Here is a 69809-nt window from a genome sequence, read left to right on the forward strand (position 1 = left end):
CACTTGCTGATGGAAAACACTACCCGGTTCAGGGAAAGGGAGAAGTTTTTGTAAAGGGTTTGGGAGAAACCTTGCAAAATGTGTATTATGTTCCAGAAATTGATTTTAATCTCATATCAGTGGCGAAACTGGATAGTGAGGGGTTTGATGTCTTATTTTCGGGAGGTAAGGTTAAAATCCTGAAAGGGACTAAATTGTATGGAACAGGGTCAATACAGAAAGGTATGTATATGCTAGATCCAAAGGATGCAAGTAATGTAAACTTAGTGAGCAAGAATACTCCATTGCATCACAGGTGCATCCATGAATTGCATAGAGTTTTAGGGCATCCAAGTTTTAAAGTGCTGTACAAAATGCAGGAGTACAGTGAAGGTCTGAAATTGCAAGACTGCAAACTTTTTCTAGATTGCACAGTTTGCAAAGGGACAAAAGCACAGTCAGCACCAGTAAGCAAGAAAAGCTTGAGGAATTCAGAGAAGCCTTTTCAGTTGGTGCATGCAGATTTGATAGGACCATTCCATCCTAGCAAAGGAGGGGCAATTTATTGTTTATGTATTCTTGATGACCATTCTAATTTTGCATGGAGCTTTTTGTTAAAGAATAAGAGTGAAGTTTTTGAAATTTTTAAGAACTGGGTTGCTTATGTGAAAAGACAGTTCGGAGTTGATGTAATGGCCTTGCAGACAGACAGGGGGGGGGGGGGGAATTTACATCACACAGTTTGCAGAGATTCTTGCAAAGTCAAGGAATCAAACATAGGAAAACGTGCCCATACCAAAGTGCTGAGAATGGTAAGATAGAGAGGTTTGTGAAGAAAATCCAAACGGTCAAGGACTCTCATTTAAAAGACTCTGGACTTGCCAGGGATTTGTGGGGTGAGGCAATGATCACAGCAAATTATTTGATAAATAGAATATGGTCTGAACCTATTCAAAATACCCCATATTTTCTGTTGTATGTCAAGAAGCCACCCTTAGGACATTTGAGAGCATTTGGGACACAAGCGTGGGTTTTAGTGCCCAAAGCAATTAGGAGAAAGGGGCAGGAGAAGTCGAGGAAGCTAGTCATGGTGGGATATGCTCAAGGAGCAAAGGCATGGAGATTTTTAGACAGGGACGGATCTATAGTGATTTCCAGATCTGCAAATTTTGCCTGTCCACAAAGTTGGGACAAAATACATGCTAACCATGAGGTGTTTCTCCCAATGTTAAATGAGAGAACTCTAGGGAAAACACAAGTTTAGTTTAGTTTAGTTTCCTTTGTTCATTTCAATTCCTCTGCCTGGTCTGAGTCTTTTGCACATGGTGTTAACTGGACGCTACTGATTCCGCTATACTCTCACCTGGTAACAGGGTGTACTCCTGTGTGTACGATTGCAACTTCAACCTAGTACTTACCTGGTCTTTCACATGAAGTTTGTGATGTATATAAAAAGTTCTCCACCATTTTTTTAACCAAACTGAACTTTGCATCAGTATTGATCCAAAGCACATTTGTCTGCCTTGAAAATGCCAGCGAATCTCAGCTGATGTGGCATTGTCATCCTGAAAAGTAAAGTGCTCCTCGAAGAGGGAGATTTACTATAAGAATAATATTAAAATGTCATATACTTGGCATTTGTGGTCTCTTGAAGGTTCATCCTTTGGAAATTTCCTGGCATCTTATTTTTGGCACCAAGTGTAGCTGGTTTTCTTTCTACCTGGGGTTTGTAGTATGGTAAGTTTTAACTGGTATATTGTTTACTGGCTTTAAATGTTACTGTTTATCTTGCTGTACTGAACATGTCAGTCGCTTTGAGTCTCCTTTGTGGAGGGAAAAAGCAGGGTATAAATAAACATAATAAACATCATGATAGTAATAATGAATGTCTTTATTGGTGTGACTACTTTTGACAATTTGTAAACTGCCTATGAAAGTTGCATATATGAAAAATAAAGACGTTTTATGAGTTGGCCATATTGCATTTTCCTTCCTCACTGTAGTTTTCATCTCCTATCACTCCGTCAAATACATGAAAGTCAAAAAATAATGTAATTTCATTTTATTCAAATCACCTAGGTCATTAACATAACTGCTGCACATTCTCTTAAAAAAACTAATTTTTGACGCTATAAAATCACCATTCATTTGAATGGAATAGGCATTGTGGCTATAGAAAACTCCATTCATTTATTTAATCCCTTTGTTGACCTCCTTTCTCCACAACAGATATATTCTCCTGTTGGGAAAACATTGACACAAATAATAGAGCTATGTTGATTAAGTGAGAAAAAAATGTAAGCATTCCTATCCATTATTCAATTTGGGGGGCAAAGATCTGACTGCTGGTAATTACAAAGGGTATGATATATTCTGTATGAAATTAGAGATCAAATGGATCTACAGAAACAGAGGTTAATAATTAATTGTGGACATTTCCCTTTTATTCCTCAGTTGTAATAAACTATTTTGCATAAACTATTTTGCGTAAACTTCAGCTCGTTGCAATAGAATTTCAGCACTTTTAAAGACAGATTTGAAATATGGTGAAAATTGGGGATACTGCTGTCCATCTTTCTGCAAAATTTATCCAATATGGGAGTTCTTAGTTTTGCCCAAACATAATAACAAGGCCACTTTTCTACTTTATTTCTCTGTTCTCATTGTACTGTGAGCACCCCGTAGTCTGCCCTTGATAAGCTGGAGGCGTGCCAGTCCCTCCCCTGCCTGGTGTCAGCACTAGCCTTGCACATAATGGGTTTGGGATGAAGTGTTCCTATGGAAAAGAACTAGACGAAGGGAGGGTACAGGTCAGGGGACATGGACCATGATGTGAAAATTGCCTGATTGTCTTTTAACCAATTGATTCTGGGAATGATTGAGTGACGCCCCAAAAGGGTGGCACAGCACTGTGAAACTATAAAAGCAAATGTACTGTCACGCCTCAGGGTCCCTCCATTTTGGAGGCATCACTGGGAGCTCCAATTCTCTGTATTTTTTTTTTACCTCATTTTAGTTTTTTCAAATTAAAGTTTTCTTTCTCAGATCAAGAAACTTTCAGTTGCTTTGCTGGCCGTGTATCTAAAGCTGCACCTTTTAAGAGACTGGGGTGACAGAACTATTCTTCAGTACTGTATGACTCTTACTCAGAGTCCAGTCTGATTGTTTCCTCAAATAATATTATCGAATCTGTGAAAGCAAAACCGATTTCCTACAGATATTTAAGCCTGACTTGGCCACTGTGGTCCATGTCTTGGTTACATCTAGATTGGATTACTGTAACGCACTCTACTTGGGGCTGCCTTTGAAGACAACCTAGAAACTGCAACTGGTGTAAAGGTTGGCAGCCAGGTTGCTAACTGGAGCTAGTTATAGGCAGCGGACTAAAGCAGCTCCACTGGTTGCCGATAGGTTTCCGGTCCCAATTCGAAGTGCAGGTTATTACCTACAAATCCCTAAAAAGTTCGGGCCCTGCCTATCTTTGTGACTGTATCTACCCCTATGAACCGACGTGGGCTCTATGATCTGCTGGGGAGACCTTCTCTTGCTCCCACCACTGTCACAAGCATGGTTGGTTAGATTGCTTTGGAACTCCCCAGGGAGATTAGATTAGTCCCCACTCTGTCTACCTTCTGCAAAGACTTGAAAACCTGAATGTTCCAGTGTGCCTTTGAATGGCGGTTTTATTCCCTGATCAGGTCTGCCCAGCCCTAATTTATTGATTAGGTTTTTTCAGCACTTTACCCGCAGCCCTGGCCTATAGTCTTTGTTTTGCACAAGTCCTTGCTTTGCCCTCTCAAATCTGACCATGCCCACCATTTCCTGGTTACTGGTTTCTGATGTTGGTTGATGTATTTTTATGATGTTTTTACTCTGCTGGTTTTAATTGTTTTAATTAAATTGTTTATGTGTTATATTTTTAACTATGTTTTAACTTGTAATCTTTGTTTATGCTGGACTTGGTCCCCATATAAGCTGCCCTGAATCCCTTCCGGGAGATGATGGTGGGATATAAAAATAAAGTTGTTGTTGTTGTTGTTGTTGTTGTTGTTGTTGTTATTGTTATTATTATTATTAGGGGAATATCTTCCGCATTGTACATTTAGCTCTATTCCTTGGCTCCTAACCCATTTGAAAAACTTGAAATTTCTATCAATTTTTTACCACTTCAAGACTAATGGGATGCCACTGTAAGACAGATGCGATCCAACAAGACAAAAATGTTTGAAGAAAATATTTCTTCCAGGACTGTCAAATTCTGGATCATGGAATATTGTAATCTAAGCAAATTTTAAGGTACTCATTCCTCACTGCATGATCAATTAAATAGGAATTTATATTCGGAATAATGTTTTTATTGTGATAATTCATAGAAAAATGGAGCCTAGGCTGCTTTTAAATCAAATAAGCACAAAGATCATGGAATTAATCAGTGATCACTAAAGTTCCTGTGTTTTCACTTCCTCTGGAGTTTTAATTATTTTCCCCACCTATAGTGTCACACCATGACAAATGTAAGCCTTCTCTAAAAAGGTTAAATCTTTTTTTAAAAAAAGGAATACATGATGCACAATAACAGTATTAAATAAAAAGGGGAAAAGTACATGAGATGAAACATCAAAGCCTTAAGTCACATTAAAGTACAGATGTATTAATAAGAATACCAAAGTGATAAACAGCTTTCCCGAGTGGATATTTATCTTTGGACCCATAAGCGGATTGAGGTGTTTCCCAGATAATCCATTCCTATTTTAAGCACCGATTAGTGCAAATGTTAAGTTAATGCAAACCATCTCTCATCCTTACTTGATCTAGAAGGAAGCCAATCCTATCTACTGGTTTATCGCCACATTGTAAATTGCAAGTTAAACAAACAGTACTTAGAAGAATTCGTCAGGTCTTTATCTTCCAGGGAGGTGTACTTTTTTTTTTTTTTGAAAATCAAGGGTTTCCCCTCATTAGGGGTGCTAATAGATAGTGCTTTATCGATATCAAACTAAATCGTTTTTGCAATGTAAGTAGACAAGATGCAGTGTTCTTGCATTCACTGTCATATCCACTCAGGGAGGAATGGGGAAAACAGATGACAGATAAGTCTGATGTGACAACTCCACCCGGAACTTCTTATGTTTCGAACAGTAGATAGAAAAAGTAACATTTTGTGTTGATACTGAATAGGTCCCTTGCATTGTTCTTTCATTACAAGTCCTCTTCGCAGTATGAAAGTCTCAGATGCTATGTCTTCTCCCACTTTGTATAACTTTCAGTACATTGGAAAGGTCAAAGCTCTTTGAAATCATTTCTAGGAGGTATTCGTCACTTTCCACTCCATTAATGAACTCGTCTAAAGTCAGTTCCCCTAGAATAAAAGCACAAACATTTAGGAATCAGCACAAGTGATTAAAACCAGTAGATCCCAGCCTCTGGTTCTTCAGATGTTTTGGACTTCAGCTCCCAGAGTTCCTGACCATGGACCATATTAGGGAGTTGAAGTCCAAACCACCTAAAGGTTAACAGCTGAGATTCATGGTTAAAGACTGAAATGTTCCAAAACAAACTTCAAAATTGGGGAGAATTACTATGACTTTATATAAAACATCCATTGGGCTTGGGAAAATCAATGTAGGAAATGGAAGGAACATTTAGGCCCCACCTACACTGCTATATAATGCAGGTTGAACTGCATTATAATGGTCACTGTAGACTCATATAATGCACACTGAATTGCATTGAGCTGGATTATATGAATCTACACTGCCATAAAATCCAGTTCAATGCTGTTAATATGTATTCTGAAAATACATTAAATGACAGTGCAGATGGGGCCTTTGATTATCAAATGGTACATATCTGTCTAGTACAGTGGTTTGTCAAACGGATGATCTGAAAAAAAATGTATTATTGTGAGAATTACCAAATTGCCTTAAAAAAGTGCCTTAAAAAAGTAATGTTTCATGGAACTCTACCCTTCTAGTTCTGCATGACCTATAAGATTAAATCACTCTCTTCATAATGTGTAATATATTATGAAACCATGTTGGTCATATCCTGTATCCTGTGCATGGCCAGGCGCCTATTTGTGACATATACAGGCATAAATTGTGACCCAGATATGGGCCCAGGTATGACTTTTGGATAATACAGAATAAGATCTACTTAGAAGGTGTTGGAACTTTAGCAGATGTGCAATAATGCGTTAGAATAGTGCATCAAAGTGGCAGATTACATTGTTCATATGATGTGCTATAGCAGTATTTTGGACAGGGATTGCATAACATCAGTGTAGTGTAACTCTGCCAGTGGCTATTTATGCCACATTGAGACAATGTAAGATCTTGGTCCTATGCATTCAACTGGTTCATGAAAGAGTTCTGTATAAATTCATAGAGCTCCTTCAGGTGAAAGGGAGTCAATACCTGCTACCAGATCTAAATTCCCTTTCTATACAGGTAGGGCTAATGATATAGAGATAAATTCTCCTTGGGGAGATAGGGCAGAATATAAATAAATTGTTGTTGTTGTTGTAATTCGACATGTTTCCCAAGCCTGTGCTACACGTGTAAAGACTTTGGACACAAGAGGGAAAGTTTCATCCACGCATAAGAAAACATAATCTTACCATCATTGTTTATATCTATCTTCTGGAATACTACATTTGCAAAATCTTCGGGAGACAGCTCTTGGTTGCCATTAATTGCTTGAATAGCCTGAAGGCATAACAAAGCAAACATATTACAAATCCAGTAAGCCCCATATTGTAGGGGATTCTGTTCCACATAAAATCTGCAACATTTTTTCTGGGCAAAGGTTTAGCTGGTTGGGTCCCCCTCCCACAACTGGCATACCTCTGAAAGCTCAAATACTGCAGAGTCAAAATTGAGTTACTGAAAGAATCCCCCTCCCTGTGTGCTGTTATCCACAAAGATGGTGTTTTCATGTATAACTGAAGTTGAGTAACAAGAACTTGCATAATAGGTGGGCCGTCTGCAGAAATGATAGTGGTTCTGCTATCCAGCATATGAGTGAAGTAGCAGGTATGATTTCCAATAGAATCACCAGCAGTGAGATCTGGAAATTAAATTAATGCAAACTAAAGGATTGTGATCTCATTTGCATATTATTAAAGGCCCTATCAGCCCTTGTGATTTATTCTGAAACATAGCTGCATTTTTACCATACCCTGGAGAATTTGGTCTTTGGGGATTTATGCTATGTTCTATACTATTTAAAATTCAGGATTATCTTGTACAGCTGTACATACATGGAAGGAAGGCTTAAGTGACTTTTCTCATCACAAAATTATGTGTGATTTAATCCTCCTAATGAAGTGAGCAACACAATAAGTTAAGCACTAGCATCCTAATAGTACCTTTGAGCATTTTGCTCTGCCCGCGTGGGAAAGAAGTAGAAGGCAGCAATTTAAATCTTCATTCTCACTAATATAGATTTTACAGATGCAATATAGATGATGACATGCATCATGCAAAACATAACCAAACAAATCATTCAAATATTAAATTAGCACATTAGAAAGAAGGCTACACTGAATCAGTAAGAACCATTCCAGGCGATTTATACGATGTGTCTTTTCTAGATTGTATAGGCTCTTACAAAACATACAGTAAATGTTACAGCGAAGCATGGCACGTAATATTTGTCTAAATTATACAAAACATATACTACTTTTCCAGTATTTACATGCCACTCAGAGTGGTTGAAATTGAAAGGTGATAAAATACAAAATAAAAGAACTATATAACATACTGTAATAAAACGTTTTGTTGTTGTCTTCTTTTAAACCATTTATGTCTTTGAAGTCATTATTAGAGGTTTTTAAAGCATAATTTGTTAAGAGAAGGTTTGTCAGTGAGAGACAGTGACTTGTCCAAAGCCACCCAAGGGCTTTGGAGGTTAAGTGGGGATTCAAACTCAGATGTCCAAAACACAGACATCTGCACCACTCTGGCTCTCTAGAGAAAGAGATAGATAATGTAATTACATTTCATAACATTCAAGAACCAAATGCAGAAATGACTTGAAGACACACAACATCAGCAATCAGAAGTCAGCTAGAAGTGGGCAAAGAGCTGCAGAAGATTCCCCATCCCCCTTGTGAAGTTTTGTAGATGTTATGTTTCTTCCAGTCAACTTTGGTTTTTCTTGGCAAGATTTCATCAGAGGAGGTTTGACATTGCCTTCTCTAGAGCTGAGAAACTGTGAGTTGCTCGGGGTCACTTTGCAGGCTTCCAGAGCTGGTCTTCTCAGCCTTAGTCTAGCATGCAAATCTTTACAGCAGAGCTTTCCAAAATTTGTGTCATGACAAGTTAGTGCAGTGGTTCTCAACCTTTGGGTCCCCAGGAGTTTTGGCCTACAACTCCCAGAAATCCCAGCCAATTTACCAGCTGCTAGGATTTCTGGGAGTTGAAGGCCAAAACATCTGGGGACCCAAAGGCTGAAAACCACTGGGTTAGTATGTTGGCTGCAGTGTGTTGGTGTGTAGTGCAAATGTAATGAGAAACCTCTGAGTCTATGTGAAATAAGCAATAAATCATATATATTTAAAATATAAATGAATGTTTTTCATTAGATATGCTATATCCCCATACATTTTGTTTTTACAATTTATGCACATGTCTATATCTCTTATAAGGGGTTGGTTTAACTTCCAGTTTGCTGAATTACTGTGTCATGAAATTATGTCTAAAAAGTGTGTCACCAACATGAAACATTTGGAAAGCTTTGTTTTACAGCATATCCTGGGTGAATTCTATCAGGATGACATTGTGGGGATGACATTGTGGCATTGCTATTAAACCGTATAAGGAATAGATGGCTGCCCCTATTTCTGTTATTTAAAGCAAAAAATGTAGGACCTTTCATCCATGTCATCCAATGATGTTGACCCATCCTGCTTCATGAGTGGCTATTCCTCCCAGTCTTTTTACTGCTACTCCAGAACAGCAAGGACGGGGGATTTTGCCTTTCGCAGCCACAGTATCAGCTATCGTGGGTTCTGCCAGTAGGTTGGGACTCTGTTTTCTTTCCAAGTATACCAAAGAATAACAGTCATGGGTAACTGCTTTATTTCCTCCCCACTCTGTTGGAGGATATATCCATTCAGGCTTATGTTCTAAAAGAGTGTATCAAAACCAGCAGTGGGAATTGTGTCCCATAGACTTATTGTGTGACCTGCAGGGTCCTCTGACTTTTCCCATCTCCACTGATGAAAAATAAGAAGTCCTGAAACAGAAAATGGTTTCTTCAAAAGCCTTCTATTTAATGCTTTGATTTCGTAGTATATTTTTTTGGATTTAAAATAGTTTTGTTTTTTTTAATGGAGGTAACCATCGATCAGTTTTTGTATGGTAAAAGGGGATGGCTGCAGCCAATAGGATGGAAAATTGGATGGCATTGGCCCAGATCTTTCATATTTGCCTCCTTCTGGTCTAAACAAATAATCATTGAACTAATCAAAGCATGTATATATTTAAATAATTTAATTTCATGATACATATAATTGTGACAGAAAGCGTTATTGGAAATTGTATGCAAATGTTTACTATTTCCTTACCGTGAATATGCTTATGAGTTCTTTCTTGTCAATAGTTCCGTTTCCATCAGCATCATAGAGCTTAAAATACCATTTCAACTTCTGGTCAATTTTCCCTCGTATGACCAGATTTATTGCAGCTATAAATTCCAAGAAGTCAATAAATCCATCCTGAAGAAGAAAAGAAATATATGTTGCAACCTGTACAGTCTTTCATTTATGCTGGCAGTGACATTAATAAGTGGACCATTGCATTGGGAGTGGGGAGAGATTATTTAGAAAACATTATTGAAAACTCTATATTTTGTTGGCCTTTCTAAGGACAACCTAACAGGAGTAACATACATTGCTCAAGTTTCTTAACACTAGGTAAATATCTTTGGAAACAACCTAGAAAACATCAAACATTAGAAATCCCTTATGGCTGGGGTAGGAAAGCTTGTGGTCCTTGACCCTATTTCATGAGAAACAATACTGAAATAATAACCATGTGCTGCTGTCACAGAGAATATGTGTGTGTATATATGATAGTCTCAGCTAGAGTAGACCCAATGAACGGATGATGGCTGAGTGACGAGTGAGTTAACATGTAGGTGTGCAAATGCAAAGTGCTTATAATTACATTAAACATCCTAAATGGTTTGGCACCTTAATATTGTGCAAGGTCACAGGGGTTGTCGCATGATCTTCCCCTGGATGTGCATTTGATATTCATTCTAGCATCAAAGTGAAATGTGTTTTTTTAAAAATAAAAGGCATAAGTTTAACTATTTTATCTTTTTTCCTGTATTTACTATTTTGGCCTGAATATTGTATAATGTCAGAACCCCGGTGGCGAAGTGTGTTAAAGCACTGAGCTGCTGAACTTGCAGACTGAAAGGCCGCAGGTTCAAGTCCCGGGAGCAGAATGAGCGCCCGCTGTTAGCTCCAGCTTCTGCCAACCTAGCAGTTCGAAAACATGCCAATGTGAGTAGATCAATAGGTACTGCTCCAGCGGGAAGGTAACGGCGCTCCATGCAGTCATGCTGGCCACATGCCCTTGGAGGTGTCTATGGACAACGCTGGCTCTTCGGCTTAGAAATGGAGATGAGCACCAACCCCCAGAGTCAGACATGACTGGACTTTTACCTTTTTTATTGTATAATGTCATCTTGTTTAATGTGTTTTAAATCTACTTAAAATATCTTATACTGCTTTAACATTTTGAATTGCTTTTAATGTATTGGGTGGATTTCACTGTAAGCTATTGTGGGACTTTTATCATTAGAGCAGTTATACATTGATTATGAATCAAGTAGGTAAACCTGATTTAGAAGGTAAACCTGATTTAGTGACTACTTTAATTCAGACTAATTCAGGCCATGATAAGCTCCATCCATATGTTACTCTTTGTCAAAAAGGAAAGAAGTAGTAGTGACGAATGGAGTCAGAAAACACATTTGGCCTTGAAGTACAGTACAACCCCCCGGGGGGTCATGAAGGAGGTGTCAGAAGGGTCGCCAAAAACCATCAGAAAACATATATTTTGTAGGGAACTATAAATCCCAGCAACTACAACTCCCAAATGACAAAATCAATCCCCCAACTCCACCAGTATTCAAATTTGGGCATATCGGATATTTGTGCCAAATTTGGTCCAGTGAATGAAAATATATCTTCCATATCAGATATTTACATTATGATTCATAACAGTAGCAAAATTACAGTTATTAAGTAGCAATGAAAATAATTTTATGGTTGGGGATCACCCAAGCATGAGGGACTGTATTAAGGGGTCGCAGCATTAGGAAGGTTGAGAACCACTGCCTTAGGGGATATATTTCTGGATTTTGTGCAGATATGCAAAATTGTAGATAATGGAAAACTCTATTGAAATGAAGTATATCTGGCCCAAGAATACCATAGTGATGTGCTGGAGGACCTAGAAAATGCCTATAGAAGACATGTTTTGTTGGATAAAGGTAAATGATGCCTTAGATGTCAGTCTAATGGATATGAGGAAAAAGGATATGTCACTTGCTAAGCAATCACTGAAGACTTTTGAAAGTAAATAAAAACAAAAATGTAAATATTTTAACTATGCACATAGACACAGACATAGGCCTACACAATTCAGTCACATGAAAGCTTCTTTGACAGATGGTTCAAAATTTTTGTATGTATAATGTCAGTTCCTATAGCTGTAGGAAAATTAGGAGTAAATATTTTCCACTATTCTCAATATTTTTGTATTCTAAGGTAAAGGTAAAGGTTTCCCCTGAAGTTAAGTCCAGTCATGTCTGACTCTGGGGGTTGGTGCTCATCTCCATTTCTAAGCCGAAGAGCTGGCATTGTCCGTAGACACCTCCAAGGTCATGTAGCCGGCATGACTGCATGGAGCGCCGTTACCTTCCCGCCGGAGCGGTACCTATTGATTGGCATGTTTTCGAACTGCTAGGTTGACAGAAGCTGGAGCTAATAGCCGGCGCTCACTCCGCTCTGGGGGTTTGAACCTGGGACCTTTCGGTCTGCAAATTCAGCAGCTCAGTGCTTTAACACACTTCGCCACCGGGGTATTCTAGTCTTTGATTATATCAAGTTTCTTAGTAAAATATCTAACCCCAACAATTACAAAAGAGTGGGCTCTAATCAAGTTATGGGTACATTTTATATGTTTTGCCAACATCCGCACTTTCCTTCTTTTATCATTCTAATCAGTTTAAATGCAGAGAGAGACACGAAAGCAAACTCCTGTTATAGAAACTCACAGTTATGTATTCAGGATTTTCAATGAAATAATCTGTAAAAATTGATTAATACCATGAAGATGAGGATTTGGTACATACATAAAAGCAAACAGCGTGAAAAGGAGAACAAAAATTAAGCCTTTCATCCCTTTCTTTTAATAGGCTGTTCACAGCAGGGAGTCTTAAGATTGGTTTTCTTCATACTTTGAGATTTTTTTTTGTTTTTGTTTTTTGCAAATACAAAAGGCCCTCCACTTTTAGAGGAGTTAGGTCCTGTGAAAAAGTAGAAACCCCACTAATAATAATAACAACAACAATAAAACCTAGCACTTTTTTAAACTTTAGAAAACACCTCTCATGTCATTTCAACATGGTTCAGTGATCAGCTTCTGCTGCAAAACGATCGTACAGTCACACAGAAATTCGCACAGAAATTACTGGAGAGATTATTTTAATAAAATCCATAAATAATAAAAATCAGCAAAAGTTAAAGCTACAAATGTGGATGGCTGATTTTTCTGTACAATCTTATATTTGTTTACATCTCACAGTAATAGGTTATGAGCCATTAGCAGATAAATAAACTTGCAGTCTAGTTGAGGAATTCATGCCCCATTATAATTAGGTGGATACTGGCTTGAATAGGGTGGTAATAATTTTCCTCTAATTGTGGAATTGCAATTCCTCACTTTCCTCAGCACTAACTGTGTATGGAGCCCCTTCCACACAACAAAATAAAATCCCACATTTTCTGCTTTGAACTGGAATATATGTCAGTGTGGACTCAGATAAACCAGTTCAAAGCAGATATTGCAGGATTTTCTGTCTTGATATTCTGGGTTATATGGCTGTGTGGAAGGAAGGGACCTCAGGATTGTTGGAAGTTGGCATTCAGCAAGATCTGGAAGGGTTTACAATTCACAATCCAATCTAAATCCTGTTCCCAATCCTAACTAAATCAATCGAGTTAAAAAAGCATTGATTTAACATCCAACAACTGATATAGTGGCTCTGCAGTAGTATGGTCTGCTAATTGAATTTATGCCTATAAAATCTAATCTGTTGAGTGGTGTCACATTCAGTTAAATATCACATTGAGTAAAGGTAATGCAGAAGGTTATTAATCATCTAAAAAGACTATTTCACAGGCAATGATGACTACAATATGCTTTCATCCACTGCATATGCTATAAGAATAAAATGCCCATTTGTTTACTCCTTCCTAAAATATCCTGTTATAGAATATTTAGTTTATATCACTATCTCTTTTTCCATTTAGTGATCAGATTACACCTTGACACTATCCACGTAATATCCAAGAACAAAAACACTTGGCCAGTTCCAGCATTCTTCACTGAAAGCAATATATGTATATCTAGATGATGTGGGAAATGTGTTACTTAAGCTGTACAACTTTGTAGGGTTTGTAGGTCTCCCATACATAGAGTCACTTCAAGTCAAATTCAACTTGAAGGCAGTTATCAACAATAACTGTAATTTTATAATTAAAAGTGGAAATAATTTTACTCCACAATCTACTTTCTTTGATTTAACTAGGGCTAACATCCCTGCCTCTATTTTAATACACCAGAAAAGAAACTCCAGACATAGTCAGCCTATAAGTTCTTGATTTAAAAACAAAACAAAAAACAAGACACAAATTTCTACTGAGTTATGCCATTGGTATAACTTGGGGTTGTTCTCCAAGACTAGAATAAAACTCAGAGCAAATTCACCGCATTGATGAATATAAAAGTCATTAGCCACCACTGTCTAAGTCTAGGCCAGACCTGCACAACCTGTGGGCCTGCAGATGTTTTGGACTTCAGCTCCAAGAATTCCTGACCATTGAATCAGCTGGCTAGGGCTTCTGGGAGTTGGTGTCTCAAACACCTGGAGGGCCATGGGGTTGCTGCCACCAATGGTTGCTGCCACCAATGTCTCTGTGGCCCCAGAGGTGTGGATGCACAACATTGCAACTACTGTTCATCCAACCCACTGTCGACTGAGCTTACACAGAAGTAACAGCACTCTGTGAAAGGTAACCATAGGTATCATCAGGCAGCAACATTGATACATTTCCCACAATTCATTGTCCAATATCTGAAGTAATTACAGAGAACCCTAAACTTTGTGTTGTGGAATATATACAATTGTTGACTTCTCTGAGCTGATTGAAGACAAGGGGCTACTTGGCTTCAACTCAAATAGTACCACCAAATAAGCCATCTGGGGGAAGGAAGAGAGAAAGGCGACTTGTGATTTTTCCTGCAGGGACCTGGTGACCAAGAGTTAAAGGCAGCAATATTAGGTATATTTTGCATTATAAAAAAGTGATAGGTGCAGTTTTGTTAAAAAATATGAAGACATGACATGCCATTCCATGCACACCAACCTTACTTTTAAATATATACATCTAAAAGCATTGTTTTTTGGGGGGAGTGGGGGTTATAGTCGGATTTCTTTGCTTTATTAATTTACTTAAACTACCACACAAAATCTGAAAATATTGTTGACTTGAAAGCAAAACTAATGGATTGAAAAGTGTCACATGCATTTTGGAGCACGGGGTCGGTGGGATCCTAAAGATTAATACATGTCTGAAAAAGAAGTGTGTTAAGTTCAATGTTACTTCAGGGACATATATTGAAGAATTAGCATGAAGCAAAGCTGAGGGGTAGACCATTTCTTGAACGTGTCTCTTCTGAAACTGATGAGTGAATTTTATGAATTAATGGCTGAATCTTTGTTTTTTCCTAAACTTATTATGATATTCTTTCTAGTCTTCACCCTATGTTTCTTTCTTATAATGTGAACACTTTATTATGGGTCCCTCCTTCTGGAGCAGTAGAGAACAAATTTGCTTCATTATATGTTTGACAGCCTTTCAAATATTTGAAGACAGTTGCCATATTGACTCAGTCGTTACAGGATTTGTTTCTTCAAGGGCTACTAGAGCCTGCTTCTTGCTTCTGTGTCGTAGCTGGCAACTATTAAAAAACAAAACACCTGTTTGAGTTCTGGAGGATACTTGGTTTTAAATCCTCTAAACCAGGAGTGGGAGTTTTATAGCTCTCTGTTGTTGGACTGCAACTCCTGGCAATTGTAGCCAGCATAGACCATGATGCTGAGAGGTGCAATCCATCAATGCTTGGAGAGAATTTTTCTCTCTCGAATTCTCTCTCTAGAATTTTGTATTGCATACTTTTCCAAGTAGCTAATGAAAAACAATATAAGCACCCTGGACCTTACACAGATATATAAACCTCCCTTGCCTAGTTTCCAACATACCTCACAACCTCTGAGGATGCTTGCCACAGATGTGGGCAAAACGTCAGGAGAGAAAGCTTCTGGAACCTGACCAGACAGCCCAAATTCTGGCCATGAAAGCCTTTGACAATACAACAAACAACAACATCAACAATAAAAGACCATATATGTGAATTCCCAGTAGTTGTGGATCTTATATTCTTGTAACTGCCGAATAAGATGCCAGCCCATGTTTTCTATGCAAAGCACACCCCACTGCATAAATTAATTTATCAAAAAGCTGCCCTGAGAACTTCAGATAAAGGGTGGAGTATACATATTTTAATAAAGAATAAATAAAATAATTTTGAAATGTCCTGAAGCATGAATGGTAATAAAAAAGTATGCAGAAGCCCCACATTCTTGTATAGTGGGAAGACAGACTTGAACGTATTTATTCTTATGCAGGCCAAAATTGGTGAAAGTATTCATTTCTACTCACAAACCTCAATCCACACAGTCATCAGAGAGTGTGGTGTCCACAAAATGCCGAATGGAACATGGAAAGCATTAGCACATTATGCAAGAGGTCACGTAATAAGCTAATCAGAAGCCTAACAAGGCCATTATCCCTTTATATTTAGAACAGTGTTGATAATCCCTAGATTTCTTTAAGGGGTCAAAACAGAAATCATGCCAGTAATCACTTCTTAGGAAAAAAATGTTCAGACTTCGATGGTAAAATCCGAATGCTAGTGATCTCCTTTACAAATTAAGCTACTTCCCACACACTGGTAGTACTTTCATATAGTGATTGTTGTCTATGGCCTGATCCTGAAATACCAGCATGCAGCTAGTACTTTCTTGGGTTTGATTTGAGAAGCTATTCCCCTGGACACCATGTGGACCAGGCATGGACAACTTCGGCCCTCCAAGTGTTCTGGACTTCAACAGACATCCCAGCCAGCTTACCGGCTGTTAGGAATTGTGGGAGTTGAAGTCCAAAACATCTGGAGGGCCGAAGTCTGTCCATGCCTGATGTGGACAGCTGTTCCTGTCATCCCAGCTAGACACAAGAGATAGCTTTGTTAGGCTCTTTTTTGGTTTCTCTTTTTAGAAGTAGGAACCTTATGGGGATGCTTTGAAAAACTGTGATATATAGGCAGTCCCTGACTTACAAATGACTCAGAGTTAACAATGGGATGAGATATATCTACCTTCATTCAGGAAGGGAAATTCACTCCTGGAAGGGTTATCATGGGAGAAAGGAAGTTTCAACTAAAGCTTTATCACCAATTCTTGTTCCCACAACAAGCCCCATTTTTCAAAATCCAATTATCACAGAGACAGAAAGTGTAGGGACAGCAAAACAAACACCCCAGGAGTGTTAACCCTTCCCTGTGCTATCCAAAGAGCGCATATATATGATTGGAGTCACACTTTAAAAATGTACCTGTTCCAACTTACATACAAATTAATTGAAGGACAAACCTACAGAACCTATCTTGTTTATAACTTGGAGACTTTCTGTACTTGGTGCTTCTATGTAATTCATTATATTAATTACACAGGCAACCAAAATAGAGGGTCATAAAAATGTTTTTTTTTAAAATGAATGCTTATTTTATAGGAATGTGATGTTCTATATCCAAAAAAGAACTCAGATATACTCCTTTATGCACAGTGTTGTAATATGTGACTGAATGAATTTATCTTGCAAAGAAGCAGCCACGAAAGCCCACTGAGTGGTCTTGAGCAAATCACACACTCTTAGAGTGAATCTACACTGTAGATTTAATGCAGCTTGATATTACTTTAATTGGAATAGCCCAATGCTGTGTAATCACGGGGCTTGTAGTTTTAGAAGTCTTTAGTACTGGTGTCTCATCAGGCTACAACCGCCATGATTCCCCAGCATTGAGCCATGACAGGTAGAGTGGGGTCAACCTGCATTACTCCTACAGTGTAGATGTTCCATCCTTCACAGAGAGAGGCCAAGGCAAACCTCCCTCTGAAGGTGCACAAGAGCAAAAAAGAAGGGCAACACGGAATGTTGCTGCCTCCTCCCATGGGAATCTATTACAGACTCCAACACAACCCAAAATGTTCTGTTTGGATGATATCAGTGGAATAAACAGTGTCTCAGTTCTTTGAATGTGACTCAGTTCTCTGAAGTTACACAATCAAGAAGCAATTGAAGAAAGTGCACATGTGTTTTGTTTAGATTTAATATCAGATCTCTAATTCTGAGAAGCTTCCTAGAGCTCTAACATTAGCCATCAGCTGGTTTAAATGTTTAGGGGAAAGGAAATAAAATAACTTGAATGGGAAAAAGAGAAAGAAAGACGGGGAAAAGGTTAGTTTTCGGGGCTAGGGAGGGACTTTAAGAAAACATACATGTTATTTAAAGAAAAAGACCTCCCTCCCCCTCCCCCCCCCCCAAAAAAAAAAGAAAAAGGAAAGGGGAGAGAAATGGTCAGAATCTTTACTCTCATACCGAAATGAAAGTAATACTCACATAATGGCAAAGTGACACATAAAATGGATAATGTAACACATCATATGGTCAGCAATGAGTAACAACGAATTACCGTAAGACCCCTGCAGCCAGCTGGACCGCAGTTACCTAAAAGTGTGGATATGACTTAACACCAAGCAAATTCCTCCTGCAAGTGCAGGTAAATTATAGGATATAGGAGTCTTGCTGTTGTAACAGTACATGCTTTGATGTGGTATTATTGAGGAAGGTACCTTACTCCTGTGTTTTTATTATTACATGCTATTCCCGCAGCAAGAAGTAAGATAGCAAGTGGCAGGAAAGCTCATCCCTCTGCCTTTGGGTCTTTAAAGAGATTGCATGCATAAAATGCTTTGCAGATCATTGTGTAAAACAGGGGTGAGCAGGTGCACAAGGGGAGCTAATTTAACCAAGACTAATTTAGCCCTTAACCGCTATGGGCCATATCTCCATTTAATGGTGGTACTGGAAATGTTAAGTTTCCATTGTTGACCAGTGTTTGACACGACCACTGCCCTGGCTGTAAGAGATTTACTATTTTCATGTTTTCCAAAAGCCATGTCATGCATCATTTATTAAAGCAAACAGCCACAGGGTTTTGCTCCCTGATTTTCTCTGGCAAGTAAATAAAAGAGACAACCCCTCCCATTGAGATTGTGAAGGCAATCCTCTGTGCTTCTTTGAACCTTGTTTACATGAGTGAAAGCCTGGCCCAGAACATTTTGTTGCCTGCGGCTAGATCTCCACTTCTATAAAATTATAGAACCGGAAGAGACCACATGGGCATCCAGTCCAGCTATTTGCCATGCAGGAAAAGGACAAAATACCCCTGAAGATGGCCATCAAGCCTCTGTTTAAATGCTTCCAAGGAAGGAACTTCCACCACACTCCAAGGTAGAGAGTTCCACTGCTGAACAGCTCTTACAGTCAGGAAGTTCTTCCTAATGTTCAGGTGGATTCTCCTTTCCCGTAATTTGAACCCATTTCTCCAAGTCCTAGTTTCCAGGGCAGCAGAAAACAAGCCTGCTTCCTCTTCCTTATGGCATTATTTCACATATTGTTCAGGTTGAACTCCAATCTCTCTCAAAAGTGGAACAAACACCCTGGAAAGGACCTCTCTTGTACTGCCAAGTTTCAGACTGACGTGCTGAGCTGTCCAGACTCTCCAAACCATATTTAACACACACAAAAAGCACCTATATCCACAGGTTGACTGAGCCTGACAATGCATGTGATAATTTGCAGTCACTCACTTCTTCAGGTGGGCAGCAGAAAGGGAACAGGAAGGTTAGTGGCATGGAGGTTTCCAGGGCGGAGAGAAGGCGTGAGATGGGGAGAAGGGAGGACAAGAGAGGCAACTCAGGGAAGTGGGATGGTGAGAGCAGGGGGAGGAAAGCAAGGGGGAAGGGGTTGGAGCACCTCCTCCTCCTCATAAGTGGCACTCGCTCCATGTGCCCCAAAGATGTGCTCACCATCTGCACTCCTTCCTTCTGCACCCCTGTCATATCTCCCCCCCCCCCGTCCACTATGCATACACCTATGCACCTCCCTTCTCCTTCCCCCTTCTGAAGCAAATGAGTGTGCAATTGAATGAGCGTACATGCCATTCCTTGTCCCATTCTCTAATTCCATACCTTCCCCTGACCCATCTGAGCATGTGAGATGTGAGGGAGCGCATGAAGGAATGCAACCCACTCTTTCACATATCCATTTGAGTGAGCAAGGGAATGCATGCATGGCCAGACCCAGCTGTCCTTCCATTTCAGTTTCCTCCCAGCAACCAAAGATTTGACCACTGACTACTGCTGGATCTATGCTACCATATAACCTTCACTTGTGTTCAGTTAAGTGAGGGTTAGGCCCCATCTACACTGCCATTTTCTGAATGCAGACTAATTGCTTTGAACTGGATTTTATGAGTCTACACTGCCGCATAAAACAATTAATCTGTTCAAAAACTGGCAGTGTATATTGGGCCTAATCCTCAGTTAACTGAACACAGTTCAAGGTGGATTCTAGTATTATTAAAGTCCCTATTAAAATGGCATAAGGCACCACTGGAGGCAGCAGTAAAATAATCCACAAATATTTAAATCTGTGATGGTTAAGCCAAACAATGTGGAGGGATGACTGTATCAGCCACAGAAACAACTACTCCTACCAGCATGGATTTCTGTGGATAAACGCTAGAGTGCCATTTGTTTCATTTAGATACTTGAACTTATATTTGCGACTTCAATTCTATAATTAAGATATATGAATTCATCCAAATCTGTCCTTTTTGGTTGTGACTGGAAAAAGATGTGTTTCTTTTCTGGCGGGTGATGACTAAAAGGCCACACTATTTGTGTTTGTGGATAAGAAGGATTTCATAAGTAGAGTTATAGTTGCATCTCAGTTACATATTTTTAAAAATATATGAAAGAGAGTTAAAGGGTCTGCATATCACATCACAAAATATCAAAATTAACTCACAACTGCCTAAAGACTGTAAACCTGTCATCCTGGACAAGACAGTGTTTTAGACTCAAAGCGTAAGACCACTAAGCCATGCCCTTTGCCTTTTAAAACACTTCTTAAGTAGCCTTAGTATGATAGGAAGAGGAGGTTAACATTGGGTCTGGCCAAGTGCTGGATTCCAACAGCTTAAATAAAGTAATCCCAACGTCCCTTACTAAATTTATCCCCAAAAGAAAAAGGCTGAAATGAATGCAAACATTCCATAGGATTACAATTTCTTCATTAGCTAGACTGTCATGTATTTTTTCTGTCAATTTCCAGGTCTCAAGATTTTTCTTGGAAGGCACTTTTGAGGCTCCAGAGAGGGCTGTGTTTCTCCTTGAGCTTGAGTGGTATTAGCAGAGTGCAACCTCAATTGAACAGATGGTAAAAAGTGTTCTGGTTATCTATATCAGCTTAAAACAAATTTCGAACTAGTGATATAGACTATTATGATGGTCTACAAGTTGGAAACAAGGTCAATCAGGTAACACGTCGAAACTAACAATTTGGGAGAGAGGTGTGTAATACCGTAAATATACTAACAGGGTCTTAGTTGAGATATTAATATATGAAGATAAGAGATTACATTAAAATATGATAAATAATTCTTGGGTTTTCAAAAGTATTTTGAATTTGTCAGTATTATAGCACTAATTTGAGAAGAAGAACAAAACCAACCCACAATATATAGAAATGTATAAAAACGAATCCAAACATTTTGGAGTTTAAAATGACAAGAGTACATTTATCTGCATTTTTCAGGCCTACACATCCTATAGGAGGCCATCAGCATTTCTATGGTATCTCTGTAGGATGGTAAATGACTCGGCATAGCATTTTTCCACATAAAGTACTATTATGACATACAGAACTATACAGAATTGTGGCCAATTGCTCAAAGTTCAATAACCCTAGCTTAGAGATTCAAGTGAATCTCTAAGCTCAATTTCCTCTAGAACCCATTTATTTGTCCTTTTGATAGTCTGATGTATGTGATATACAATATTTTTATATGAGAAAGTATGTGTTCACATGAGGATTTAACTAAATCTTTTGTGTTTTTAATATTTTGAAAGAAAATATGGTGAGATTATTTTTACACAGGAATGAATGCTAATTAAACATAGTGATCACTCTGCTGGTTCTTCTCAAAGTTCCTCTTCTTTCAAATCATAGATACATAAAAATACAGAGTTGGAAAGGGCTACAAGAGATCACTTTATGATCACTATGTTTTAGGACTTTTGTTATTATATGCATTGCTTTCAAGGCATTAGTGAGTTGGTTTTCAACTGTTTCAAAATCTTTCGCTTGTGTTGTAAGGCCTTGAAAGATCTCTCCAGCTACTACAAAGAGAACCACCTGAAGCCTAACCCTGCCAAGACACAAGTGTGTGCTTTCCACCTACGTAACCGTGAAGCCAACAGGAAACTGAAAGTTACTTGGGAAGGCCAAGAGCTCGAACACGGTTTCCATCCTAAATATCTTGGTGTCACCTTAGATCGAACACTAACATATAGGAAACACTGCATGAACACCAAGTACAAAGTAGCTGCATGCAACAACATCCTGCGGAAACTGACTGGCAGAGCATGGGGTGCAGACCCACAAGTAATAAGAACATCAGCCCTGGCCTTGTGTTACTCAACTGCTGAGTACGCCTGTCCTGTCTGGCAAAAGTCTGCCCATGCGAAGCAGGTGGACATAGCACTAAACAATACATGCAGAATAGTCACAGGATGCCTGTTGATAAACTCTACAAGTTAGCTGGCATTGCCCCTCCTGACGTGCGACGGGAAATTGCTGCTAACTGCGAGAGAAATAAGGTCGAACATTGTGAAAGCCACCCACTGCATGACTATCAGCCTCCTCCCACCAGACTCAAATCAAGGAAGGCCTTCATGAGAACCACCACTCCTCTTGATGTTCCTCCAGCAGCAGCAAGGGTGTCCCTCTGAGCAGCTAAACCTGGCAATTCTAACTGGATGGCCCCCCATGAGGGTCTTCCTCCAGGGGCAAACCAAGAATGGGCAACTTGGAAGTCCCTGAACAGACTCAGAAGTGGAGTGGGCAGATCTAAAGACAACTTGGCAAGGTGGCACTACCTGGAGGAATCCTCCATCTTGTGTGACTGTGGAGCAGAACAAACAACTCCACATATGTATGCTTGCCCACAATGTCCTGCCTCATGTACGGAGGAGGAGTTGTTTAAAGCTACGGACAATGCGGTTGCTGTTGCCCGCTATTGGTCTAAAACTATTTAGTTGCTTGTGATTTCCTTTTTTTCATCATTTTAAAATGTATTTGTTATGCAATGCATTTGACACAAAATAAATAAATATGCATTGCTTTTTGTTCACAAAACTACCTATTTCCAATGAAGTGCTCCATCTTAGAATCATAGAATCACAGAGTTGGAAGGGGCGGGAAGGGCCATCTAGTCCAATCCCATCCCCTGTCATCAGGACAACACAACTAAAGCACTCCTGAATGATGGCCATCCAACTTCGGTCTAAAAACCTACAAACAAGAAGACTCCACCAACTTCTAAGGCAGTCTGTACCATTGTTGAACAGCTCTAACTATCAGAATGTTCATGCTAATATCTTGGTGGAAACTCTTTTCTTGCAATTTGAATCCATTGGTCTCTGGAGCAGCAGGAAGTAAATTTGCTCCATCTTTTTCATGACATCCCTTCAAATATTATTAGGTGGATAACATACCTCCTCTCACTCTTCTCCTCTTCTCCAAACTAATCACACCCAGCTTCTTAGGTCACATCCATAGGATCCTTTTCTAGAGCAGAGTTTCTCAAACTGTGGTCCTCCAGATGTTTTTGACTTTAGCTCTCACAATTCCCAACAACTGGCAAGCTGGCAAGATGAAGTCCAAAAACACCTGGAGGACCACAGTTTGAGAAACACTGTTCTAGAGCATACCGGACTTTCAGTCTTAAGAAAACTAGCTCACTTTTACCCTTTGGACTTTCATTCTTTTCATTTAGTGGGAGTGACGTGATCCCCAAAGGCCAACAAGCAATTTTATTCAATTCCTTTTTGTCATCCATTGTATTCTGGTTTTAGTATGAATTAACTGCTACTTCTTTTCCACTAATGAAAATTTATTCCCAACGAATCCTATTTACTATTTCTCTCTCATTTCATCTTGTTCTTATGGAAACAGAAAATAGCATAGACTCTCTCATTATCTCAAAGTAGCAGAGGAAGAGGGTGAAATATTAACCATGGAAAGACATCATTTTTTCTTAAATAATTATGTGTTTAAATAAAATGCAGTCTCAACAAGGTATGAAATGACAAGCTAGAGCAGAAAGTAAGGGGGAAAAATGAATAAAGACTGAATATCCCTTATCCAGAATTCCAAAATCTGAAATACAGGGTGATTGAAAAAGAACTCCCTAGTTTTAATGTGTTTTAACTTAAAACTAGGGAGTTCTTTTTCAAACACCCTGTACTTTGAAATTGTCCAATATTGGTGACCGAGATAGTTTGTGATGTTCAATGTACACAAACTTTATTTCATGCAGAAATTTGTAAAAAAAGTATAAAATTAATTTCAAGCTATGTGTTTAAATATATTTGAAACATATATGAATTCCATATTTAGACTTGGCTTACATCTATTTATCTTATTATCTACATATATACAAATATAGGTTCCAAAATATTAAAAGAAATCCAAAATATTTATGGTCCCAAGCATTTCGGATGAGGGATACTCAATCTCTATTTCTTTCAACGTGATCATTATGACATTTATGCTAATCATTGAATTACTTCTCATATTTGTGTGACTTCTAGACAAAAAGGGGTTATATTATTGCAACTGTTGATCTGTCATACATACTTGGAAGATGTTTCTACAAGCTATTGTCAAATTTGTGTTTGAATAATGAGAAATTTGGAGAGCTAACTGAAGTGGTTTGAGTTGAGTGTGACCTTGGGACACCAAGATTTGAATCCCTGCTCAGCCATGGAAACTCAATGGGTTGCCTTGGGGAAAACAATAGCTAATGTCCTCTCAATAAGTCTTGACAAGGTTGCCGTAAGCTTGACTTAAAAGCAATAACCACAAACTAGCAATACCTGAACAAATCTCAAGTCCTCCCTAGTCCCATCTGCTTTGAGATCTTGTTCAGAAGTAGACATGCCTGTCTTGTAGGTAGCAATTAGCCTTTCAGTTATAAATGTTATCCCTGCCTGAACACAGACAATGAAAAAGATATTCTCACAGCTTCATGCAAATGCAAACAGTAGTGAATAAAACATTGCTTCAGTCATCCGTACGTTCTACTCATGTTTCAGTTATGCTACCTTTTGTATCTCTCATTTTTAATGTTAAATATATGTATTTCCATTTATCAACTCTTTCACAGGCATTAATTCAAAACATTTGAGGGAATTAAAGGTGAATGTATTTTTACTAACATCATGGCTATTTCCAGTCAGCATTGCCATCCTGGTACCAGCAGTTTAAGAAGGGGCATTTACAAAGGGGCCTTGGTATGTGTTGGGGTTTACTTTCAGGACTGGTCGTGGATGCCAAAGTCCATGGATGCTCAAGTCCCACAATATACAATGGGCTGTAAAATTGTGTCTCTTATATAAAATGGAAAAATCAAGATTCACTTTCTGGATTTTTAAAAAATCTGAATGTTTAAAAAATCAAGCCATAGACGGTTGAATCCATAAAATCTATGAAGAGTGAGGGGAAATTGTGCCAGAGAGTGCTAAAGCAGTGGTTCTCAACCTATGGGTCTGCAGTGTTTTGGCTCACAACTCCCAGAAATCCCAGCCAGTTTACCAGCTGTTAGGATTTCTGGGAGTTGAAGGTCAAAACATCTGGGGACCCACAGGTTGAGAACCACTGCTTTAAAGCCTCGCTAAACTACAGACCTCGAGATCCCATTGGTTGCTTCCGTGGCAGTTAAAAAAGAATAGACCATAGTACTATAATTATGTCATGTGAATTGACTCCTAATTTCTATCATAAATGTAACCACCTTATTTTTAGCATGTTATAGTTCCAACAGAGCATTGCCATACTGACTAGGGGATTTCTGAGAGTTATAACCTCTCTGAAAATGCCTTTTCCAAGCTATGGATTTCAGTGTACACTTCTCAAATTGATTTTTTAATATTGGATCTAGATCTCACTAAATGTGTTTTGTTTTGATTTTGTTTTATATTTGATTTTGTATATAAATTAGAAAATTGTCTTATAAATATATATGCGAATAAATACATTTGTATAGTGCCTGTTGAATAGTCATGTACATGAAGTCCATAGTAATCTCCTAACTGACCCTGGTAATCCCCAATTAACTTAATGGGACTTGAGAGGAGATTTGTACAGAATAGCATTGGAAGTATGTGCTTCCCAAATACAAAACCTCCAATATCAGGTATTTGCTAATTAGTTTCTTATTTTCTCTCCCACCATGTGTTTGTGAGACATTTTCTGTGTAACAGAGTAAATTAACTTTGAATGTCAATGTCCCCGCGATGTGTCGAACAATGTACCAGGCAGATATCCCCCTGATATTGGCAGCCCTCCTGCCCTTCAGCATGCTCATTTATGAGCAGAGAGAACACACATGCTTAGCAATAAAATGGACAATTTAACTAAATGGGCACTTCCCAAGTACCACTTGCTTTAGTGACACAGATGGATCAAACAAGGGATATCAAATGTTAGAATTACCAGATGTGATTTGGCATTTCAGTCTTTTCAGTTGCACGTTAAGTATACAGTGGGAAGTGAATACAAATGTGTCGATTATTTTTCAAGGTACAGGGTATGGAAACTATGAACTAGAGGACAATATAAGGAAGGAAGTGAAAGGACGTTGGGGTTGTTATTTCATGAATCCTTCCTGTTAAAGGACATGGCCCAGGCAGAGAGAGAATAATAGATGTGAACAACTGGCTCTGAAGATGATGTTCCTGAGAAAGAGTTGGCTTCTTGGTCGATAGTCTGCAATTTCATGAATGTGGACCATTGGCAAGTCCATGCTTAGAGGGTGTTGGACACTTCTTCATTCCAGAAACAGAGGTTAAATTGCCATATTTAGGGGTACTTTAATCCTATATACTGGCAAGGAAGGGGACTAAATGGCCCTTCCAGTCCCTTGCAGCCCCTTTCCATCCATGATTCTACAATTCTAAGATGGAGCACTACCATTGTTTTTTTTGGTATCTGGTAAACTTCTAAGAATGTATCAATGGCAAAACTTCAGAAAAGTTACTTTTCTGGACTACTGCTCCTAGAATCCCCCCAGCTTTGATCAATGGTATGCAAAAGCTCTGTGCATGTGGTGATGAGGAGTGACAGAGAGAGCACCGAGGCAGTCATCTTACCCTCTTTCATTTATGCGTGTACATATCTTTAAGGATTTCTATTTGCCTTTTTACCAAAGCTTTTTTTGACTACAACTTTTATAATCCACCATTGGCCAGGCTGTTTATAGCAATCTAGAAGTTGTAGCCCAGAAATGTAACCTTACTAGTTGCTCCTTAAGACTACATTGCATGAAAGAGGAGAAGAGTGGAGGGAACATCTTCTTTCGTTCCCTACTGTCAAGGACCTGGGCCTTTTTGTCTTCAAGGATGGCAGCCATCCCACGTCCTTTCACCACCTTTCCCCGCTTCTCTCTGGCTTTTGACGTTGGGAATCGGGTAGCATCCAACTCCTAGAAATGCAGCTTCCCTCCATTTCTCTGTGATGTCGCAATGGAGTCCCACGGGCAACCACCAGAAATGGCCTTGAGTTATGTGATGGCTTCTCTTGGACTCTGTTTCGGCAGCGCAGAGAAACAGAGACGAGACAGAGAGAAGACAGCATGAGATGAAGTCCAAAGTAGCTCTGAAACTGTTTTGTTGATATTAGAAGAAGGAGTGGAATCCTAGCCTCAAGATGCCAGTTAACATGAGATACTGTGACTCAGTGAGAAATAATGCTTGGTAAAAATTGAAGGCAATAAGAAAAGAAGAAGGCGACATTACAGCATTACAGATGGTTTGATTTTATAACGAAAGCCAGGGATCTGAGCAGGGCAGTGGACCAGAGGGTGACCCTTGAGAGATTCACTCTCACAGGATTGTCATCAGTTAAAGCTGACTTGATAGCAAATAACAACAAAAACGAAACAGAAGAGCAAAATGCTACACAAGTTAGGTCAGCATTAAAGAGATGCTTTCATAATTTAATCAGTGCAGATTGATTTCACTGTTTCCTCTTTTCCCCTTGAAACTTATAATATGGGCAAAGCTAGCTATATGAGAAAAACAAACATAGAAAGCTGTGGAGTACAATATTGTACTAACCACCTCTAATTGCAAGCAGCAGGTAGTTTGAACAAAGATGGTCCCAAACTGATTTCATGTAATTACAGAAAAGCCACAGAAAACTCATCAAAATAAATAGGGAAAGCATTGTTACTCAGGTGTCCTAAGATGGTGTTCCAGTTTCTTTGAGTGGAATGTGATAGCTTCTAAATTAACCCTTTCCTATCTATCTATCATCTATCTATCTATCTATCTATCTATCTATCTATCTATCTATCTATCTATCTATCTATCTATCTATCCTCCCTCTCCCCCAATTCATGTAATTACACTAAGTAACAAAATTTGAAAAATTTTCTGTTCCTGTTTGAAAGTATTATTTCCTGTTTAATTGTGTGGTACTATCTTTACAAATAGTTGCTACACTCCAGAAACATCATTTTTGTGGCTCAGGGTAGTACTATTGTTACCTTCAGTCTAGGCACTTAATTTTCCTTAATGAAAATATGCCGTTTTTAACCTTTCAATGTGTAGGCTGCAACAAAGATTTTGCAGTTTCATAAACTGGGAAATGACATTTATTATGCAGAAACAAAAAATAATGTTACATAGTATTATTTGATTTCTCAGGGGGTCCCTGCAGATGCCGCCCTTACAATGGGGTTGTTGTATGTTTTCTGGGCTGTATGGCCATGTTCCAGAAGTATTTTCTTTCTGGAACATGGCCATACAGCCCGGAAAAAATACAATAACCCTGTGATCCCGGCCATGAAAGCCTTTGACAACACATTGCCCTTACAATTATTAGTTGTTTACTTTGTAATTATTGTTTTGTTATCAGGCAGAAATGGGGGAAGGTGTTTCTGTGTCCCCGCCCCCATCACGGACCAAACAAGCCCAGCTGGTTCCAGTACTGTGGGCCTTGATTTAGATAAGTGGGATGAATTCCTTTGGTTGCTTTGACACATACAACAAAGTGCCTTGGGCCAGCCCAGCTTGCAATGTTTTTTTCTTAGTTTTAAAATTACAGACCCAAGTAGAAGTAAATTAAGTATAAGTTTAGGTTTTGCATTCTTTTACCCCAGACAATAATGGGACATTGAGGGCCCTTCTACATTGCCCTAAATCCTGGGAGGAATTGGGTTATTTTAACGCAGTTCCTCCCAGGATTTAATCCCCACACTTTCCCACAACCCTGGGATTTCCCTGGAGGAGGTGTGGTGGCCAGATGCCCTCCTGAATCAGGTTAACCTGGGAGGGCAACCAGCCACCCTCCAGCATCCCATTTCCACCTCAAGAACTTACCTGAGAGACCTTCCGGCAATGCAGGCCCCTCCTGAGAGCTTTCCTAACTCACAAAAATCCCTCCCCCCCACACATCTCATGACTCCTGATTTTCACTCATCAGGAGAGCTCTCTGGAGGGGCCCGCGCTGTAGAAACAGTTCCAGGAGTCAATCCCTACAGGGCCCTCACCTGCAAATACTGGACCTTAGCTTAAGATTCTGATCTTTCCAGGTGTCAAATTAATCTGTTGAAAACTGGAATATTCCAGTTTTCTCCAGTTAAATCTAGGTTTACCTGAGTTATAGTTTGTATGCCTCAGTTAAACTCGTTAAACTCTATGATGGGCTTTAGGGTCTGTGTAGAAGGGCCCTGTGTCTGCTTCAGTTACCATGGCTGCATCCTGTGGAATCTTAGGATTCATAAATTAGGTAAGCACTTGAGTGCTCTGGAAGCAAGTTTTAAATATCTCATGGAACTACTATTCCCAGGACCCCAGGATAGCGCTATGGCAGTTACAGCAGAATAAAATAGCATAATTTGACAGGGCCCTTAGTCCTGCCTGCATTCATTTTACTGTAGATCAGGCATGGGCAAACCTGGGCCCTCTGGATGTCTTGAACTTCAAATCCCAAAGATCCCAGCCTGCTTCCCGGTTATTAAGTCCCAAACACATGGAGGGCCAAAGTTTGCCCATGCTTGGTGTAGATGCACCCTTAGCCATAAGCTTTTTGTATTTAATGTTTTAGTTACATGACTCCACTAAATTTCTGACTGGAAGAAATATGACAAAACCAATAACCAGACAAAACAAAGAAAATGGTCATACAATCACTTGCAGCTCCTTTGGAAGTTCTCCATTACACTGACTCAAATGATGTATTTGTCAGGCTATAACTAGGATCTCTTTGTATACACCTTTGATTGTTATGCACCCTGTCTCCTTGGTTGGCCAGCCAGCTGGCTGGACTTGATGGCAGCAGCCTACAGCCACCCAACCACTGGGCTTCCAGGTGCCCCAAGCCATCTGCAAGTCCTATGAGCCCCCCCCCCCCCACACACACACTTGTTGCCCACCCATCCACATAACCTCCTTTGCCCACCAACAACCTTATTCCAAATACATGCAGCTCAAAAGCACCATCACTTTGCAAAGTTTGGAAGGCTCTTCTCCAAGAAGAATGCAGCCTTCCTCTTCTCCTTTCCTTCCTTGTTCTCCCTCTTGGGAGGCTCTTCCCAGAGATGTGGCCAAGGCCAAGGGAGGGGAGAAGGTAGAGGAAAGCTGTATTCTCCTTGGAGCAGGGCCTTCCAAACTCTTCAAAGGGATGCAGAGTGAGCCCAAGCCTCTGCTTCCTCCCCTCTTGCTTTCACCTAGTAACATTTGCCAGCAAATCTTTTTTCCCCACCAGGCTTTAATTGAGGTGCACATTAAAACAGATGGTGCACTAGAGTTGAGTAAATACGGTACTTGTACACAGCAATGATGAATCACTCTTGAAAACTGTTTTAAAAGGTGAAAGTATGCCATGAGCTTAAATGCCATGCTTAATTCAGGAAGCATTAAGAAGTCAGGAGCACCACAGGGGTCCGTGTTAAGTAAAACTCTTACATTAGTAATTTTGTTTCATAACCTCCAACTGCTTGTTGTTTTAATGAAGACAGAAACTTGAATTAATGTTATCGCCTATTTAACTCTTTTCATCCCCCCCCCCCAAATGAAATAGCATTCCTTCCTTTCGAACCCAGTTCCAGAGTTTGCCCTGCCATTAGGCAAAGTGAAGCAACAATCCCAGGCTGGATCTACACTTCCACATAAGATATTTGAAAGGCAGAGAGCAAGATGTGAAAACCCCAGTCAGTAAACTGGTGTCTAAGAAAACTGAAAACATTATTTTATTTGTATGTGTGATGTCCATTATGTATGCATTTCTCTTATGCAAGTACTTTCGGAGAAGGAATGTACAGTTTTATTCTTACCCTGCTTTGTTTTGCACTGTTTAATTCAAGCTAGTTGGATTTTCTGTGCAGTTCCATTGTGGTGCAATGGTCTGAGTGTTGGGTTATGCCTCAGGAGACCAGAGTACAATTGCCTGCTTGGCCATGAAATTCAGTGGGTGGCCTCGAACAAGTCACACACCAGACCCTGAAAACCCCGTGATGGGTTTAAATTAGGGTCAGCATAAGTTGGAAATGACTTTAAGGCACACAATAACAAAGTGTTTTGTGAATATATTATTTTCACATTGACGTTTTTGCAAAGGAAGTAAACAGTAGCATAAGTGAGGAGAAAGCCTTCCATCAGCAAAAGCTAAATTTAAAAACATAGATATTGAGAATGCTTTATTTGTTCACAAAACTACAGAACGTTTTGGTTTAATAACATCTTAGGAATTTGATTACCTCATAGAAGATGATAAACACCTTAAATTAGGAATAAAACAGAACAGCAAAAAGATACTTTGAAATAGGATTTCATGGTTCTGGTGAACACTCTAGGCAACACTAGAGTTGCCGTTAAAGTTAATGGTTCAGGATAGAAAATTCATTGCATTCATAGCAGTCCTGATATCAATCGCTTAACCTAGCAGATATATAAACGGTTGAAAAATAAAAATTTCATATGAAAAAGTCAAATAGTTCTAATAAAGGGGTGATTATTCCAAACAGGTAAGGTTATACAGGCAGCCAATTTAAGCACAGTGAGGAATAAGTATATGGCTCACACAAAGCAACACATTGCTTTTAGAGTACCATCAACGGTGAGCTACTGTGAAAACCCCACAATAGGTTGTCTTAGAGTTGTCATAAGTCATAAATGACTTGAAGGCACACAACAACAACAACAGCAACAACAACAACAACAACAACAACACTTGTAGCTAAATACAAAAGCAATGAATAAAACCGGACTTACTTGGTTTAAGTCAAAGGTATTGAATACTTGATGTACATAGTGGTTTGCCTCTGGATTTAGTTCACGAAGACCCAAAAGGGCTTTGAATTCATGCAAGCTGAGTTGACCCGATGGACACTCCTTCATAAATTTGGTGTACAAATAATGGGCATCTTGATCAGAGACTACATCTCCCAATAGTGATTGACTGCCACCCATTGTATTGGACAGAAGATACCCTCAGTCCCAGCGTTTCATCTGTGCACCTTTGTTTGCATCTTCAATGGCTCATGTCCACTCACAAACTAACAACTGCACTAAACTAAACCTCTTACAAGATGAGGCTAAAGACAGGCTAAGTAAGAATAGACTCTTAACGGAGAGATTATCTCCAGTGCCCGTTTTTAAAATAGACCAGTTTTGTAACATGTTGAAAACAATCAAGACCTGCTCTTGGAATAAAATTATCCGATGCATAGAAAGAACACCTTAAATTGTGCCCTGCATTTTGGTGAATGCATCTCTGCTCCACCAGTCTGCAACCTGGAATGATATTGTTTTGAAATAAGTGGTGAGTTCTGGATTGATCTCTGGAACTATTCCTGGCAAAAAATCTGACCTCTAAGAGGTTTCAACTAATAGGTACTTTGTGTGAGGTAACTAAGAAGAAAGATCAAGAGAATAAAGCGGATATGTTGATAGTGATAAAGAAAGAAGTAATAAAGTGAGATGCTGAAGCAGAGAAAAACTGGGGAGTATGGTATTTATAATTATGAATATGTCGCTAAGTTAAATTGTAATAGTTTGTTTTTAAGTACCATAGGAATTTGCAGTTTAGCAAGGATTTAAAATTCTCTGCCAGAGAGCTGTAGTTTGCTCCTCTGAACAGCAGTGTTAGCCTTCTTTAAGTTGAGAATTAACCTCAAATCCTAGGATTCTATAGCATGCATCCACAACAACTAAAGAGATAATAAACTGATATAACTGTGTTGTGTATATACAGTCTTTCAGTGCTGTCATACAGACTTCTCGCAGTGCCTTTCATCAAATGGAATTGTGCATTGCAAAAAACAAACTATTTCTCAAAAGGGAAAAATCAGTTTTTCCTTCTTTAATGATTTCTCTGTGGAAAGGGAAAAACAGGGTAAAAGTCCTGGGAATATATGGGAGGATCGGTGAGGTGTAGTTGTTAGGATGCTGGGCGGAGTTTATGGGATCAGGTTTTAGATCTCATGAGCTGTGAAACTGGCTTGGTGACCAGGGGACACCAGTTTCTCTCAATCTGATCCATCTTTGAAGAAAGTTCTGAGGATAAAGTGAAAGAGAAGGAGATGTGTGCCACCTTAAGCTCACTAGAGGACAGTGGAAGATAAATGTAACCAATACAATTCAAGAAGGATATTGGCAAGCTGGAATATGTCCAGACTGGTGTGATCAAGATGATAAAAAGTCTGAGAAGAGACAATTGAGAGGTGACATGATAGCCCGCATTCTGAGGACTTTCCCCCCCCATGATCAGCTAGAAGAAATTTGAAACTGAATACACTGCCTGAATGTAAAACAACCGTTAAGATCTATCTCTTCCGGCAGGTCTATCCAGATTATTTTTAAATTATGATTTTTAAATTGTGTGCTAATTGTTTTAATATATACGAATTCAATTCTTTTAAACTGATGTTTTAACTAGGTTTTTTTTTTACTGGTTGTATGTGTTGTGTTTTAGTATATTGTTGTTCCCCAACACAGCCCATGGAGAGAGGGGGATAAATAAACACTGCTGCTCCAGAGACTAAAATGCAAACCATTGGATTAAATTATCAGAAGAGAAATTCCACCTATGCATTAGGAAGGACGTCCTGATAATAAGAGTATTTGACAATAGAATACTGTCGGGAAATGGGAGAAAGTACTGGATTTCTCTAGCAGAGTAATAATAATGACAAAACTGACGTCCCGCACCACCAGCAGAGGAAACAAATAAGCTTAGTCTTTTTTTGCAAAACATAAAATAATTTTACCTACAGTAGTTGTGCACACAAACATAGTCTAGTAGAGGAGATAGAGGGAAGAAGAAAAGAATAGCTGCAGGTAAGAGTTGTATAAGGAGAGAGAGGATGTGAAAAAGATCTAACAAACAGGAAGTTACATGTCATGCCTAAACTTCCAGAAGTAATATTCAGACTAGTAATAAACAGGCATAAGGATGCAAACGTTGTTAACTTTGTAAAAACCACACATGCCTAGTTTCTAGCAGACCTCACAACCTCTGAGGATGCCTGCCATAGATGTGGGTGAAACATCAGGAAAAAAAATTCTTCAGGAACATGGCCATACAGCCCAGAAAACTCACAGCAACCCATTGTTAACTCTATCCAATAGATAACGTGAGAAGGTAGTGAACCCTTTTGGAAATTTTTAAACAGAGGTTTGATAGTCATCTTTTGAAAATGCTATGGATTTCTGTATGGCTAGGTGCCCCTAGTTGCCCCTTCTAGTTCCAGTTCTATACTTGTAACGAGACTGAATGCCAATGGAAAATGATATTGTTTGGGTTCCCTGTACATTTCTATGGATGCAGCATTGCCATGAAAGCCTCATCTGGAAGCATACATTATACAGTTTATTTGTTGGGTTTTGGTTATCAGATATATTTCTTATAGTCAATGAAAGCTAGAGCAACAGCTGTTCCCAAGCGTGTATATTATGCAGGCATGCAAGAAGCATTTCCAGGAGGTTCAGTGGTGAAGGAGTCAGCTATGTGATGGGGAGCGAATGTGGTATAGTAGTTGACAATCTTGGACAGAAGCTTGAGAGATTCAGTATCCAGTCCCTAGTGTAATGAGTCATGGAACTAACTTAGGGAAAATGATTCAATGTGCATTTATACTGTAAAATTAATGCAGTTTGACACCACTTTATCTGCCATGTCTCAATGTTATGGAATCTTTGGGTTTGTAGTATGGTAAGGCACCAGCACAAATACAGATTGAGCATCACTTATTTAAGCAAAGGTAAAGGTTTTCCCCTAACATTAAGTCTAGTTGTGTCCAACTCTGAGGGTTGGTACACATCTCCATTTCTAAGCTGAAGAGCCATCGTTGTCCATAGACACCTCCAAGGTCATGTGGCTGGCATAACTGCATGGAGTTCCCACCAGTAGACCTATTGATCTACTCACATTTGCATGTTTTCTAAACTGGGGCTAACACTGGGAGCTCACCATGCTCCCAGATTTGAATTGACAACCTTTTGGTCAGCAAGGTCAGCTGTTCAGTGGTTTAATCCGCTGTGCCATCAGGGGCTCCATCCCTTATTTATGAATCCCAAATATTCCAAAATGCAAAAATGTTCACATGGATGTGCACATGGATGACTGACACTTCTTTCTGATAGTCTAGTGTAAACAGCCTTTGCTTCATGCACAAACTTATTTAAAATATTGTATAAAATTACCTTCTGCTAAATGTATAAAGTATATAGTACATAGGAATCAAATATCATGCATAGACTCCAACATATATACAAACAGAAGTATTCCAAAACTTGAAAAATCCAAAATGTTTCTGGTCTCAAGTATTTTCAAGATGGAATAAAATTTCAGCTAGCTTAGCAACAGAAAAGTAGCTTCACTTGAGATCCAGGCTACCCATATGTGAATGTAACTGCCTTTTTTTTGCGTAGAGAATTCTGAATTTCTCAATATGTCCATGTACTGCTACATCTGGAAAAATGTTTAAGTGCTGTATCGGTAATACTTATGAATTTAATTCAATTTTAAAAGTTTTATCTTTCTGGGAGATTAAAAAAATCAGAAAATTACCGTATATCCATTAGCTCCTAAAGTTTTGTTTTTCCTGTCAAAAATAGTATCTTTGAATATACTGATATCTTTCTAGGCCATCTTAACTGACAACAGAAATAACATCTGACATCATCTAACATCATCACTTTTCTCCTGCTAGATTTTTTACAGCTTTGTCTAATGAAGAAGCCAGTGATGTTTCAAAAGCTTGTATGCTATATTTTCTGCATTTTTGTTGGACAACGAAGGCATAATTGTGTTGTCGAAGGCTTTCGAAGGCATAATTCTTTTTGGGGAGTTTGGATTTTGTTGTAAAAGGGAGGCAGACTCTTCAAACAGCCGGGAGGTGGCAGTGAAGTGTAGGTGGAGAGCATTTTCTATTTGCATTGCCTATCTTGCACCTCTTAACCTGTAGTTTTATTTTCCTGTGGAGTGGAAGGCTGACTCATGATCATGTGTTTAAGAAAGATTAAGCTGCCAGTCCATCGACTTTTACACATGGAATATAAGAGGACACTATGTTGTGTTTTGCCTTTGGTCCAGCATATATTCTCAGGATGCTTCATGGACTTCCCTTTAATTTTACAAGATTACTTTAAATTAAATTGCATACCTCTCTCCATCTTTGGGCTCCACTAAAGTGCAGTGTCTGCTTTACTATTTTTAGGTAGCCCTTTTCACTTTCTAGATATATATTTGCTTCAGTCTATAACTATGATTGCTGAGCTTAAAGACTGGAAGGCTTCATATAAAGCTAACAATCAAAGATATCCCCACTGGTTTACAATCTAGAACTGTATAAGATAAATAGAGGGGAAAGAGAGCTTGGAATCAGAGCTGACCTAAGAAATCCTGGTGAAGACAAACATTATTTATAATAATATAAATAAGAAAATAGGGTGTTTTGTCAAAATGTCTTTTCTAGGAGTCGGTTTCACAATCAAAAGGAGAAATAGAAAAGTTTGGTGATTCTTTAAAGCTAACAGATTCATTTTTAGTATGGTGTTCATGGAATATGATAGTATCTACTATCTCAGATGTTTGGAATAGAGTTTGAGCCTTAGTTAAGTAGCATATATACAAACATTTGAAATATCAGGTATATACAAGTGCTGGGGGATATGGACTGCTATTATGAAAGTGCATGCTAAAATTAATCTATTGGTCTTAAAAGTCTTATAAGATTCTTCTCCAAAGAACATGGCTGGAAGTTTCTTACAAAACACAAAAGCATAGCACCAACAATAATATTTAAAACACGTTTGCAAGATGCTAAAGCAGGGATTTGGGCCAGTGCATTCTTTCAGATGTCGAATTGTGGCTGTTTGCACTTCTCAGCATAGACACTGCAGCCCATCAGCTTCTGGACAGCTGCATGATTTCTGAACAAAAGGCAGCAACAAAGAAGAAGGACTTACGAGCCAAGAAGAAGAAGACGGCGACTATATGAAATACTTTTAGTAAACAAAATGCAGACAAATAGTGATTTAAAGATAATATGTTCAGTTCCAGGCAGAAACACAGATAAAAAGAACAGTTGTGGGCATAATTCTACCAATGGACAGATGGATTGCCTGTGATATTGTCAGTTGCTTATAATATTGGACAGATGCAATATCACAGGCAACTGTTATATGGATTTCAAGTAGCATAAAAAGAGCTTTTGGACTTGTAGTTTGCTTCTGAAAGCCAGTGCAATGTAGTGGTTTTAGTGTTGGTCTATGACTTCGGAGAACAGGTTTCAAATTTTGACTCAGCCATGGAAAACCACTGGGTGACTTTGGGCAAGTTAAAATCCCAACTTCAAAGAAAGGCAAAGGCAAACCCATTCTGAACAAATCTCTCAGAAGATAGAAAAATTGACTATCTCTGGAAAAAAAAACTAAGTGCAAACAATTATCAACAATTAGAGTAAAGGTAAATACAACCAGTGTGTCAAATTACAACCTGAAGAATATTACTGTAGAATTTAAAGATAATTAAAAAAAAGGTTTGCACTATTAAGTCTATTTGACCGGGAGCTAAAATAACTCTGGAATGAAGCCAGGAACATTGTCAGGTAGAAACTGAAAAAGACACCATCTTTCCAAAAAGGAAAGAAGCCTCAAAGGATGGGAAATGAAATCCTTCAAGCAATTAAGGACAAATGAGCAGCAGAAGTAAAAGGTGACAGAAATAGCCTCAGAAATTGTTCAGCATTTTGATTGTAGAAACAAGAACTACTGTAACAATCAATGCAGAAAAATAGAAGATGACAACAAACAATGAAGAACAAGAGATTTCTGCTACAAGATCTGAGAAATCAAAGGGAACTTTAGGCCAAGAGTGAATGCTTTATGACCAGTAGAGTAACACATTACCTGATCAAGTAGTAATAAAAAGATGAGTAAACAATAAATGGAAAAGTTATATAACAGAGAAGAAAAGATGATATTTATTTATTTCCAACATTGATATCCCACCCTTCTCACCCAAAGGGACTCAGGGCGGCTTACAACAATTGGCAAAAATTCAATGCCTACACATAGTTATAAATCACAAACAGTACATACAATCAATTAAAAATTATTAAAATACAATATAAAAGTTTAAAACATATGATTACATCCATTCATCCAAAAAACCTCATGCTTTAGCCTTAAATCGGACCCTGTCACCTTTGCCATTTATTCATTAAAAGCCTGAGCACATAACTATGACTTCGGAGTCATAGGGTTGGGGCTTGTTGAATATCTCTGGGGAGGGTGTTCCGCAGCTGGGGAGCCACCACCGAGAAGGCCCTGTTCCTCATTCCCATCCACCGTGCTTGCGAGGCGGTGGGACCGAGAGCAGGGCCTCACCAGATGATCTTAGGAATCTTGCTGGCTCATAGGAGGATATATGTTCAGACAAGTAGATTGGGCCAGAACCATTTAGGGCTTTGTAGGTCAACACCAGCACTTTGAATTGGGCTCGGTAGCATATCGGCAGCTAGTGGAGCTGGCTTAGCAGGGGGGTGGTACGCTCCCTGTATGCCGCCCTAGTTATTAACCTGGCTGCTGCCCGTTGTACTAGTTGGAACTTCTGGGCCGTCTTCAAAGGCAACCCCACATAGAGAATGTTGCAGTAATCCAAACGGGATGTAACCAGAGTGTGGACCACCGTGGCCAAATCAGACTTCCCAAGGTATGGGTGCAGCTGCCGCACAAGCCTTAGCTGCGCAAATGCTCCCCTGGCCACCACAGAGACCTGGAATTCCAGGCTCAGTGATGAGTCCAGGAGAACACCCAAAATTTGAACCTGTGTCTTCAGGGTGAGTGTGACCCTGTCCAACAAAGGCTGTAACCCTATACCCTGTTAGGCCCTACGACTGAACAATTTCAATTTGTTTGTGCTCATCCAGTCCGACTCAGCGGCCAAGCACCGGTTCAGGACCTGAACAGCCTCCTTAGTGACAGGTGGGAAGGAGTGACAGAGCTGGACATCATCTGCGTACAGATGACACTGCACCCCGAAACTCCGGATGATCTCTCCCAGCAGCTTCATGTAGATGTTGAACAACATGGTGGACAATACTGACCACTGCAGGACCCCAAAAGATAATGGTTGTGGGGCCGAGCAGGTGTCCCCCAGTGATGCCATCTGGGAACGACCCTCCAGGAAGGACCGGAGCCACTGCAAAACAGTACCTCCGAGACCCATCCCGGCAAAGTGCCCCTGAAGGATACTGTGATAGACAGCATCCAAGGCCGCTGAGAGGTCCAGCAGAACCAGCAGGGACACACTCCCCCTGTCCAGTTCCTGGCGTAGATCATCGACTAAGGCGACCAAGGCTGTCTTGGTACCATTCCCCGGCCTAAAGCCAGACTGCACCAGATCTAGAAAATCAGTGTCTACCAAGAATGCCTGGAGTTGTGCGGCCATCACATGTTCCACGACCTTGCCCAAAAAGGGGAGATTAGAAATTGGCTGATAGCTGCCCAATTGAGTGGGGTCCAGTGATGGCTTCTTCAACAGCGGTTTGATCACAGCCAATTTAAGGCTTGCTGGAACAATGCCTTCCCAAAGGGAGGCATTCACCATCACCTTCACCCACTCGGCCAATCCCCCTCTGGCTTCTCTCACCAGCCAGGATGGGCAGGGGTCTAGGGTGCATGTGGTAGCCTTCACCTCTCCAAGCATCTTGTCCACGTACCCAGGCTGAACCAATTGAAAAGAATCCATCAAAATAGGACAAGCAGGTGCTCGTGCTACATCCTTTAGAGACTGCCGTTAATATGGTAGCGAGGCCAGAGCAGATGAAAATGACTTTGTCTGCAAAGAACTGAGCAAATGCTTCACAGCAGTCTGCCGAGTTGTCAGGGATTCCATCTTGAGGGACGGGATATAACAAACTTCTGACAACTTGAAAAAACTCCGCCAGATGGTTCTTTGTGGACGCAATATTAGCTGCAAAGAAAGAGTTCTTTGTAGCATCTATTGCCGCAGCATATGCCCTAAGGTAGGAGCATAGCTGTGTTCGATTTGACTTGTTCAGCTTTGAACACCACATGCTCTCTAGTTCCCGCTTCTTTCGTTTCATCGCTACCAACTCCTCAGTAAACCAAGGAGATGGTTTAGCTCGGGTACTCGAGAGGGGACATTCCGGAGTGATCGTGACTATTGCCCTAGCCGCCTCCTTGTTCCAGAGGGCGACCAGAGCATCAACAGGGTCACCAGCCAAGGTGGCGGGAAACTCCCCAAGAGCCATCAGGAATCTATCCAGATCCATAAGCCTCCTGGGGCGGACCATTTTAATCCGTCCTCCACCCCTGCAGAGGTCGGGGGGCGCAGTAAGTCTAAACCTGATTAGGTGATGGTTGGTCCATGGCAACGGAGCGACACCTTCCTCCCATCCCTGGCAGAAAACCAAGTCAAGTGTGTGCCCCGCTCTGTGGGTAGGGCCGATACTACTTAGGACAGTCCCATGGTTGCCATGGCAGCCATGAAGTCCTGAGCTGCCCCAGAAAGAGTGGTCTCGGCATGTACATTGAAGTCCCCCAGCACAATGAGCCGTTTGGGATTCCAATGCCAGGCCTGAGACCACCCCGGCTAGCTCAGGCAGGGAGACTGTAGTGCAGCAGGGTGGTCGGTACACTAACAGAATTCCGAAACTGTCCCAGCCCCCTACCCTCAGATGAGTACATTCAAACAAGGTTGACTGCAGGATGGGGCACCTGGTCAGGGGGATAGACTCCTTACAGACTACTGTGACCCCTCCTCCCCGCCCTCCAGATCTTGGTTGGTGCTACACGGTATAACCTGGTGGACAAAGCTGGATGAGATTGGCTCCCCCAGCCTCGTCCAGCCAGATCTTTGTTATGCACGCTAGGTCTGCCCTCCCATCCAGGATAAGATCCTGGATGATCGCAGCTTTGCCATTAGAAGACCTGGCATTCAGCAACAGCACCTTTAGATCGGAGGGTCCGCCAACCTGGGCACCCAAATTTACTGTGTCAGGAGGCTGTTTTAAATATACAATAACTCTCCTTCTTTCCCTAGGCCCAATTAGATTATGCCTCCCTTTTCCGTATCTCCCCCTCCCCTGGATTACTTTAATGGGGCCCCCATATTTCTTTAGATTCCTTAAAGAAATAAACATTTAAAGATGAACCTGCAATGTTAGTAACTGAAGTGGAAGCTGCACGCAGAGCTCTTGGGAGAAATAATCAAATGTCTTATGAACCAAGCTGTTTGAAGCTACAGACACAAATTCTAATACTTTCTAAAATCTGTCAACAGATATGGAAACCACAGGATTGTCCCACAGACTGGAACACCAAGAAGGGGACACTAGGGAGCATAGCAACCATAGGACCATTGCATTAATATCTCATGCAAGAAAAGATGTGCAATAAATACCAGATGTCCAAGCTGCAGTTCAAGAAAGGAAGATGCGTTAGGCATCATATTGCAAAATTTCAGAAGTAAACCAGCCAATTTTTCATAGATTATAGTAAAACCTTTAATTGTATAGATTATAAAAAATATGATCCACTCTTAAAGAAGTGAATGGGCCACAGTATTTGATTGTTCTGATACATATCTTGTATTCCTCAAGACAAGAAGCTACCATCCAGACAGAATACAGAGAAATGGGAATGGTTTCCAATTAGTAAGGGGGGGCAGACAAGGCTACATTTTATCATCCTATTGATTTAACGTATGCATTGAACAGATCATAAGTAAAGCAGGATTTAAATCTTTGTTTAGCCATGGAAACCTGTTTGGTGACCTTGGACAAGTCAGATTTTTCCAGTCTTAGGCAAACCCACTCTGAACAGATATTGCCAAGAAAACTCTGTCATAGGGTCTCTATGAGTCAGAGACAAGATGAAGACACACAACAACAGGTCCAGACAAGCAAACAGTTTATACTGGCATATTGGAGATCTAAACAACTTTGAAGCTGGATACTTTTTTCATAGTTTCACACTTTATTTATTTATAAAACAATTTCTATATCACTTATCATTGTACGTAAACATGCTTTCACAGGTTTTTTTATTTATAAACCTGTTTCTGTGCCACTTGTCATCATGTGTAATGATATCTTAAAGGAGCAAGCAAAACAGATAAAAGCACATTAAAATGCAGACCTCAAAATGCAAAATGCTGGCAGCATAAAGGCTGGCTGTACACTCATAGTCATTGCATGAAGGAGATGTTGGATGCCTCCTTCTGCAATGACCTTAAAATGCATTCACAGGCATAATGTCTGCGTTTATCACCAACATGATTCCAGGCATTATCTGTAGGATCCCTTTGTAAGAGCATGGTTTATCCTGTTTTCATTTTACACCTTGCCCATGTTTCTTGTGCGTCTTCTTCTTTTTAAAATGTGACTGCTAAGGGGACACATGGGCATTGAAAATGTGTACTAAATTGACCCAGATCAAGTTTTGGCATGTTCCAATGCAAATGAATTTTAGATAATTTGTATCAACGCCTGTGAAAACAGTCATCCACACACTCACCCCATTCATTTAGTCAAAGTTTCTCTAGTGTAGATATTCATTATATACTTAAAATTTCCCTTTGAACTATTGCCACAAAAAGGGCCCTTTCATTCAAAATATATCACGATTCTTGGATTAAATATAGATTTGTATATTAGGCCTGGTTTACATTTTGGGCAAAACACTAAATCATAGTGTAGTGATTCGTGCATGAATCTGCTTCCCACTCTACTTCTCCTCCTCCAATGTGGCTGCAAGAAAAAGATTTGAGCCACTGCTGTGGGATTGAATTGCTTTGAAAAGGAGCTTCTCAGATTTAGATCGGTATTACACACACCTTCACCCCGTCCTGTTTGTTCACTCACAGCCTGAGAGCCCCTTTCCTCCCCAACTCCTGCAGGTGCTTTAAGTCTAAAATCCAATCACAGATCTCACGTGTCACATTGTTTTGTCACTACCATGGATTACTACTACTACTAACCCTTCTGCTGATGTCATTGTGTTTCTCGTTAAGCTTTGATCTCTTACACAACAGCATCTGCTGAGGTCAATTGTAGTATCTGTTTCAATTATCCCAGTTCCCACAATTAGGACTTTGTGAAAAGACAGGGGATAGAACTAGATCTAGTCACATGGAGAAAAAAAACCCTATCAAAATCAATTGTTTATTTCATTCAAGGGAATCTTTAAGAACGCATCCAACTTAATAATAATAATAATAATAATAATAATAATAATAATAATAATAATAGATTTATACCACACCACCATCTTCCCATGGGGACTTGGGGCAGCTTACATGAGGCAAAATCCCGAACAACATAATTGAACAAAATAAACAACAACATAAACACAATTCACAGTATAAAAAGATAAAAACAGTAATACAATATAAAATGAGAACATTATAACAGTTAATAATATCAGTCAACCACCAGACACAGTTCTATCATCTACATTGGTGGAGAAACATTCAGTCCTCACTTTTGCATTATAAAACAAAATGCCTCTAGAATCTGAAAACATGAATAGTTGCATCTTTCTACATGTGATACGCCAACACAGAAAATTGCTAACACAGCAATTGTTTCAGTAACATTTGGTTGAATCCAGTTCTTACAATTTCAGTACACCTGTTTTCCAAATCCAAGAGGTGTTTTTTATGTTTTATTTCTCAAATACTGCTCTCGATCCAATAGCTCCTCAATGTAGCATATATATCTGCATGCAGACCTATGCTAAACTGAGCCATTTCCACTCCCTTCAACTTACTGAAAAGCCCTGAAATTGCCTTGCGCAGTCATTCTGTTCATCATAGTGAGCAGGCAGGATCAGAGAAGCCATCCCCATAGCCAGATGAACAATTATTATAGCAGTGCTGAGACCTCATGAGATGTCAGTACTGATATCATTATTTTCTCTTTGACTATGGGGATTTTTTTCTGACTTGCCATGAGGATGTGTCCAAATGCTGCCAGAGAACCCATAACGGCCATGAGCGGCAGGTTCAAGGACTTTATAGTAACTTGAAAGAGATGGCTTTGGATGCAGTAGATAGAGGAAGGGAATACCAACCCAATTGTTGCCAACACTGTGAACCGCCCTGAGTCCCCTTCGGGGTTGAGAAGGGTGGTATATAAATAAATACGCAGATAAATAAATAAATGTAGCGCTAAAAAGGATATTCACAAATGTAAGGGATAGATAAGTATCTGTATGTCCTTAATAAAGTGTCAGCCTTTGAGTAGAAAGAAAATGAGGAAGAATATAGTAATCTGTAAATAATGAACACATACATATATACACCCAAAGGGCTCTGTAAGTTGAGAGAAGCAATTTTAATAGGTGTCACTAAGAACAGAAAACAAAACTGCCAGCTATTGGAATGCCTTTATAGAGAGACCTATACAACCAAATTGAGAATACTGCTTGTTCCTGTTCTAAAAAGGTTGTAGAGCTTGAGAGATGACAGAAACAGGTAACTCAGATGAAGAGGCAGCTGGAGCAATTCCCCTGTGAGAAAAGTTTTAAACTGTTGAGGCTTGTTCAATTGGGAAAGAAGGCAAGGAAGGAAGGCATAAAAATGTTGAAGACAATGTGATTAAGGAAATGCTTTCTGCCACATCTCCTAAATTTCGATCTGCCCATAAAACTGAACAGCAACACACAGGGGACAGAGAAAAGGACATTAAAACTATGAAACCTGCTATCTCAAGGTTAGATGGGTGATGGCTACTGAAAAAGATGCCTTCAATCAGGAATTAAAAAGATTACTAGGGGATAAGGTTATCTGCGGGTGCTAATCATGGAGGCTATGCAATGCATTACATCTAGGACCAGAGGCAAAATGCTCTCTGTACTACGCTGTTTCCCCCAAAATAAGACCTACCCAGAAAATAAGACCTATCATGATTTTTCAGCATTTCTGAGGATGCTCAAAATATAAGGCCTATTTCAAAAATAAGCCCTAGATATAGTTAATTTAAAAAGTCAATTTGGAAAAATAAGACTGCCCCTGAAAATAAGCCCTAACACATGTTTTGGAGCAAAAATTAATATAAGACCTTGTCTTATTTTTGGGGAAACACTGGTTTTTTGTTGAGGAACATTGTGGAAAGGGGTTCCCCAACAAGGCAGTGCTATTCCCAACTAGATTAGATCCACTGAAATAAATAGGATTTGTAAATTTCTTTTAATGGGTTTCTAGTTGGGATGGCCTTATTTACTTCCCAAAGAATGTTCTAGGACTGTTTACAAATTAAAATTATTAAACATGAATGACTGAACAAATTGTGAATATTTCCTATTAGACATTTGGCAGGCCACTCATGTTAAACTGATGGGACTTTGGTTTTATCCAGAAGGGTTTCAATTTACTGTGTACAGTGTCAGAAAGTCCAGTTGAAAATTTTGTATACAAAATAGTTTTTCTTAAGATTTTTGTAGTTTTGTTTTGTTATAAAAATATAAATATGAAATAACCACTCTAAGCACATTAGTACAAATGTTAATTCTAGCATAGCAGTAAACCCAGAAATATCTAATGACGTTAAAGTTGTGAGCCTCCTTGAGTCCCCTCGGAAGAGGGGTGGGATAGAAATATTATTATTATTATTATTATTATTATTATTATTATTATTATTATTTCTTTTAAAATATTTTGTAGGAGCACATGATCATTGGTGCCAACATGTTTATCAGATGCCCTTATTTCCAAAATAAAATTCTAAAATTAAGAAAAATTAAAATGCTGAAATATTGTCTATGCAAATAATTGAAAGATGAGAAGTAAGTTATGTATTATTTAACAAAAAAAGCACTCTAGAATGAGCCCTTACCTTATTTGTGTCAAAGGTATTAAACACCTTCTCAACATAGCTAATTGCCTCTGCGGACGCATTGTCAAGAGTGAGGAGCTTCTTGCATTCGTACAGGCTGAGCTCTCCAGATGGGCACGCTTTCATGAATTTTGCATACCAGTGGTGGTTTTCCATAGCAACAAGCTCTTCCTTTGATTCACTGCCACCCATCTTGATGAAATGACTTTGTCCCTTCTTTTGCTCAAGTCTGCCACACAAAAGGCATCCACCCTCATTAACAATGCCTTACATCCAAGTAGGATGCAAACAGAAACTACGGACTATATCACCATTGTAAACCTCTTACAGATCATTATGGATGTGGGCTAGGCTAAGTAAAAATAGAAACTAAGGGAGATTAACTTCAACACTCCATTTTAACAAGGATGGATTTCGTTAACAGCTGAACCCTGTTGGATTGCAATAATAGCTGTTCTTTTCCCACGTGCGGTCAAAATGTTTTCTTCTTAATTCTGGCATAGTTTTGACTGAAAGGAAAAGATGTTCTGTCTGACTGATATTATGACCATGAGAGCTATTATTGCACCGTGTTTCCTGACTTCAAAGAACACAATCTGAAAGATCTAGAAAAAAAATCCAGTTAAATCAAAAACAGTATTTTTCGTTGAATTGCTTGATTAGAAAAATGGAGTGTAATGGAAATTCACTCTCATCCTAATCCCTCCGCTTTCAGAAGACGAAATCAAGCCCTTAATTCAAAGCTTTGCTGCAGTAAATCTTTCATCTGGCTCCCTAATTGTTCATAATGGAGTAATGGAATGAGCTGCTCTTTGGCATTACTAGGATTACTTGCTGGTTACATAAAATTGGATCACTCATTTAATGTCCTGTCACCTTCCATCCAAACTATAGTTCACACTCACATCTAAAATCCACATTGAAATTTCTTTTTGTCCACGCTTTCCCTGAGGTACCACATCATAGAAGAGTCTTTTCTGGTTGTCAAAATGCATTTTGATCTCACTCCCTTTTTCATTCATTCCTATTAGCTTAGATTTTTGCTGTGACATATCTTAATTGTTTCTATAATGTATGCACATAATCTGGAGTGCATCCTCTGGAGTGCAGAGGAGAGAGGATCCCTCTTGTCTTTCGCTGACCGTAGCATTTGTTGGATTTTCTTTGTGGGTTTGTAGATGGTTTGTAGGTTGTGCTTCTTCATCAGTTTGCCTATGCGGTCAGTGGTTCCCTTGATGTATGGTAAGAACACCTTTCCTCTGGGTGGATCTTTGTCTTGACTCTCATGGCTTGTTCTTGGCCTTGCAGCTCTTCTGATGTCTGTGGTGGAGTATCCATTGGCCTGTAGAGCCCAGTTTAGGTGGTTTAGTTCATCTTGGAGGAGGTGAGGTTCGCAGATTCTTTGAGCACAATCCGTCAGGGCTTTGCAGGAGTCTGCCGTATACCATGCAGCTGTGGACAAGTCTACATAGGGACCACCAAATGCAGCGCCCAAACATGAGTCAAAGAACATGAAAGGCACTGCATACTCACTCAACCAGAGAAATCAGCCATAGCAGAGCACTTGATGAACCAACCTGGACACAGTATATTATTTGAGAACACAGAAATGCTTGACCACTCAAACAACTATCATGTCAGACTACATAGAGAAGCCATTGAAATTCACAAGCATGTGGACAACTTCAACAGAAAGGAGGAAACCATGAAAATGAACAAAATCTGGCTACCAGAATTAAAAAAAACTCAAAAATCAGAACAGTAAATAAAAAGCAACACTCTGAAAACAGAGGATTTCCAGATATGAATCAACCAAGGGCAGTTAATGACTCTAAACAAAGGATGCCACAGAGGTAGGAAGAAGACAGCAGATAAGCTTTTCAATGCTAATTTAGGTGATTAACTACAACATTCACACTGACCTCTCTCACCCTAGACTTTCCACAGATATATATTTACCTCTTTGTTTAGTTTTCTCCATACCTCACAACCTCTGAGGATGCCTGCCATAGATGTGGGCAAAACATCAGGAGATAATACTTCTGGAACATGGCCATACAGCCCAAAAAACATACAACAACCCTGTGATTCCGGCCATGAAAGCCTTTGACAACACAATCTGGAGTGGATAAACAGGATCCAAGTTATCTGAGTGTTGGGACATCTAGTTTATTCCTGGGTACATACTTATGGCTATTTATTCCCACAACATTCTTTGAATGATAGCTGAATGCCAAGCAAATTAAAACGGGGGTGGGGGTTGTCACTAAAGCCACTCTGCAGGGTGGAGTTCTCCAAGGTGCTGAACTTCACTCCCCAATAGTTTAAGATAGCCCTTTACAGTTTGGACTAAAACTTGGATTTAGCCCTTTCTCCTCCCTGGTGCGGAAGCATCTGAAATTCCTTTTAATAAATAAAAGTAGCAAGTAACTTGTGACTAGATGTCTGTCACACCAGCCTCTGCTGTGTGTACTTGAAAGACACCTTTGTATCCTGTCACAAACCATGCTAATATTTCTTTATTACTGTTTTGGTATGGGTATTTTTCAAATAGCTTGTAAGTTGCTTGCATCTGACATGGAACAGGATCATGATATGTATTACACCTGTGCTAGTTACCTCGTAATCCTTTCCCTGGAGGGTAATTGAAAAGTAGGTAGCCAGAAAGGCTGCAGATGGTCAGAGATATAATTGTAGAAGGAAAAACAGGATATTTTTCTTCTTTCCCCACTCTCATATCCACAATCGTGTAAATAGGATAAAAGCAAGAACCTTGCACATGATCCACAAAAATTTACTAAAACATGTTATGAGAAAGGAAAGAATTAAAAGCCATTTCATTCTGAAAGCTGGGGGCAGGGAAAAAATAAACACTTGACAGATCTCTCTCTCTCTCTCTTCCCCCCCCCCCTCCCTCCCCCTCCCCCTCTCCTTCTTGCTCCAATGCCTTGAAATGTATTTATAGCAGGGACAAGCAATGGTGGACATTTTCAGTCTTACAAAGGGCCACAATGATGTGCTTAGCACATGAAGTCATGTTATTTCCAGCTTCAGCTGGTTTTGAGGGAAGTTGGGAGAGGAAGGCCACTGTACTTTGCAAAGGTTTTGAAATGGTTTGTGTTATTTATACCAACTAATCAGCAATAATTCAATGGTTATAGCATATATTAATGTTGTTTCTCACTGCATGTCCCTTGTGTCTTCATCATCTCAGATCACCCAGCTGTTGTTTCAGTTTGAAATTTATTAACAAAATTTTATAATATAAGCTCAGATTTCAGTGTTAGTCCCAGCTACAGTAGATTCACAGAACTGATTGGGTATATCTATGTGTTGATTCACAATTCAGTAATTGAATCAGTGAAGATACTCTCCTCTTATCTAACCAACAGTATGCAAGTTAGATTGGGACAAATATCCCCTTTTGATCTTGCATCAACAATAGGTGGCGACATAAGATCGCATTAATCATGATACTGCACTTCCATTCCATGGTGCCTGATCTTTGCTGCAGTCACCATTATAGACTGGAATCTTCACTCAAAAATGGTGTTGAGGAAGGGGATTAATTCCACAATGTAATTTCATAATTTTTCTAGCAGTGCCCAGCCACGCGTTGCTGTGGCTCTGTCTGGTTAAATGGAAAAGAGAGAAAAGAGAAAGAGCAGGTTTCTAATATATTTAATTTCCCAATGATTGTGGGTATACAATATTTTTCATCATCACGGCCTGCAAAGAAACCATTGGATATCAAACTAAGAAACATCAAGACTGGTTTGATGACAACGACAAAGAGATCCAATAGCTAATTGATAACAAAAGGAAAGCCTTCCAAACATGGCAGAGAGACACCAACTGTGCTGCTAAGAAAAAGATCTATGCTAGTGCAAAAGCTGAGGTCCAAAGAAGGACCAGAGAACTCAAGAACATCTGGTGGACAAAGAAGGCTGAAGAAATCCAACACTTCGCAAATACCCATGATGCCCAGGGATTTTTCAAAGCCACAAAGATCATCTATGGACCAAGAAACCATGGCATACAGCCTCTATGCTCATCAGATGATATTTTAAATTGTAAGTCGCTCGGAGCACTGGTGGAGAGCGAATAATTAAGAAATAAAGTGAAGTGAAGTGAAGTGAAGTGAAGTGAAGATGGAACCATATTTGATGCCGGAAAGACTCACAAAATTCAGCAAGGGGAAAGGTGACGGAAATGTTGGAAATGTGGGAAGCATAAGGGTCATTTTATACATATGTGGTGGGGGTGTAAGAAGATCAAAAAGTATTGGCAAGGAATCCATAAAGAAATGGAGAAAATACTAAAAAAAATTTTTTGACATAAAACCTGAATACTTCTTACTAGGAATAACGGACTTTCAGATGGACTCCAACACGGAAAGGCTTTTTATATACATGGTTACGGCGGATAGGATATGCCTAGCAAAAATATGGAAGACGCAAGAAACTCCTACAGTGGAAAAATGGACGCTGAGACTATTAGATATAAGGAACATGGATCTACTAACTCGAATAATTTCACAGAGCAATCCGCCAAGGAAAAAAACTGACTGGACATGTTTAAACACAATCTTTGACTCATAAGAAACTAGGGCATTTGCAGGTATAATACTCAAAAGCGAAGGAAATTCATTTAGCAATGCAGAAGATCTGGAAGGGTTGGGAGTGGATACCCGCTTATATATATATATATATATATATATATATATATATATTCACATATACATATATGTCAGAACCCTGCTACTAGAGCCTGGATGTGGCTCTGAGTTTCAGGGTCACTGACATTGATAAGACACCTGCGTCCCAGGACTCGGAGGAGAAACGGCTGATGGACTTGGCGGGGAATTTGCGCGGGGTTTTACTGAGCGGGAAGAGACTGTTCAAATGAGGGGGAGGGTATATAAAGGAGGGTTGGCCGGAGCCTCCCATTCTTGGCTTTTCTGATGTTCATGTTTCCTGCAGTAAAAGTTCCTGGTGATACCACAGAGAGTCTCGTGTGTTCATTCAGGAGCGGCTGTGGTGAGCTGACACTAAGCCAAGAATACGGACACCATCCCGCTGTAGCGGTGAGGTGTAACATGCAAGTGGAGGATGAAGAGCTCTTGGGCGCCGGAGGAGGAAGGTCCGAAAGGGCCACTCCCGAGACGGACGCTGAGTTCCACCAGCTGGCGGCCCTGGCGTCATCCACCGCTTATGCCCAGCCAAATGGGGTAACCCAGAGGCGCGGAGTGGTGCGGGGAGATAGCACCGGAGGAGAGGAAGGTTCACCTTCCCCAAGCCCGCAAAAGATGGTGTTTCTGGAGGAGAGGATGTCGGCGATGGAGACCACCCTGGCAGTGATGTCGAGGGCGATGGAGCGCCTGGCGGTTTTGGCGGAGCCGGAGCGAGGAAGGGAACTCCGGGCTAGCTCAATGTGGGACGTGAGCATGGGAAGCAGCCAGGGCTTTGCAGACCTCCCAGCACCGAAGGGAAGGGAAATGCGAAAGGAGCCCGGTGCCCGGCCCAAGATCCAAACGAGCCTGACGCGGGTGGAGGAGAGTGACGACGAAGGGGAAAAGCCTCCGAGAATCCCGGCTACGCTCCCAACTGAGACCCTGGTGCCCCTGGCGAATGCCGGGCGTGGCACAGGACAAAGGGAAGCAGCAGCGGGGCCCACTGGCCCGCAAGGGGGCTTGCGACGGGCGGAGAATTGGGGATTGCCACCACAGGGACCCCTACCGAGACGAGAGGAACTAAGGATCGAGTTTGGGGGAGAGTCCTCTGAACTGGATTTTTTCCTGACCACGGTGAGGGGCTATATGGAGGACAATGCCCACACTTTTAGAACGGAATCCAGCCGGGTACGGGCCATTGGTGCAGTGTTGAAGAGGGGAGCGGCCAGCTGGTACGTTCAACTACACGCGCGGCGCGACCCATGTCTGGGGTCACTCCGACGCTTTATGGGGGCCCTGGAGACCCGTTTCCGAGATCCACTGGAGCAGATCCGGGCGAGGGAGGAGTTGAAGACCGTCTCCCAGGGGCAGAGGTCGGTATCTGAGTATGCGGAGGAGTTCCAATGCCTCGCTGAAAAGGTGCCGGAATGGTCTGCAGTGACAAAGATAGAACTCTTCAAAGAGGGGCTCAGGCGGGAGATCCTCTCCTGGGCGGTGCATCGTGATGAGCCTGACACACTGCGCGGATGGATTCAGCTGGCGGGGCGCATCGAGACATCGCTGGCCCAGGCGAGGAGGCACCGAGGAGGGCTACAGCAGCGGCCGCAGATGAAAGAGGGGAGCCGGAAGGAGGGATCAACCCCAGCCGGGAGGAGAACGGAGCCGACAGGGAACGTGAGCACCAGCAGGAGGGGCTGCTTCGTGTGCGGCCGTTTGGGCCACAGGGCTGCCGAGTGCTGGCAGAGAAAAGGGGAAGGCGGAGGCCCGCCCAAACCAAGAGCCGTGGCAGGGAAACGCGCCGAGGAAGAACCACCGATGAGGCACCACTCGGGGGGGTTGGTAAGTCAGGACAAAGCCATGATAGTGGTCCCTATTCAGCTGGAAAGTGGCAGCAAACAAGCAACCTGCAAAGCATTTGTGGATTGTGGATGTTCCAGGAACATCATCTCCCCTGAATTAGCCGAGGGATTGGGATGCGAAAGAACGAACCTAGAATCCCCAATAGCTTTTTCGCAGTTGGACGGATCCACAGCATCGGGATCATTAGCTAAGTACAGTGCCGAAGATGTAAAGTGTAAGATAGGGAGTTGGGAAGGAAAGGTGTCATTTGTGATATCACAAATAGCCAGCTATAATGTTATACTAGGCATGCCATGGCTGGGGCAGGCCAACCCGCAAATCAACTGGGAGGATAAGAGCATGATCTTCAGGATGAAGTTGGAAGGAGGGAGCCAGGAAGTGGAAAGGGAGCCGGGGAAAAGGGGGGAGGAAGACTCTATCAGGATAGCAGAACTGGCAGATAAATTACCCCCAGAGTATCGGGATTTTGTGGACGTATTTGATGAGAAGGAAGCAGACAGTTTCCCACCGAAGCGGAGAGTTGAAGTGAAGATAGAGCTAGTCCCAGGAGCAGAGCTTCCTAAGGCAAAAATATACCCAATGTCGGCTAGGGAAAAGGAGGAACTGAGAAAATACATTGATAAAAACCTAGCGAGGGGTTTCATAGAGCCTTCAAATTCCCCTCTAGGGGCGCCTGTGTTGTTCAGGCGCAAAAAGGACCAAACGCTGAGGCTCTGCATTGACTACAGGGGCCTGAATGCAATCAGTTCTGGAAATAAATACCCCCTACCTTTAGTGAAGGACTTGATCGCCCAGTTATCGGAGGGACAGATATTCACTAAATTGGACTTAATTGAAGCGTACCATAAATTGCAGATTAAACCAGAGGACAGGTGGAAGACGGCCTTCTCCTGTGCATTCGGATTATTCAATTATCGTGTGCTCCCTTTCGGTTTGTGCGGCGGAGGCGCCGCGTTCATGCAATTAATCAACGAAGTGTTGCATCCATTGTTGTACAAGGGAGTCTTTGTTTTTTTAGATGACATATTGTTAGTATCTCGGACTAAGGAGCAACACATAGAACTAGTCAGGGAAGTCCTGCAAAAGTTGAGAGAAGCAAAACTGTATGCGAAGCTTGCCAAGTGCGAGTTCAATAAAGACCAGATAGACTTTCTGGGGTATAGGATTTCCTCCCAGGGAGTGGCGATGGACCCTGCGAAGGTAGAAGACGTGAGGGGGTGGGAAGCCCCCAAAACACGGAAGCAGCTGCAATCCTTCCTAGGGTTCGCAAACTTCTATAGAACATTTATCAAGGACTTTGCGCGCCTCACTTTGCCATTAACGGATTTGTTAAAGACTAAAGGTAGGGGAGAAACAGCCAAAGTGAAGGCCCCAGGGGCCAAACTGACCTGGACAATAGAATGCCAGGAAGCTTTCGAAGCCCTAAAAAAGCGTTTTACTGAGGAGCCTGTCCTACAGCACCCTGATATGTCTAAAGCCTTTGTATTACATTGCGATGCGTCAGACCGGGCATATGGGGCAGTTCTGCTACAGAAAGACGAGGGGGGGAACCTGAAGCCATGTGGCTATCTGTCAAAAAAGTTTAGCGATACAGAAAAAAACTGGCCGATTTGGGAGAGAGAAGCCTTAGCGATTCTAAAAGCACTAGAGTGCTGGAGACACTTTCTGGAAGGAAGTGGAACACCGTTTGAGGTGTGGACTGACCATAGAAATTTACAGTATCTAAGATCCCCTCGTAAACTATCAGCGAAGCAAATTAGATGGGCCCAATATTTCAGCCGTTTTGATTTCAGACTCAGATTCTTCCAGGGGAAACATAATATACTCGCTGACGCTCTCTCTCGGATGCCTCAGCACGGGGGAGGAATTCAGGAATCTGAAGGGAGTATTTTTCTTGATAAGCAATGGGGCCTGGCAGTACTAACTCGAGCACAAGCGGCCAAAGAAAACAAACGTACTGCCATTTCCACGGGGGGAGGAGAAATATGGGAGGAAGAGTTGAAGCGAGCGTATGGAATGGACAAATGGTTACAAACAAACAAAGAAAAGGGAGAATTGTGTGGGGATTTGGTGTTTGTAAATAAGAAATTGTATATTCCTGAATGTTTAAGACGAGAAATGTTAAGGAAGTACCATGATAACAAGGGTGCGGGTCATCTAGGCCCCACCAGGACTATTAAACTGTTGGCCAAACAATGCTGGTGGCCCGGAATGAGGAAAGACGCCAGGGGATACGTCACGCAGTGTGAATTATGTGCAGAGGGAAAAACACCACCGGGGAAGCCCCAGGGGCTATTGCAGAAGGTGGTGGAGCCCATGAGGCCATGGGAATGCGTAGCCATGGATTTTGTAGGCGAACTACCCCCCAGCAGAGGCCACAGATACATTTGGACAATATTGGACCTATTCTCGAAACAGGCACACTTTGTGGCTCTGCCAAAACTCCCTTCAGCTGAAAAACTTGCTGATTTGTATGTGAAGCATGTATATCGCCTACATGGGTGTCCCGACAAGATAATTAGTGACCGGGGAGTCCAATTTACTGCAAAATTTTGGGGAAAATTCTTACAGCTGTTAGGAGCAGAAAGGAACCTGAGCTCGGCCTTTCATCCCGCGACCAACGGGGGGGTCGAACGTACCCAACAGACACTGTGCCAATTCTTAAGGATGTACACCAATTATAGACAGGATGATTGGGCGGACCTTCTTCCGTTTGCTGAGATGGCTTTTAACGGGGCCGTACATTCGGCCACAGGTCGTGCCCCATTCGAAATAGTATACGGACAGGAGGTGGCACCTTTCCCCAGGCTACCCGAGTGGAAGGAAGGGGAGGGCCAGACCGACGAGGAATGGCCGGCCAAAATCAAGCAAGGGTGGCAAACCGTGGTAGAGGCATTGCGGGAAACACAAAAGAAGTACAAGCTCTTTGCGGATCGTAGGCGCCGAGAGGGGGACAAATTGGGCGAAGGAGATCTGGTTTGGCTGAGCACAAAAAACCTGAAATTGGGGTTCCCATCCAAGAAATTGGCTCCACGCTATATAGGGCCATTCAGGGTAGCAAAAAGAATAAACGAAGTGACCTATGAGCTGAGGCTACCAAAGGACCTAGGAAAGGTACACCCGGTATTCCATTGCAGCCTGTTAAAAAAGTATAAAGGAACTCTGGACAGCGGAGAACAATAGTTGTGTTTAATCCTTTCCTTCCAGGACGAAGGGGAGGAGGACGCCATGTCAGAACCCTGCTACTAGAGCCTGGATGTGGCTCTGAGTTTCAGGGTCACTGACATTGATAAGACACCTGCGTCCCAGGACTCGGAGGAGAAACGGCTGATGGACTTGGCGGGGAATTTGCGCGGGGTTTTACTGAGCGGGAAGAGACTGTTCAAATGAGGGGGAGGGTATATAAAGGAGGGTTGGCCGGAGCCTCCCATTCTTGGCTTTTCTGATGTTCATGTTTCCTGCAGTAAAAGTTCCTGGTGATACCACAGAGAGTCTCGTGTGTTCATTCAGGAGCGGCTGTGGTGAGCTGACACATATATGTATATATATATGGTTGGTTTTTTTTCTTTTTTGCAAACCTTGCATATTAAATTTCCTTACTTATCGTTTTTGTTCCCACACTTTTTATGTATTTGAAAAACTATAAATAAAATGTTAAAAAAAAAAGAATCCCAGAATGGTTTCCGCTTCTCCAGAGGAACAGTGGACATGATCTTCACTGCATGACATCTCCAAGAAAAATGCAGGGAACAAAATCAACCTCTGTACATGGCATTCATTGACCTTGCAAAGGCACAGTGAATCACAGAGCTCTCTGGACCATCCTCCAAAAAAACGGGTGCCCTGAGAAATTTGTGAATATACTTCGGCTCCTCCATGATGACATGATGGCAACAGTCTTGGACAGCAATGGCTCCCAAAGTGACCCATTTAAGGTGGAATAGGGTGTCAAGCAGGGATGTGTTATTGCCCCTACCTTATTTTCCATCTTCATCGCTATGATACTCCACCTTGTTGATGGGAAGCTTCCTACCGGAGTGGAAATCATGTATCAGACAGATGGCAAGGTATTTAACCTCAGCAGACTGAAAGCTAAAACCAAGGTCACCACAACATCTATTATAGAACTCCAATATGCCGATGACAACGTAGTCTGTGCGCATTCAGAAGAAGACCTACAAGCCACTCTAAACACTTTTGCAGAAGCATACGAGAAGCTCGGCCTCTCACTGAACATCAAGAAACCCAAAGTGCTCTTCCAACAGGCACCAGCTAACCCCTCTGCAATGCCAGGAATACAGCTTAATTGTGTAACATTAGAAAACATTGACCATTTCTGCTACCTTGGCAGCCACCCCTCCACAAAAATCAACATTGACACCGAAACACAACATCGCTTGAGCTCTGCGAGTGCAGCATTTTTCTGAATGAAGCAGAGAGTGTTTGATGATCGGGACATCCGTAGAGATACCAAAGTGCTTATTTATAAAGCCATTGTACTCCCAACCCTGCTCTACGCCTGTGAAACATGGACAGTCTACAGATGTCACAGTCAACCCCTGGTACGATTCCATCAGCGTTGCCTCAGAAAAATCCTGCAAATCTCCTGGGAAGACAGGTGGACAAATGTCAGCGTGCTGGAAGAAGCAAAGACCAGCAGCATTGAAGCGATGCTCCTATGTCATCAACTCTGCTGGGCTGGCCATGTTGTCCGAATGCCCGATCACCGTCTCCCAAAGCAGTTACTCTACTTTCAACTCAAGAATGGAAAACGGAATGTTGGTGGGCAGGAAAAGAGATTTAAAGATGGACTTAAAGCCAACCTTAAAAACTGTGGCATAGACACTGAGAACTGGGAAGCCCTGGCCCTTGAGCGCTTAAGGGAGAAACGTGCCAAGAGGAAGGAGCATCAAGCCAACCCTGACCGGGACCGCCTTCCATCTGGAAACCGATGTCCTCACTGTGGGAGAACATGCGGGTCAAGAATAAGTCTCTTCAGCCACTTACGGACACACCCCCAAGATACCAGAAACGGAGGACCATCATCCTCGACCTACAAGGGATCGCCTAAGTAAGTAAGTAGTTAAGTAAGTACAATATTTTTAGTTGTTCCATTGTCTGTGCAGATTTAGAGAATGTCTGGTTTGCTGCAGACACGCAATATATAATTGTGCATGTGAGAAGCAATCGATGCCTAGCTCTAAAGTGCAGAATTCTAAAGATTAGCCCTGAGCTTTGTTGATGGTGATTGCAAATGCCAATCGAATTCGGAGTTGCAATCTCTTAAACTGAAATGGCATATCCATTGGAATCATAGAAATACAAGGAATGAGGACATCTTCAACCCAGAATATCAAGGCAGATAATCCACAATGTCTGTTTTGAACTAGACTATATGTCAATGTAGACTTAGGGCCCTTCCTCACAGCCATATAACTCAGAACATGAAGGCAGATCATCCACACTGTCGGCTCTGAACTGGGTTATCTGAGTTGTGATTGCCATGTAACCCAGTTCAATGTGGATGGTATGCAGTTGTGTGGAAGGAGCCCAAAGAAAGACACAGGGTGCCCAAAGGAGCCTAAATGAAGTAAATAATAAACATACAGTGGCATTCCTGAGGGCGGGGGTGGTGTTGGAAGAGGAAAGGAGGGAGGAAGGCCTGCCCCCCTTAGATGAGACAGTGAGGGCTTTTCTTAACGGGGGTCTTTGAAGTTAGGGAATCCCAATGGAAGGAGTGTGATGTGCATGCCCGCACAGCCAAGTAAGCACACAGAGCTCAAGAGGCGGGTCCTGCCTTACCTGCCCAAAGAGGCCTGGCTGAGTAGGTGAGTGACCGAGGCGCGCTCCATCTCCTCCCTTGGGCACAACTTCGGACTGGGGCAGAGAAGCAGCATTGAGGGGGGAAGGTGAAGGTGCATCGCCAAGGCCTACCCCAGCATGTGCCCTTGTGCAAACACGCCCCCGAGCAGCACCGAAGCGAAGAAGGACGGACTACTCTCACTCAGAGAGACAGGTGTACGTAAAACAAACAATAAACTATACTCACGAAATGTAAAAACAAAAGGAAAAACATAAAAACATTTGAGTATTCGAATGCAAGTTTGTGTACAAATGTTGAGAGTTTTGTGTGTTTGAACAAATGACATTAATATTTTTAAAATATAGATTTGATACATTTGTTAGTCATCTCAAAAGTTACCAATTCTGCAGGCCTGTTGATAACAGTTAAATGATTATGAATATGATATAGCAGTAATAAAACTAGAAATAATCTAGCAATAATAATAATAGCTTCTGCCACTCCCCCGTTTGCCTGTCCAATAACACAGCTAGGGCTATTAGTCTCTTTCATGGTCTTATGCGAAATACTATGACTGTAAAAGCCATTCCAATCAAGTTATTTTTTCATCATAAATTACAAATTAAGAACAATTGGCCCTCCTTATCCATGGACTCAACCATTGGCATCTCGAAAATATAAACAAATAAAATACACATACCAAATGAAATCTTGATTTTGCCATTTTATATAAGGAACATCTTTTTACAATGCCATTGTATATAATGGGATTTGAGTACTCATAGATAGACACACTGCATATGTCTCCTGCAAGCTTATAAATACCGTTTGAAGAAGGAAATGCCCAAATGATGCATGGAACATCTTTTGCACTGTCAGGAATGTAGTTTCAAAGCAATTTCAGATCTAAATGATAAAGCAAAAGTATTCTCCAGGGAAGACTGCAATTCTAACAAAAGAACATCTCTTTGGACAAAGGAACTGGCAAAACTATCTCTGGTGTTTAAGTATCCTATTTACTTTTATATAAAGACTAGCTGTGCCCAGCCATGTGTTGCTGTGGCAAAGTGTGGTAGTATGGGAAATAAAGTATTGAGGAATTGATGGTACAGTAGAGTCTCACTTATCCAAGCTAAAAGGGCTGGCAGAACCTTGGATAAGCAAATATTTTGGATAATAAGGAGTGATTAAGGAAAAGCCTATTAAACATCAAATTAGGTTATGATTTTACAAATTAAACACCAACACATCATGTTATACAACAAATTTGACAGAAAAAGTAGTTCAATACGCAGTAATGTTATGTTGTAATTACTGTATTTACGAATTTAGCACCAAAATATCACGATATATTGAAAACATTGACTACAAAAATGCCTTGGATAATCCAGAACCTTGGATAAGCGAGTCTTGGATAAGTGAGACTCTACTGTAGTTAGTATATGTTATATCCTAAAGCTGAGTTAAAGGAGACCGCATTTGGATTCAGGATCCAAAGTTTAAGAAACCTTGCTCTAGATCAGGGGTCCCCAAACTAAGGCCCGGGGGCCGGATGCGGCCCTCCAAGGTCATTTACCTGGCCCCCACCCTCCATTTTATAATATAATATTTTTATATCAGTTTTAATAATATAATATATTATATATACATATAATATTGATAAAAATATTATGTTATACAATATAATACTAATAATAATACCATATAATAATATTAAATTATATGTTATATATTACATATAATATTACAGTATAGTGGTATAGTTCAATGTATAGTAATATATAATGCTAATATTGTGCTATGCTAATAATATAATATATTGTATGTACATACAGCTGCTCTGAGTCCCCTTTGGGGTGAGAAGGGTGGGATATAAATGTAGTAAATAAATGTAGTAAATAAATAAAGGAATAATTTTAGACTCAGGCTCACCCAAAGTCTGACATGACTTGAAGGCACACAACAACATCATCAACAACAATAGCAACAACAACAACAACAATCCTAATTAACTTGACTATCTCATTGGCCAGAAGCAGGTCCACACTTTCCATTGAAATCCTGATAGATTTATGTTGGTTAAAATCGTTTTCATTTTTAAATATTGTATTTTTCTTTCATTTTTGTTGTTGTTTTGTACTACAAATAAGACATGTGCAGTGTGCATAGGAATTTGTTCGTATTTTTTTTCTTCAAATGATAATTCGGCCCCTCAACAGTCTGAAGGATGGTGGACCGGCCCTCTGCTTTAAAAGTTTGAGGACCCCTGCTCTAGATAGTTCCAGGGTCAAAGCTAATATGATTGAGAAGAGGTCCATGTGTTTGTATTACTCATGCATAAGATTAGTAAGACTAGTAATGATAATGAAGGTGGTTAAGGGAATTGACAGTTTTTCTTTCCTACCTCTTTTTTTGTTTCACTGCCCCTGCATTGAGTACTAACCTCTGTTTCTCAGAGAGGGAAAGGGAGAGGGAGAGAAATAATATTTCCCTGTTTTGAAAATAAGAGAATTCTTAGCTAAAGCAGCAATTTACTATTCATTTTCACATACTTAGTGAGACAGAATAAAGAAAATTTAATCTAGGCCACTTGCTTCAATCCAGAAGGTGGAAAGTTTAGAGCAGGGGCTCTCAAACCTTTTCAGTTGCAGAGGCCTTTCTGAAGCAAAAGTTTCTCGAGGAGCCGCAAAAAATGTTTGTGTATTATATACTATATCATATATAATGTATATATATATCAGGCATGGGCAAACTTTTTGATGCACTAAGTTTTAAAATTTGACTGATGGGTCAGAAAAGTGGCAGATAGATGGAGATTGTGTGAACTGGTTGAAAAAAAATGAACAAAATCCTATGCACACTACAAATATTTTGTAAAATAAGAAAAGAAAAATAAGTAAAGAAAAGCAAGCAAGCAAGAACTATTTTTTTAATGAAGAACAGTTTTAACCAACATATACTTAACAATATTTCAGTTGAAGACCAACCCCTTTCTGCCAGGAGAAGCACAATCAAAGCACTCCCAACAGATGGCCATCCAGCCTTTGTAATAATAATAATAGCAGCAACCCCAGGAGCTATTCAGTTCAACTCCCTTCTGCCATGCAGGAAAAGCACAATTAAAGCACCTCCTGAGTGGTGGGTGGGAAATAGGATTTTGGAAGCAAACAAGGCGAGCGGGAAAGGATCTGGGTGGCGAGGAAGGCGATGGAAAAAAGGCTTATGGTGACAAGGGAAGTAAAGAAAAAAAGTCTTTTGGTGGCAAGGGAGGTGGGGGAAAGGGGAGGAGAAGAAGGAAAGAGGAGTGAAAGCTTGGAGGGGGAGGGGGAGGAGGAAGGAAAGAAGTGTGGAGCCCCTCAGTATGTTTTGCAGAGCCTCAAGGGCTCCACGGAGCACACTTTAAGAACACCTGCAGAAGAGCAAAAGGATGCGCCCTGGCACTATATCGACTGAGAGAAAGGGAGTAGAGGGAAGTGGAAAGCCACAGACCTCCTGGAGGATCTTTGAAAGTTGCAGCAAACAATTAATGCAAATTCTAGCAAGTGCTGCATTACTAGGTGTGATGTCTCATGGGCCTTGTAGTCCTGTTCCTAGTACTATTGTGGCAGACGAAGAGGAAAACATGGGATTTCCACCGGTTCAGCCAGAATCGGAGCCCCTGCACCTGGAGGATGTTTGCCCTCAAGAAGTCAGCCAAACAAGCCTTGGGCAGAATTCTCCCCCGTTTTCCCGGAGAGACAATTATAATAGAGATAGAGGGGCGAGGGAGGCTAATCGCCGGTCTCTCAGAATCGCTGCCATACAATTAGCTGATTAAGTCTGCTTCCCTTGGGAAATTCTAAGGAGTCATGCATCTGGACGCAGTTTGGGTTTCACTTCTTGTTCTCCAGGGAAAGTGTTCTTTGGCAGGAAAACAAGATCCTATATAGGGGTTTTGCCGCAAGGGGAACCTTGCGGAGTCAATTCGTCAGCTTGAGGAGTGAGATCGTGTGTGGACTTCGTACCCCAGTTCCTTGTTCTTGGATCGAGTTTTCAGCCTTGTCTTGTTTCACGGATCAAGTTTCCAGCCTAGCCTTGTTTCACGGACTTCTTTAGACTCAGTTCTTATTTCTTGTTGCCTCGTTTCAAGTTTGTTCTAGCCAAGATTCAAGCCTATTTTCCAGCCTGGTTGTCAAGCTTCAATGGACTAAAAGACCTTGTCATTTCCCCACACTATTGCTTGGCAAAGTGTGTGTTTCGGTTAATGGATTATAACTTTGGACTCTAATATCTCATATTGGACATTATTTTCCTGGACTATATTTGACCTTTCCTGAAAGGTCTACTTCTGAACTTTATTCTTCACTTGTTTTTATTGACTTTATATATTCCTTAAATAAAGATATTAGATAGAATCTGGCCTCTGCGCATGGTTATTGGTGTTCTGTAGCCTGGGTCCTGACACTAGGAGAGCTGGAGGTTTGCACACAGGCCTTCACTTTTACCCAGAGTTTACCTCTCCCTCCCCTCAAAAACCTTAAGAGTTTACACCCCCAGCCCCCACTTGGAGATGATGCACAAAATAAGAGATTTAAGGCCAGTCCCTGAGACCTGGTAATCCTACCCATATCCAAAACAATATGGTTTACATATTAGAGTTTAATATTTTGGCCATGTTGCCTGTGGATTTTGGAATTGTAATTCAATATACCTGGAGGGCCAAGGTTGGGGAAAGTTGTTCTAGCAAAACCCGGCTCTTCCCTTGCCCTATCTTGTTTAACTCTGTTATTTCAAATATTTCCTATACAAAGGGACCAATGATGTCAACCTGGAATATTAGCATCTGAGATAATCCATGTTATTTAATAGTATGTTAAACATTCAATGAGTGAACAAAAATTTCATCATTGTGCCATGGATAAAATAATATTTAAGGACCTAACTCATTGGGAAGGGAATTAGGGAATGGGGGAGCCCTAGAAAATGACTGTGTAACACCCCTCTCCCCCTTTAGAGTTTATCTTATTTGGAAGACAACACAATTCAAGAAATTTCAAAGCAGGAAAAATTTAGGAGAAATTGCCAGACTTTGGTGATGGGAATACTTTGTTGGGAGGTGTTAGCTGGCCCTGATTGTTTCCTGTGTGGAATGCCCCTGTTTTCAGAGTGTTGTTCTTTATTTAGTGTTCTGATTTTAGAGACTGTATTGTTGTGTTTTATTATACCACAGTAATTTTTATATATTCTGATTTTAGTGTTTGTGAATACTTGGAGTCAGATTGTATTCATTTTCATGGTTTACAGCAACACAATAATAATAATAATAATAATAATAATAATAATAATAATAATAATAATGACTTCGGTAATACACACTGGTTCACTCCCTTCTCAGCTTCCTTTCTGGAAGAATCCTTTCTTGGGAGGTGTTAGCTGGCTCTGATTGTTTTCTTTGGGGAATTCCCAATTTTCCTGCTTTCAGAGTGTTGCTCTTTATTTACTGTCCTGGTTTTAGAGATTATATTGTTTTGTATTATTCTACCACAGTAATTATTTCATATTACAGTAGAATCTCACGTATCCAACATTCGCTTATCCAATGTTCTGGATTATCCAATGCAGTCTGCCTTTTAGTAGTCAATGTTTTTGTAGTCAGTGTTTTAAATTCATTGTGATGTTTTGGTGGTAAATTTGTAAATACAGTAATTACTACATAGCATTACTGCGTATGGAACTACTTTTTCTGTCAAATTGGTTGTATAACATGATGTTTTGGTGCTTAATTTGTATAATGATTACCTAATTTGATGTTTAATCAGCTTTTCCTGAATCCCTTCTTATTATCCAACATATTCACTTATCCAACGTACTGCCGGCCTGTCTATGTTGGATAAGTGAGACTCTACTGTATATTTATAATCTTATATAATCTGCTTAGAATTGGATTATATGAGGCCCCTTCTTCACAGCTGTATAAAATGCACACTGAAGTGGATTATATGGCAGTGTGGAGTCAAGATAATGCAGTTCAAAGCAGATAATATAAGATTATAAATGGGTTATATAGCTGTGTGGAAGGGTCTTGAGTCTACACTGCCATATAATCCAGTTAAAATCTGATAATATGTATTTTATAGCCAGTGTGGAAGAGGTCTAAGTGAGGCCTAACTCTGCCTGTCCCCTGGGCTGAGTGGGTTGCTAGGAGACCACGTGGGCGGAGCTTAGCCTTCTAACTGGTAGCAATGGGATAAAAACAATTATTCCTCTACCTCTAATTGGGACTTTATTTTTTCTTTTCTTTTTGTTGTATCAACCTAGAGGTGTGGATGAGGGGTTGTGCTGTCAATTTTAGAGGTTGTGGGGTGTTTAGTTTTGTTGTTTTGTCCGCTGCCGTGATGCCATCACTCTTTTATATATATAGATAGATAGAAGACAGAAGATGCATCATTTCTTGGAAAGACACTGATAGCTGCCTGAAGAAGCTGGCACAGTGCTAGACCAACTTAATTTTTTTATAATATAAACACCTGGTAACAAGACATTTGGAAGTAGTGCTCATCAGTTACCAAACTATGGTAATACCCATAGGCAGTCAGTTAAATTTGACACTTAGGGCAGAGAACCCACCAACATGACTCCCCATCACTAAAATAAAATAATAATAAAACACAAATCTACTTCATGTCTCAAATAGTCAGACTCATTTTACAATGGCACAGGGTTAACCTTATCCCTTGCTTCTTCAGCAAAGAAGGATTATTTTGCAACAGAAATATGCATGTTCTATAGATGTTCTATAGATAAACAGTACCACAGATAATCATTTTTGGAACAAAACATCAGATTCCCCCTTAATGCTGTTGTGACACTGACACTGTTGAAATCACTTGTTTGATCAATTCATAAGGGCAGAGAAAAGGGCATGGCTCATAAAGAGGAAATTATTGACTCCTAATATCCACATGTTGCGACTAGTGCCAAAGTCAATCCTGAGAATGGTGGTGGTGGTGGAATTATTTGGGCCAAAATCAGAAGGTGAACTAATTCCTGGGCCGTTTGCCAAGAATGATGGGTAATTATAAGAACTAATATCTTTATTATTCAGAGTTATATTTAATAACACTACACTGAAGGGTCTAATAGCTCAGGAGAGCAGAATTTAGTTTGGCAAAGCTTGGGAAAGCTATTTTTTTATTTAGTTTTTCAAAATGCCTGGCTAGCATGCCCACTGCTGGCATGGCTCATTGGGTCTGAGAGTTATAGTCCAAAATGTAACTTTCTAAAGCTTTGAATTGCTTTGAATGAAAACAGATTTTGATTTTTGAGCTAATCAAAGGTGAGGATCACATGATACTTCAAATGATGTTGGATTGTAACTCCCAGCATTTTCATTGGCTAGGCTGGCTGGGGGTTGCTGCGGGTTGTAACCAAAACCATATAGAGGGCCCACATGATTGCTGTCTTATTGCCTGAATTGTTAAAATTTCCAAGTATACTAGACCTACTGAAATGTAGATAAGCATTACCATTCAGGAATTGATTGAACAGACCTGCTCTAGTTGGCACTAGCAATTAGATTTAGGCTGCTCCCTAGTAAAGTAAAGGTGAAGGTTTCCCCTGACGTTAAGTCCAGTCATGTCTGACTCTGGGGGTTGGTGCTCATCTCCATTTCTAAGCCGAAGAGCCGGTGTAGTCCGTAGACACCTCCAAGGTCATGTGGCCGGCATGACTGCATGGAGCACCATTACCTTCCCACCAGAGCGGTACCTATTGATCTACTCACATTGCCATGTTTTCGAACTGCTAGTTTGGCAGGAGCTGGAGCTAACAGTGGCCGCTCCCGCCGCTCCCGGGGTTTGAACCTGGGACCTTTCGATCTCCAGCTCAGTGCTTTAACACACTTCGCCACCGGGGCTCCCTAGTAACTCAGGTTAAATGGCCTGAAATGAATTAGGGTGAGCAAGGCCTACAAGAGTTAGGGGAAGCAGGTACACGTTGCAAATTACTGCCCGTACAACAATTTCCTGCTTTTTCTCCAAAATTGGGACTACAGGAAATTTACAGTTTAATGCCAGTGTAATATTCTAAAACATACAAAAGCGAACCTTAAAATGCAACCAAACTATTCACAACATGAAGATAATTAAAATCCTACAACTGAAAGGGATTAAATAGTGGTTTAGTAAAAATAATATAGCACACTTTAAAGCTCTCTCTCTCTCTCTTTTTAAGTAAAACCCCAAAGACAGTATCACATTTGTGTTTTAAAGCAGCTCTCCTTTTGTGTGGTTGCCTCCTTCAGAATTCTGGGGCTTGTAGTTTAGGGAGGGGCTTTTGGGATTCTCAGACAGAGAGGTCCTTGGTTTCCCTAAAGAAGAAGCCACATGATAGGAAAACGGGAGCCCCATTTTAAAACACTAATATGATAAGGTTCTAAGTCCTAAAGACCTGCTAGAATAAACAAACAAAAGCATTTGCCTACCAATGGAACTATAGTAGGAAGGGATTTGCTTTAAAGCAGTGGTTCTCAACCTGTGGGTCCCCAGATGTTTTGGCCTTCAACTTCCAGAAATCCTAACAGCTGGTAAACCAGCTGGGATTTCTGGGAGCTGTAGGCCAAAACACCTGGGGACCCACAGGTTGAGAACCACTGCTTTAAAGGGAGTTCCAGGGCTTAGGGGCAGCTCCAGAGAAGCCCATATCTCCCATCTCTTTCAACCATGTCTGTGAAAGTGGTGGAGCTGAGAGAATATCCATGTTGGAATTAAGCAGATTCATATGGGAAGATATGGTATGTTAGCCTGGACCTAGGACTTATAGGTAATAACAAGCACTTTGAATTGTGTCCAAAACAACTGGCCGTCAGTGGAGTTGTTGTAATATATGGTCACCGTGCTCCTCCCCAATTTACACTCTACCAGCTTTTTTTCATGTCTGAAGTTTCCAGGCCATCTTAGGGGCAGCTCCATGCACAGAGGAAAAGTGTACATCAAGGGAATCACTGATCGCATAGGCAAGCTGACGAAGAAACACAACCTGCAAACTATCTACAGACCTACTAAGAAAATCCAACAAATGCTACATTCAGTGAAAAACAAGAGGGATCCTCTCACCTCTGCAGAAATCTACCATATACCATGCAGCTGTGGACAAGTCTACATAAGGACCACCAAAGGCAGCATTGCCCAAACACAAATCAAGGAACATGAAAGGCACTGCAGACTAACTCAACCAGAGAAGTCAGCCATAGCAGAACACCTGATGAACCAACCAGGACACAGTATATTATTTGAGAACACAGAAATGCTGGACCATTCTAACAACGATCATGTCAGACTACATAGAGAAGCCATTGAAATTCACAAGCATGTTGACAATTTCAACAGAAAGGAGGAAACCATGAAATGAACAAAATCTGGCTATCAGTATTAAAAAAAACCCTCTAAAATCAGAACAGTAAATAAGGAACAGCACTATGAAAACAGAGGAATTCCAGACATGAGTTAATCAGGGGCAGCTAACTCCTCTGACCTAAGGATTCCCCCAGGCAGGAAGAAACCAGCACATGAAGCTGGCAAGGTCATTAATACTAATCAAGGTAATTAATTACAACATTCACACTGGCCTCCAACAGACAAGCGTTTCTTCTCCCACCCTGGACCTTCCATATATATATATATATACCTTCCTTGCTTAATTTTTTTTTCAATATACCTCACAACCTCTGAGGATGCCTGTCATAGATGTGGGTGAAACGTCAAGAGAGAATACTTCTGGGACATGGCCATACAGCCCGGAAAACACACAACAATGTGTGTTTTCCAGGCTGAAACAATGTCCTTGGAGTTAGTTGGGAAGGATAAATAGAAGGAAGTCATAAGTGTTGATAGCATTGAACTCCAAACATTTGGACAACCAGTTCTTTCTAATAATGATGATGATGATGATGATGATGATGATGATGATGTATTTCTCACCTGCTGCTTCCTATATATGTTGTGAATATCATGGGAGGCAGAAAAAACCTTGATGGATGACCTACACTAGGAATTGGAGGGGAAAGAACTGGTCAGGTGCCAAGAAATCCCTTACACTCTCATCCACCCAAAAAGGAATAGAGCTGCTTTAAAAAAACATCTGTCCATCTGAGCTAGGTGGCCCAGAAGCCTACCATAACAGATGATACTGAAAGTTGTTGAGATGTCCAGCAGAACCAACACATTCTCCTTCTCCAATTCCTAGTGTAGGTCATCCACCAAGGCAACTAAATATCTCTCTTTGCCATAACCAGACTTGGAACTAGATTGATACAGTACAATCTCTGTATCCACAGGACTAGTACTCATGTCTATAAAAACTTATCTCTATGCATTTTCTAGACCCTATATCATAATTCTGCTTTCACCAGAAGTTGACCATAGAGGGGAACCTAGAAATGCTAGAAGTGTCCTCTTTGGGCATTTTCAAAGTCTTCCAGAACAATTCTATAGTATACCCTGGAAACTGATTCATTTCAATAGGATTCTATATTATCTGTGGTTTCAGAATTCCATGGTACGTCCAGGAACAAATTCTCCATGAATATGGCAGCCACATTATAATTTGTCTTACCCAGGAACTTCTGGAGCTGGAAGAGCACCACATGCTCAAGTATCCTGCCCCAAACCTGAATGTTATACTGTCTGAAAACTACCCATTACACAAGGGTAGAGGTGAAAAAAGGCAACAAAGCCCTTCTAATTGCATGCTTTAGGCAAGTTATAATCTGCTTTGTTGTAAGTAGGCACTGAATATCCACCCACTCAGCCAGTCCTCTTTTGTCCGATTTGAGGAAATGGATCTAGCACGCATGTGGTGGCTGTCACTTCTTCAAGGATAATAATAATAAACTTTATATACTGCCCTATCTCCCAGAAGGAACTCAGGGCGGTTTACAACAAAGATACAGACATACAATACACAACAATATAAAAACACATTATTACACAAAAATAAAATTTACATTAAAATAACAATCAGTAAAAACACAGAAGCTTCCAATTGAGGTTAATAATGTCATAGGTAACATAGACCATGATCAGGGAAAGATGAGACTGTACAGTATATTTCATGCCAAGTCGGTGGAATAGCCAGAATGGAATTCATTCAAACAACTGCTAAAACCACCAGGGTTTGAGCTCCTTACGGAAAATATGTAGAGTAGGGGCCAGTCTAATCTCCTTAGGGAGAGCATTCCAGAGCCGGGGAGCCACTACTGAGAAGGCCTGCTCCCTCGTCCCCACCAACCTCGCTTGGGATGATGGTGGAAGCGAGAGGATGGCCTCCCCAGAAGATCTCAAGGACCGCACCAGTTCATAGGGGGAGAGGCAAT

General features: G+C 40.7%; 2 protein-coding genes across 2 annotated transcripts; one reads left to right on the forward strand and one right to left on the reverse strand.

Moving 5' to 3' along the window:
- Nucleotides 1-1852: 1852 nt before the first annotated feature.
- On the reverse strand, nucleotides 1853-49026 carry guca1c (guanylate cyclase activator 1C). Its single transcript, XM_003219082.4, has 4 exons — nucleotides 46125-49026; nucleotides 9551-9700; nucleotides 6599-6686; nucleotides 1853-5338 (listed from the first exon to the last, which is right to left on the reverse strand). The coding sequence occupies exons 1-4, from the start codon at nucleotides 46314-46316 to the stop codon at nucleotides 5208-5210; spliced, it is 561 nt and encodes a 186-aa protein (XP_003219130.1). The 5' UTR covers nucleotides 46317-49026; the 3' UTR covers nucleotides 1853-5207.
- Nucleotides 49027-50862: 1836 nt separating this feature from the next.
- On the forward strand, nucleotides 50863-56195 carry LOC134297398 (uncharacterized). Its single transcript, XM_062974870.1, has 2 exons — nucleotides 50863-52635; nucleotides 55864-56195. Exons 1-2 carry the CDS (start codon nucleotides 51088-51090, stop codon nucleotides 55903-55905), a joined length of 1590 nt encoding a protein of 529 aa, XP_062830940.1. The 5' UTR covers nucleotides 50863-51087; the 3' UTR covers nucleotides 55906-56195.
- The last annotated feature ends 13614 nt before the right edge of the window (nucleotides 56196-69809 follow it).

The sequence above is a fragment of the Anolis carolinensis genome, chromosome 3, assembly GCF_035594765.1.
Source record: "Anolis carolinensis isolate JA03-04 chromosome 3, rAnoCar3.1.pri, whole genome shotgun sequence".
In the NCBI taxonomy this organism is placed as follows: Eukaryota; Metazoa; Chordata; class Lepidosauria; order Squamata; family Dactyloidae; genus Anolis; species Anolis carolinensis.

Bases quoted from the DNA above. Each gene is read 5' to 3' on its own strand.
- guca1c (XM_003219082.4), bottom strand. From the start codon at position 46,316: ATGGGTGGCAGTGAATCAAAGGAAGAGCTTGTTGCTATGGAAAACCAC. The intron at 6,687-9,550 runs GTAAGGAAATAG...TTATGCCTTCAG, and splicing joins AACTCATAAGCATATTCACG to GCTATTCAAGCAATTAATGG. The intron at 5,339-6,598 runs GTAAGATTATGT...CTTTTATTCTAG, and splicing joins GATAGATATAAACAATGATG to GGGAACTGACTTTAGACGAG.
- LOC134297398 (XM_062974870.1), top strand. From the start codon at position 51,088: ATGTTCATGTTTCCTGCAGTAAAAGTTCCTGGTGATACCACAGAGAGT. The intron at 52,636-55,863 runs GTAAGTCAGGAC...CTTTCCTTCCAG, and splicing joins GGCACCACTCGGGGGGGTTG to GACGAAGGGGAGGAGGACGC.